Source organism: Lissotriton helveticus, chromosome 6 (assembly GCF_964261635.1).
Source record: "Lissotriton helveticus chromosome 6, aLisHel1.1, whole genome shotgun sequence".
Classification (NCBI taxonomy): Eukaryota; Metazoa; Chordata; class Amphibia; order Caudata; family Salamandridae; genus Lissotriton; species Lissotriton helveticus.
The window spans coordinates 1833430976-1833503064 of NC_136067.1; the positions used below are offsets into that span (position 1 = coordinate 1833430976).

General features: G+C 46.7%; 1 protein-coding gene across 1 annotated transcript; it reads right to left on the reverse strand.

Moving 5' to 3' along the window:
- Positions 1–24476: 24476 nt before the first annotated feature.
- SLC30A1 (solute carrier family 30 member 1) lies at positions 24477–36433 on the reverse strand. Its single transcript, XM_078649739.1, has 2 exons — positions 34884–36433; positions 24477–27293 (listed from the first exon to the last, which is right to left on the reverse strand). Exons 1-2 carry the CDS (start codon positions 35479–35481, stop codon positions 26398–26400), a joined length of 1494 nt encoding a protein of 497 aa, XP_078505865.1. The 5' UTR covers positions 35482–36433; the 3' UTR covers positions 24477–26397.
- Positions 36434–72089: the final 35656 nt, after the last annotated feature.

Here is a 72089-nt window from a genome sequence, read left to right on the forward strand (position 1 = left end):
AAAAAAAAAACCACTAAAAATGCAGTAACACATGTCTCGCAGTGGAAGGCCTTTTCTAAAGGTTGACTGGTCACCTTTATGTTGCTTATTGTTATATGAGTGTTGTTAATGTGGTTCTTATGAGGGGCAATAAAGGCCAGGACAATGTTAACAAGTGTAAAAATTGCAAACTAAGGCAGTAATCGATCACAAAATATGCAGCACTATGCAGAATAATTTACCTTTGCTTGCTGCAGAATTTTGTCAACCATGCATGCTGCATAATGACATTCTCCTGCCACATAGTTCCAGTGGCCCTGTTTATAGTGCTAAACCATTGTGAATATGCAAGTCATTATTTTAAGAAAAGTATTTACATACTCTAAGCTAGGCTGCTGCAAAACGATGCAGTTGAGAAACAGTTCATACAAAATATACTTTTTATTAAGAAGTAATCAAACTATAGATAATGCAGACATTTTCGCAAGTGTCTCCACTATTCCATATCTCAGCTGATAACACCCTTACATTACATCTCAAAAAGAATACATCTTTGCCACCATGAAGCTTTCATCAGAGCCACTGGAATTATTCAGCAGAAGAAGACAACATTATGCAAAAGGTTTGAATAAATTATGCAGCAAGAAAAGGTAAATAATGCGGCACAATGGGCCACATTTTGTGGTTAGCATTACTTTATTATTTTGTCATTTTAACTCAAGGCAACGCTGTCAGGGGAAATAATTCACCTCATTAGTACCAGTTTAACATCCAAGCATCCAGCAGTAAGCAACTACAAGATTACCAGTCAATCTTTGCAAAGGGCCTTCCACTGCTCCGGAACTCTTTGTCACGCTGTAAGTAACTTTTGTTCCATTTCGCTAGAATCAAGCTTTTTTTGTTCAAATCTGCAGATTATGTAGCAAATGCAGTAAACTGATAATTATGTGGAATTAATGGCTGGTAAGAAGGCTGATTTCTGCACTACCACCACTCCCTTCGATTTCAGGCAGAGGCATCTCAAAGTTAGTATTAACCATTCAGGGGCATTATGAACGCTGAGTCCATGAGTTGGCAGGTAAAAGGCCAGCAGGTTTGCATTCAGATTCAGAGCCCTAATCCACTCGATCCCTGGGGACGCACAGTAATGTGTAGGAGACAGAGGAAAGGAGCGAGATTCATAGATATTGTCAAAGAGAAGAGCACTGCATGGGGACTCCTTTTTGTGTTTACAATTGGCGAGAGACAGCTTCTTCAAATGGCCAGAGACAGCTTCTTCAGACAGATAGCCCAAAGAAGGGGACAATATAGGTGGTTTTTTTACGGGATATTCTATAGTGAAGCTGGTACTGCTGCCAAGTGTATAAGTGGCCACTGCTGGTTATCATTAAGGAAGCAGATGCAGCAGGACTTGGGCGCAGGGATTTGAGGGGCCCACTGCATCATAGTTATGACGGTCTACCTTTAAAAAAGGGGCATTGTGAGAAAGTGCCCTCTTTCTGCATGGTTAACCCCCCTTTTTGCTGAACTGCTGATGTACTTTGACTGAGTGTGCCCTGGGCTCCTGCCAATCAGGTACCCAGGGCATATGTTCTTTACCTAAAACTGCATTGAAACCAAAACCCAATTGGCATCTCTGGCCACGTGTCAGCCCCTGGTAAATGGTACCACATGTATTCAGGGCACTGTGACCAGGGAAGGCCTGTAAGGGCTGCAGCACTTATTGTGCCACACTTAGAGGTCCCATACCTTTACACTCACACACTGCCTTTACAGGCAGCGTGTCTTGGTGCAGAAGAAAGTGAAGAGTCGAGATGGCACACATCCCTGTGTGCTTTGCCTACAACCCACTGCCCAGGCATAGATCAGCCCCCCTTCTAGCTGGGTGCACTATACCAGTGGTGCCTGGCATAGATCAGCCCCCCTTCTAGCTGGGTGCACTATACCAGTGGTGAGGCTACAGGTGCATAAGCCCTGTACACCTACAGTGTCGAAGTCCATTCTTAGACATTGTAAGTGCAGTGCTGCCATTAAGAGTATATGGTGCTGGGAGTTTGTAATTACAGACTCCACAGCACCATATTGGCTACACTGAAAACTGAGAGGTTTGGTATGAAACTTCTCAGCACATTAAACCCACACTGATGCCAGCGTGGGATTTAATTAAAAATGCATCAGAGGGCATCTTAGAGATGCCCCCTGAAAAACGACCTACCACTAGTGTCCAGGCTGAGTGGCTGCTTTCAGCTACCACCAGACACCTTTCTAAACCCCTGGGTCAAGAGCCTGCTGCTCTCGGGGGCCTGAAATATTGCACATCCTGGGACGAGTTGGTAAGCTTTCTCCCCCAGGATGGGTAGGGTCAACGAAGGGGAAGCTTCAAAGGCTTGCCGCCTTTGTGAGTTTCCCCACGCCACTTGCTGCTTTCAGCAACTGGTCCGCACTGGTTCGGACCCCTACCGTGGGCGGGAGAACCGGTGGGAAAAAAAAGTAAGGAAAAGAGGTGTGCCAACCTCTGCCAACTCCACCACTAAGGTGGGGGAGGTGAGGTGAAGCACAACTCTCAGTCCCCGCCATCTTGCAGATGGGGGGGACCCAGCCAATCAGGGTGAGGCATATGCCCCCCCTTCCCACTGAAGGGTGGTATAATAGGTGGTGTACCCACCCCAGGGAAGGGGCTCATTGCTCCAAACCTTTTACCTACCTGTAACGCCCCATAATCTAGTATTTAGGGGCACCCCTGAACCTTGCTTCCTCAGACAGGAAATGACAACAAGAAAAGAAGAAAGAGGAACAGCCACGCCAGAGCTAACAAGAGGATGACACCTACTGACTTGGCCACAGCCCTACCAGCCGGTTTCCACCTCGAACCTGCAGAAGCGAAACTCTGGTGTGTCCTGCAGCCAGCAACCTCAAGAACACCGAGGACCTCCCCTGCCTTCCAAACCAAAGACTTTGTCTCCTGTGAACACCGGATTTGTTCGCCAACAGCTCCGGCAGGATCCGTGAGTCTGCACCACTCTGCACCTGGCGCCCCCGGCCTGAGTTCTAGTGGCCCAAAACCACGAAGTCTACCTGGCGATCCTGACCCAAGATCCGGTGATGCCTGACCTGCCTCAAGCCTCCAGCCAACGTTTGCAGCCTCAAACCGGAAGGTTCCTCCAACCGCGACCAAGAGCTGGTAAGAAATGCGTTACTTACCTGTAACTGCAGTTATCCAGTATTGGTGTCTTTCATAGATTCACATGCCTGAATCATTCCACGTCGTCGGGATGGGAGACCCCGGTACATAAATAAATTAATGTCCTATAGACATATAGAGAATAGAAGGCCTAAAGGCCTCGCATTAGTAACATATCCATATCCTTTTGTAAAAAGGACCAAACTCTAGAAAAGAGCCAATCAGCTGTTACCTCCCTCTAGAACCCTCCTGGCAGGAGCCTCAGTCCCTCAGATTTTCTACCGCATGTTGTGCTAAGGGAGTCTCCCCTGAGCTCTGTTCAGGTTTGTTTCTTCACAGCTTTTTCTTCAGCATTTTGGAATATTTTCCTGTTTTTTCCTCAAGTGAAAGCTATACACTATGGCTGACACTCCAAAGAAGGGTCTCTTGAGGGCCTGTGGCTCTTGTGGCAAGAAAAGGTTACACATTGATGATCAACATAAGGACTGCCTTTACTGCCTATACCCAGATCATACTGCTAAGGACTGCAAGGTATGTCGAATCTTTTCAACTAAGACCCTTAAAGACAGAGAAGGACGCCTTCTAATCTGGCTCCAAAGACTTAAATATAGAGATAACTTGGATTCCTCTGAGGAGAGTGAGGGTTCTTCAGTCTCCTCGAAAGTATCTCTGAAAAGGCCAAGGGTGGCTTCCCCATGCCCCTTGGACACTCCTCAAAAGAAGACATCGAAAAAGTCTTCAGAGGCTATGTCAAAAACAGCTTCTGAGAAAGCGGTTCACACCTTCAAGAAGCCTGCACCGTCGACGACGACAATATCGTCGAGGACATCTTCAGCAACGAAGAAAGCAGTGTCTCCTGCTTATGTGTCGACGACGACAGTCTCGACGACGACGGCATCGTCGTCATTATCATCGACGACGCCGACTCCATCGTCGATGGCGGGTAAGACTTTATCATCTACAATAGTTAGACGCCTAAGATCCCGTCGACGATAGCCTCGCCGACGACAGCGTCAACGACGAGATCATCACCGTCTGCATCGACACCGTCGACGAAGGCCTCGTCGACGAAGACACCGTCGACGAAGGCACCGCCGACGAAGGCACCGCCGACGAAGGCACAGCCGACGAAGACATTGTCGACGAAGACACAGTTGACGGCAGGAACATCTATACCGTCGACGACGGTCCCGTTGATGACAGCTTCATCGGCTATGGCAACAGTCAACACTACTCTGACGACGATCTCACCGTCGACGGTGATTGATTCTGGCTTCCAAACACCTTCTGTGCGTCTAAAGACGCCTTTAGGCCTTCTATTCTCTATAGGTCTATAGGACTTACTTTATTTATGTACCGGGGACTCCCATCCCGACGACGGAGAATGATTCAGGCATGTGAATCTATGAAAGACTCCCATAATACTGGATAAGATCTGACCCTAAAAGGCACTCCTGCACCAGACGCCCCACGGCCAAAGGTGTCCCAACAGACTGTGCCTAACCAACCCCCAGCATCCCAACTTACCTCTCTAAGTGGTAGTCGCACCCAGAAGACCTTCGTCCCCGAGCCTGCAGTGTGTTTGCAAACCGGAGACTCCCCATTGAAAGCTATAGGGCGCACAACGCCAAAACAGCACTCTGCACCCGGCCGCCCCAGTGCCGCTGAGGGTGCATCTTTTGTGCTGGCTTGAACCAGGATAACATTGACTGTTTTTCTGTGAAAAGTTTCTACGTTTGGAGTGGGGAAATCTATGAAACCCTTTACTTACCTGTTTACAGGAAATGCCCCAGTGCAGTATCCAGGTATACTGCACTGTGTAAGAAAAGTGTTCTGTAAATTCATCTACTTGCCATTCTACTAAAATGCAAATACAAAGCATATGTACAGTATATCAAAAGCATTGCATTACTAGTAGTTATACTGTAATCAAATCAAAGTGGATATACAATTGCAGTTCAAACGATTTCCAAACTGCATTACTACTGTAAAGTATGTATTGCTTACCTGTGCCAGGCTTGCTTGGTTCTAGAAAATAAAATAACAAAACATGTTTTTTTATCCAAAACCAATTGGTCTGAAGTTCAGTCTTGGAATGTGTGATATCATTTGCTGATTGAGTGTGCACAACAAATGCTTAACGCTACTCTCTAATAAAGCCTTACTGCTACACCACATTACCATAAATAGACAGTAAGGCGCTATCTACTTTTACCTCTGCCTACCTTTGGGGTTCCACTGGACTGTGCACACTATACCTCCCTTTGGTATAATATATATAGAGCCGGCTTCCTACAGGCATCGGAGCTTATTTTCCTTTCAAGCATTAGGACTGAGGGGATGGTCCATCATGGTGGGGAAGAGGTAAAAGATGCAGAGGAGATAGTCTGCTACTCAGGACTGGAGTTATCATTAGTGCAGCAGGTGCAGCTGTATTGGGGTCAAAAGGTGTAAGGGGCTCACAACACCCCAATTATGGGGAGCAGTTTGTTTGGGTAATATCTGTTTTGTCTGATGCATTTGCTGTTTTAGAAGTCTCATATTTGGTGTGGTTCATAAGCTATAGAAAAAGCATTCCTGAAATCATCTCATAAGCGCCGCTCCCTGCACGCAACCATGTCCCTTACGCTTCCCAATCCTCGCCAAAACGTTTTGGAGAGGGGCCCGACCTCAAAACATTTTGCTTAAGGGGGGCTCACAGTAAAAAAAGTTTGAAAACCTCTGGTTCAGAGGTAGGGGTTGATATATGGTCCAAGCCCATTCTGGATGTACACCGGTCTTCCGTGGGGGTAGGTATCCTGGCATGCAGGTTGCTCATATTGTTGATTACCTGTAGGGAGGGCTGCTATGCAGCGGTAATGGGAGAATGGAATAGGGAAAGGATAGTGGTGGTGTCCATGTACTTCCAGCATGGACTGCAATCAGTGCGGTTAGAGAGAATGGGGACATGGACTACACAGGTCCCTCGGGCCTGCTGGTCATGGGCAGGGACAATAATCAGACGCTCCAATCCATATCTGGACAGGTTCACAGCAGCCAGACTCCCAAGCCACGACAATATAGACTACTACAAAGGTTCCAGACAGCCTCTGGGCTTATAGACCTCTGGCGCAGTGTCCACCTCATCGACAGGGAATATTCCTTTTTTTTTTTTGCAACCATTCTTTATTAGGATATTTACAGTTTTTAAACTGTCAACCGCCCCACCCCGTCCCCATACAGGCATTTTGAATGATAGATTTAAACGATGATAGATGTGAATAAATTATTGTACACATTCATAATTTAAACAAAAGATATAATAAAGAAAACTTTCAAGACGTGACTAGTCAGTAACTTCTACCCAATGCTTTATGGGGTCCCATATTGCTAATCTTTTCTTTTTCATGTTCCTACCCTTTCTACTGTAAATTGAAATCTCCAGGCTATAAGTTGCTAATAGTCGTGCTCGCCACGGTTGAAACGTGGGTGGGAGAGGATCAAGCCAGGCCGTAGCAAGACAAATTCGGAGTACTGCCATAGCTACAAACACGAGTCCCTTCATTTGGTTCGGTCTAATATCACCATCAACCCATAGGATTATTTCCACAGTAGTTATCTCCAAGTTTGTTTCAAAAATTCTTGAAAGGAACATGGAGACCTCCTGTCTAATAGTCCGTAGTTCTTTACAGGTGGCCAGCATATGAATTAAGTCTGCTTCGGGATGCGCGCATCTAGGACATTGGGTCACCTTCCCCGTACTCCATTTGGCTATTCTTTGGGGTGTATAATATAATTGAAAAAAGGTTTTGTAATATTGCGATTGCAGGTTGGATGCTATTAATAGTAATTGGGAAAATTCAAGTGCTTTATGGATTGTAGTTTCAGATGTCTCCAGTTGATTCTGCCACTTATTAATGTGCTTGTCCATATCGTCAGGAGAAGCGTTTGTCAAATTTGTATAGATTTCCCCGATTTTAACTCTATTATTTTGTGCTATTATTTAAATTATCTGGATTTTCTGGAAGGCCGCACTGCCGCCCACTTTTTTCGTTATGAAGTCTCTAAGTTGCAAGTATTTATAGAAGTCGTGGTTTTCTAGGCCAAATTTATTTTTTTGTATTTCGAATGAGCTAAAATCTGTTGTTTCAAAATATACCGAATTTTTTAATGCCCTGCCTGACCCATCGTTTCATACAAGCGTCAGTGAACAGTTCAGGAAGATTATTATTTCCAGAGATACTCGTATAATGCGAGAACCTACCAATCCCCAGAAGTTTGCGTTATGACTCCAAGCCATATAGGTTCCCTTTAGTGATTTAAAACGAACTTTTTTTAAAATGACAATCATAAGTCAGTCGCCAAAGATGATCGTTTGTATCATTACCTAGAATGAGTTCTTGTGGGGTAGGGACCCCCCTTTCATAGTCAGTATCTTTATCTGAAATTAAAAGTGCTCCGCTATATTGGAGTATAGAGGCCCACCAGTACATTTTAAGATTAGGTAGGGCAAGACCACCTCTGTCGTTAGGCAGAGTGATAAACTTCAAGGCTCTGCGTGATCTGCTGTACCCCCAAATAAATCGGGAAAAAATAAAATCACTTTTTTTGAAGATTTGTTGGTCAAAATTTAAAACATAGTTCGAAAAAAATATAAAAATTTAGGGAAGATTAACATTTTAATTAGATTGCATCTTCCAATAATTGTTAGGTGTAGATTATGCAATCTCTTCAGTGTTTTTTCTGTTTGTTTTAAAAGTGGATTCAGATTCAAGTTAACTAAATTGTTTAGATTTTAAGTGATGTTAACTCCTAGTTACACCGCATTATCAACTACCCTGGTGTCTCTAAGGTTGCTTTTATTGTTGATTATGACCTGGGTCTAGTCCTGATTTAGTTTGTACCCGGAAATTTCACCAAATTTATATGCTTCTTCTTCCATTATGTTTAGTGTTTCATTAGGGTTGCTTGTGACTATAGCGAAGTCGTCCGCATATGTTAGTGTTTTAGTGTCTCCATTGGGGGGTCTTTATCGGCGTTATGACTAGGTTGGTTTCTAGCCTGCGAATAAACGGGTCTATGAAGATGGCGAATAGTAAAGGTGAGCAGGGACAGCCTTGCCTTGTCCCTAGTCACCTTGAAGAGGTCTGAAGTGTCCCCGTTTATCGTAACCACTGCTTCCAGGTTGACATACATCATGCAGATGGCTGTGATAAATTGCTCCCCTATCCCACTCTTTGACATGGCGGTCCATAGGTATTGCCAGGAGGCCCTATCGAATGCTTTTTCAGCATCTAGCAATATCAGTGCCATAGGGTCTCCCGTGACTTCAGCCATGTCAAAGAGTGTGATCACCCTCTGAATGTGATCGGTGGTTGATCAGCCAGGAACAAAACCATGTTGCCTCACCGAGATAATTTTATGGATTACGGGGCAAGTCTGCTAGCTAGTAGTTTGGAATACATTTTGGAATCGCTATTGATTAGCGTGATGGGGCGGTAGGCCCCTAGCTCTGTGGGATCTTTATTCTTTTTGGGAAACACGATGATTTTCGCCCAAGATTCTGGTGGCCGCCCTCTCTGGAAAACATGGGTCATCAGCTTAGTAAAAATTCCTTTCAACTGCTTGCTAAATCTAGAATAAAATTCTGACGGAATTCCGTCTAGCCCGGCTGCTTTTTCCAATGATAAGCTATTTATTGATAGAAGTATTTCGACCCAATGGGGTAGTTCTACCAGGCTATCTTGGTCGATTTGCATTAGCTGAGTCCCCGTAACTAGATCTAGGTATTCCTCGATTTTGGATTGCATTTTGCCTGTCTCCGTGTATTGATCTGCGTAAAATTTCTTGAATGCTTCCCTAATCTCTTTGGGATCTTCCGTGAGACCAATGGTGGGGTCTCTAATCGCTTTAATCGTATTTTCAGTGTTCTCCCGTCTTGTTCGAATTGCAAGTTGGTGTCCTACTTTTTCGCCTAGTTCATAAATCTTTTCTTTATGCTGGGTGGCTTTACAAATGGCTTTTACGGTAAAGATTTCTGTGATTGCATTTTTTGCGGTAGCAACATCCTTTATAGCCCTTTCAATATTGGTGCCACCCTGGATTGTACTCACTAGATCTTCCTCCTTTCTGGCTAGTTTGTCTTGTAAAATTTTGAGATTTGATTTAGCCTCCTGATTGTTTCCGATTGAAAATCTGAGAGACTCACCCCTGATGCCGGCCTTAAGTGCATCCCAAATCTACTTCCAAAGGGGCACTACCGAGATTATCTTCTAAAAATTCTGGGATCCATTTTTCTATTAACTGGCAATATTTTTCCTTATATAATAAAGCCCTTTCGAAAGTCCATTTGCTGTGGCCGAATTGGATCTTCCCTGTATCAATGGTTATCCTTAAGGGATTATGATCCGACAGCACCCTTGGTAAGTGATCTATGGTGCAGCTAGTAATAATAGAGTGTGTGGCAAATATATAATCTAATCTTGCAAATGTATTATATGGGTAGGAATATTCCTATGCAGCCACTAAAAGTCACTCTTTCTTCAGGCTTTGCCCAGTTTATGAATGGGTTAGATAGTGGGCCATCTGCCCAGTGCTTCATTGCAATCTTCAGTGCATTTTCCGAGCTGCAGTACCCATTTCCCGAAAATCAATATTTACTCGAGCAAGGATAGAGGCTTGACATATGTTTTAGTATCTACCAACAAGTTATAGAATGAAAGGCTTGCGCCCTGTAGACTAGAGAAGAGTCCTAGGTGGCACAGTAGAATCTTGTATTACACCACACAACTGCAGAAGAGCTGGGAATCATCCCTGCCCTTACAACTACACTAGGGTCGCGATTATCATTTTGTTAATTGATCTTATACTGTCCCGGTTTTTACGAGTACTGTTGGTATTAGAGGTGTGGGGGAAACAAAGAAACATTCCAAACCAGCTGATCACAAGGGCATTGTTCTTCTTCTCAAGTTCCTGGCGCTTACATGCAGAGTCTTCCCATTTCCTATTGCTTGTATATGCAACAAGGACTATTTGCAGAAAGAGCCGCACTCAACACTTCTGTACTTCTTTACCTAAGAACTACTGATGGGCCTTCTGAAAAATCAATATGGTATAATGGGGTTACCCACAACTGTCCACGGACCTGGGTAACAATTGGTATAGAAAACAATGGTCCTAGACTACCAAAAGCTACAATTTACTTATGAATAGCATTCATTAGTCAAAAGGCATCAGGTACATATAGGCTTAACATTGGATCATTAATGTACCACCAATTTCTTCAATATGCAAGCATGTATATCCTCAAAAGACACAAAGGCACCCAAAATTGGTCCAATTGTGACTGTTTATTTCTCAGTTACTTTTATCACAGATCACCATATTCAATATTCCAATAGAAAAAAAGCTTGCTCCAAAGGGAGTGTGAAAAAGGAACGTGCTAGTGAAGTACGACAGATATTAAAGGAGGGGAATCCAAAAGACAAATTCAACTATCAGTGTTGCATTCTAATATCCTTTGTAAACTGGTCGTGATTCACAGTGGCACCAGTTTTATAAATCAGCCTGTCCCTCAAATTCGCAAGTATTAATTTGGGACTCTCTGATGGTGCACAGAGAATATTCATCTGTGAAAAAGGCAGGGCTAGGATGGAATGTCGACGTTTCGACCCTGGTGCATGGAGGGTCATTTATATCCCCTGCAGGCTGGTCTTCCTCAGGACAGGGGAAGCAACCTAAGATGAGGTAAAGTCAGGATACAGACCCTCGCGGGGCAGTCCGCACAGAAGTTGCGGCAGAATTTGCGACATGCCTAAGATCAAATCCGAAGAGTAAAGGCTGCATCGTTGAGGTGATCAATCACGGGTGAAAATTCGCTCACAGCATCTAATTAAACAGTTTCCACGCAACCCGGGGGATCCATACTGAACTCCTCGAGTCAGCGGGACATGTTGCTCCGCCTCGTCAAGAGAAATCCACTATTCAGTACGAAAATCACTGGATTTCACTATACCCAGATTTTACAGTACTGGTGCAACGTCAGGGGGCCTCCTACCAAACAATACAACAGAAGCTCAGAGCCTTGAACCTGGGGTAAGCCTTGTTTTTTTCTGCTCGCCTGAAGATCATACATGAACAGAAGACACATTTCTTTGATAGCCCGGAGGCAGTTGGTGAGTCTGGATGTCACATTCCCCCACGCATGTCAGAAAGGTAGTCGCAGAGCACAGACCTGTGTTCGCTGTCGGTGGCCGGGAGAGGGACATGCCATACCAGGTCGACTCGCAAACTTTGATCATAGAGCCCATCCCCGGACCAGGCCAAGCAAGGCAGAGCTCACCACCCTGGCAGCCATCAGAGACTGTGACCCCCCCCCCCCCCCAACGCCTCGCCGGAGTCAAATGAGCACACGACTATGCATTCAGACTCAGAGAATAGTCTTGCTTTGTTCCCCTCTGTCACTCCGCAGACTGCAAATTACATTTAGGGTAGATGTCTCCCCCGCACAAACGTCATGCTGAGTCAGTGGCAGTTTGCATAATGTGCAGGTCCTGGTCCTCCACTGCCTCTTTCATATTCCCCCAGTTTTGCTATATCCTTAATAAACTACCATTGTCCGGTCAATCACATTACTGTCCGCATTCCATAGAGTTATTCAGGGTGTTGTATCCACCTTCCCCATAGCCAATGCAAACCGAACTCAGCAAACTGTTTCAAATGTTGTGTATTTTGTTTGGTCCAGCATTGTTTTTGGGTTGGACCGCGTATTGGTGTTAACATGTTTTTTGGGGGTTTCTGGCTCACTCCCTACTACGCGGTTTATACTACCTCACCCGAGCAGTTCTGAACACATGCACATATGGCCAAGCAAAGAATGTATAACAGCCACTTGTAACATTAGGGAGATGGGGCGGTGAACAAACGCCATAGAATACATGCTCAACTAACTAGACGAAAGGCGCAGTTCGCCCCTGATGCAGGAGACACACCTTACGGACTCAGACAATCCAGCTCCGCAAGAAATGTAGGGGCCAGGTGTACACCACATCATAATCCTTTGGAGGGGGCAGCTATCTGGGTTCGAAGCGGGGTTCAGTTTGTAGCCTTGGAGCAGCGCACAGACGCACTGGGCCGGTAGGTCATTATTCATTGCACACTTGATGGCAAGCACATAATTATAGGCAGTATATATGCCCCCGATTACGATCAAGACAAATTCCTACCAAGTCTCAACACAGCAGATTGCTCCCTGCACCCACGGGTATCCCGCTCAGACTATAATGCAGTTCTGGATGTCCAGTTGGACCGCTCTCACCCCCCTCCAAGGAGAAGTCTCTATTAAGCAAGCAGACGCCCTCCGCGGGTGGGCGGCGGGCTGGTCATTGGGGGGAGTCTGGCACCTCAAGAACCCAAGCAGTCGGAAATACTCATTTTATTCACCGCCACACCAACTGCATACACGGCTGGATAGAATATTTTGCTCCCTCTCCAATACAACCCAAGTGACCCATGCCACTTATCTGGGCAAGACCCATGACCATAGCCCACTGGAGGTCACAATAGCATGGGGGAGAATGCCTACGCTTGTCCCTACTTGGAAGCTATGGGCACAAATGCTCGAGGACACCGTCTTCTGATTCACTATGGCATCGGCCATTACCAATTATTTTGACGAAAATACCAATCAGGCACTTTTCACGCCTTATAGAGTGAGACGCGTTCAAGACTGCCATAAGGGGTACTGCTAGTAGCGAAGTCAAACAAAGAAAGGGGGGGGGGGGGCCACCAGGAGCTGGTTAAGGTCCAGTGCCCGTGGTCCGAATTCTAGTATTATAACCAAGTAAAGGGGGTCACTGTTCCATCGGATGGTTATAGTACTGCTATTAACACCACCATGGGGGGGGTCAGGCAGGAAATCCACAAACGCCATAAGTCTGTAGAAGACAATCTGATAAGCTAGAACAAGAGGCAGTTAACAGCCTAATTAAAAAAGGAGGAGCTACAAGTGGAACGGATGCATACAGCACACTGAATTGCTGGAGCGCCTCAGAGTAATGGATTACCATTCCTATACTCAACTCAAACACATGGAGGCAGATAAATCAGGAGCGCTTCTTGCACGATTTCTACAAGATGTGCCACCACCCCTATACATGAGATAGCCCTTTCAGATGGTAACACGGTGAGCACACAACATAAATGTAGCTTTCTGTGAATGCTACGAGGCACTGTCTTGAATCTTTCCTTCACAATCGTTCCTTCCAAATCTGGGAGGGAACCTCCAAATCCCACACCACCCCCGTACTCTGTGGTGTCCCCCAGGGCTCCTCCCTGAGCCCTACCCTTTTTAATGTTTATATGTCCCCCCTCGAAAAAATTGTGTCCCCCCATGGAGTCAAGCTAGTGACGTATGCCGATGACACGCAGCTTGTAGTCTCTCTCACTCACCCTAATCGCTCCCCTGAAAATCTTCACTCCTGCCTCCGAGACATCTCACTCTAGATGGACCGTTCTCATCTCAGGCTTAACGGCGAGAAAACAGAGATTATTGTTAGGGGCAATCCATCTCATTTTGAGTCAAACTCCTTGTGGCCTCCCTGTATGGGACTAGCCCCGACCCCCAAATCTTTCATCAAAAGATTGGGCATATGGGTCAATCAGGACCTCACGTTTACGACTCAAGCCAGGAAGTCAGCAGGTGCATGCTACGGCATGCTCAGGACCACCCGCAAAATCCTTCCCCTGCTCCCTCAAGACACTAGGAAGCTCCTCATACGGAGCCTTTTATTATCCAGACTTGACTACGGCAATGCCCTTTATCTTGGTGCCCCTAAAAAAGTCATTGCCAAGCTGCAGGGTGTACAAAACTCCACAGCTAGGCTTTTAACAGGAACCAACCGTAGGAGCTCAGCGAAACCATCACTGAGGCTACTCCACTGGCTCCCTGTGCAGGTGCGTGTCTACTTTAAAACACTCTGCACGACCCATAAAATCCTCCACGACAAGGGTCCCCCTATCCTAAAACACTTGATTAGACATCACGAAACTTCAAGAAACCTGCGCTCAGCTCACTTACACCTTGCACATGTACCTAGGATTAAAAGGGCTCATTCAGGGGGTCGCCTTTTCTCCTACATCGCCCCCAAGCTGTGGAACTCTCTCCCCTCTACCTTGCGCGCAGAACCAAACCTTCTTACGTTCCGCAAGCTTTTGAAAACCTGGCTCTTCCCTTAATCCTTCCCTCCGATGCTACCTGTCATTAGCGCTGGGACGCTCAAGGGCAGCCATGCGCTTTATAAATCCTGTTTTCATTTAATTTCATTTCACTGTACAGGGCCCCTGGGGAGGCAGTGGGGGAACCCATGGAAGATTTTCTGCGAAATCACACTAGCCCCAACTTTCACAGGCAGACCAAAAAGAGCTGACCGGCCCAATTACCAAACAGGAAATTAGGGAAGCCTTCTGTGAACTCCCACGCAACAAGGCTCCAGGCCTGGATGGCCTACAGGCGGAATTTTATGACACCCTCTTGGACAAATTGGTTCCCCCACTTGGAGAGTTTATACCAATCGGCACTAAATGGTGGTACCCTCCCCACCATGCAGGCCTTGGTCACCCCACTTCCCAAAGCAGACAGAAACCCCTTGGACATGTTGGGTTACCGACCACTGTCGCTTTAACCAACAGAATACATGATGGAGTAAAATATCATCTCGCCAACTGCCCCCCTCCTGCCACAACTTATCCACACTCACCATAACGTTTTTTCCCCAGCCTGTAGTACTTCCCTGAACATCAGATGTCTCTATCATGTTATGGAGGCCACTCCTAATGACTATGGGAGCGGGTGAATTACCCTCGATTTGCACCAAGCCTTTGATACCTTTAATTGGGAATATATGTTCAATGCAATTTGCAGGTTTTGTATCCCACTTAAATATGTGAGTTGGGTCAGCCTGCTTTACATGGCCCCCAGGGCCAGATCTGGAGCCCACATCTTGCGGCCTCTCTCTGTGACAGAGGCACACTTCAGGGATGCCCGACGTCACCACTGCTCTTTGTGGGGTTCTCGAGACCCTTGCAATTAGACTCTGGAAGGAGGCAGAGGAAACTGGGATCATGGTGGGCAATCCAACAAATGTAATGTCAGCATATGCCAACAACCTCATTCTCTACATCCATAACCTAGCAAGTGACCTGGAACCCTTACCACGTATTTTCGAATATTTCTAACGCATTTCAGGCCTAGCTACCAATGAGAAGAAACCGCATGTTTTCTTTTTCCGTTCAGGAAAGAGTCCGGCGGCCATTAGGTTTGGGCAGCTATCTCTTTCAGTAGCGCCAAGCACCTTCAAATATATAGGTCCCCACAGGACTTGCTAGAGGGCAACTCGATGAAAGCGATTAAAAGCTCTTCACACCCAGATATCTTTCTGGGTGTCACTGCCTCTTTCGGTAATGGGCAGAATATCCATTTCCAAGATGGTCATGGTTCCGCGCTGGTTATATTTTTTTATACAAAAGTCCCAGTACTGATTCCTACCTCCCTTTCTAAAACACTGGACATGCTACTCTAGGATTTCATATGGGGAAGAGGACGCAGATGGGTGGGGCTGGCCAAATTGCAGCTGGGGATGGACAGAGGCGGCTTGGGGGTGCAAGATTTTCAGGCCTATTGCTACGCAAGTCAGCTGCAATGGCTGTCATACTGGCTGGTGGGGCACAACCTGCATGAGTTGGGCAACACACCACGGCTCCTGTCCTATGGCACCCTCCACACCTTACTGTTGCCACAGAGTAAAATGCCCTCTGGGACCCGACCCCCCCCTATTGCTGCGTACAGCACTCACGTATTGGAAACGGGTGCTACAATACACAAACCCAAACACTTCCCTACGCCCCTAATACTCCCCTGCTGTGAATCCCTACACCTACTGGCTTGGTTACTAGCCGTAGTATACTTAGATGGACACAGGAGGGTGTCTCCACAGTGGGAGAGCTATTTGCAGATGGACCGAGAATATTTCACTGGAGCAAGGGGTCCCACGCTCTCCCTTTCTTTTACATGCAGCATTAGTTAGATACGTGAAGAAACACTGGGCACCAACAGGTGAAGAGCCTCCGAAACACTAGTTGACACATGTAGTATACCTTATGGGTAATGGACGCCAAATGATTAAATGGCTATATAGGGGTACCCAGGGACATGCAGAGACCCCGCCCCCCGCACGACACTTAGAGAGAAATGGGCTAGGGATCTGGGTAGAGACCTAACAGACAAGGACTGGGCCTCTCTTCTGGAGTACCCTAACCATGTCCCGTAACGCCAAATTCAAGTTAATAAAATACATGATTCTCCAAAGGGCCTACCTACCTCTAAACTGCATGTATTACACTGCCCAGGTTTGCTGCCCAAGACGCCAGGCGGAGGACGGAGGACGCTGACATAATTCACATGTTGTAGACGTGTCTACGCCTTGGTGGGATTCTGGTCCGAGATTGAGCACGATAGGAAATATCACAGGTATCTCTAGCTGGAACACAGCAGAGCAGTGCATATTAGGTCTCTACCGCTGCCCCACGACACAAGAAGTACAGTGCAGATTTGCTGACCTAGCCCTACTTATAGCAAAGAGCTCCATCACTATGAGCTAGAATTGGACCCCCCCCCCAACAATACACACATGGCATGGAAAGGCAGTCGGATGGGGCAGTGCAGAAAGGCAGCCATTAGGATGGAAGAATAAAGGGGAGTATGGGATCCAGTGGCGGCTCCCCCATTGGGGCGTGGGGACATTGCCCGACAGGCAGAAACCTGGGGCGCTCTCCGATGAGTGTAAGTGATTATTTTATGCGTTTTCGTAGGCAAGGGGAGATTAAATGTTTTTCCACAGCTCTAAAGGCGGCAGGCAGGTCTGGCTGTAACGCCACATCCACTCCCTACACTTAGATGTGAGAATGAGGGTATAGGAATTAGTGATGAGGGCTGGCGAGCGAGACTGAATAACGAGGAGAAAGGATGAAAAGCGCGGAATGCTGCTTCAAGGCCCTCAAGCTCCTGCTATCTTTACATCAGCATTGTAGTTTGAAATAAAACACAGCAGAGATCGAATTAAAAGCTAGTCGTGATTATTGTTAAAATAACGTTGCTGCAGAACCGGGTGCGGGAAGAGAGAGAGAGAGTTGAAGCGGCCAGCGCGCACCTGCAATATTTCACCAACCCAGGCATGCGACCACAAAGCCCACGCAAGCCTCAGTGCCCCAATGAGAGGCGGCACGCGGACGGTACTGCAATGTCTGGAATCACCTTACTTTGTTACGGTTGACATTATTAGTGATAATTGGTCATTCCCCACCATTCCCCGCTACCCCTCGCCCCCCAACCCCAATCGATCCCTTGCTAAACGTGTTGGAGAGGTGCTAGTAATGTGTGGAATAAATTAATGGCCTGGGATGATTACGGGATATATTACGGTTATCACAACCTTGTGTTGACTATTAATCGGACCACCGATTAATAAAATGCAATCGGGCCCCGAATGGCTAATACATATGCAAACAAACGCTATTAATGTTCATTACATTTAACATTTTACATATGTGCTGAGTTTCTGCGTGTATATGCATGTATATGTGTGTGCATTGATATTTTTCGAAATGGCCGTCATGGCGGCCCTGAAATTTGGCAGATGGCAAAAGTTTTCATGAGGCCTATATGGAAAGGAGGGATCCGATGTAATCAGAGCACTTACCCCTTTCTGCTGTTAGTAAGGATTTTTATTACAATCATTGACCCGCGGTGAAATCCAAGGTCACAGCTTTTGACCCGTAGGTTGGGCACAGATTTGAGCAGTAGGCGCACTAATCCTCCGAGTACCAGTGTTAGCAGGAAAAACGATATGAATAACAGGACTGATAATGTCATTAGTAAGAAAATATGCGACTTGTACAATTTCTGGCAATGAAAAAGCAAGTTAAAAGCGAGAGATTGTACATTAACTTGCTCGAACGTTTTAGCCACAGTGTGTGTTTTTTACAACCATGAAAATGCAAACATTAGACCTCTTACAGATGGTGCTTACCAAGAGACTTTACATAGTGAAACGAAATGACTAAGTAATGGATGCACAGAAACATGACCGTCGATGACATAACTCAGTTGGTTGCTTGTGCAGAGTCTTGGGCCTGAATTGAACGCCCCAGATTTAAATGCCGATTGGTCGACTCAGACTTCCATCCGTATTAAATTAAATTAATGAAATGGATAGGTACTTTTGAGCTACAGAAGGGGCCAAGGGATAGCATCATCGAGAGAAGCGAGGCGGAGCAGAATATAGAAATGTAGAGGACCAAGAGAAAGATCTTTGTAGATCAAACAGCAAGCAGAGTTTGGAGACCGAAATCAAGACGATTGAAAGGAGTGTGGGATAGCTGCGTTCAGAGAGAAATCACAAGCAGTTGTGAAGAGAACACACCTGGGCTCTGAGGAGGTGAACAAGCATTTACAATGCAAAGGCCTCGTCTTTGCAAAAGTTAGAGCTATTGGCATTGTAAATGACAAATTTGTTATTTTTGTGTTTGTTTTGAAAACAGATAAATAAATGGCATTGTCATTTACAATGCAAATAGCTTAATCTCTCGCAAATGCGAGACCTATTGCATTTGCGCACACACACACACACACACACACAGACAGAGAGCCCCACACACACAGAAGTGGTGGTGGATCTGGTGGGGTTGGAGGCGGATGTGTTGGAGGTGGATGTGTTGGAGGTGGATGTGTTGGAGGTGGATGTGTTGGAGGTGGATGCGGATGTGGATGTGGATGCGGATGTGGAGGTGGATGTGGATGTGGCGGTGGAGGTGGATGTGGCTGTGGAGGTGGCGGTGGAGGTGGCGGTGGATGTGGCGGTGGAGGTGGCGGTGGATGTGGCGGTGGAGGTGGCGGTGGAGGTGGATGTGGCGGTGGAGGTGGCGGTGGAGGTGGCGGTGGAGGTGGCGGTGGATGTGGCGGTGGATGTGGATGTGGATGTGGCGGTGGATGTGGATGTGGATGTGGCGGTGGATGTGGCGGTGGATGTGGCGGTGGATGTGGCGGTGGATGTGGCGGTGGATGTGGCGGTGGATGTGGCGGTGGATGTGGCGGTGGATGTGGCGGTGGATGTGGCGGTGGATGTGGCGGTGGATGTGGCGGTGGTGGTGGGATGTGGAGGTGAATGACAGGCTGCAGATTTCTGCATACTGCTCCCAGCTTCAAATGGTTATTAGCAGCTCATTCAAAGTAATACCTGTTTACTCAGCAGTACAGGTGGAATTACCATAACACAGTCAATGTTAAGTGGTAGATAAACCATACGAGCAAGACCTGGGAAGCAGTGAAATGAATAAAACAATGCGCCCTGCTTACCTGCACACGAAAAGCTTAAACACCTGCAGCAGAATAAACTAAAAGTTTTAAGACAAGTTCAACTCCTAATGCAATAGATGCAGTGGATACAAAAATCAGGTCATACTTGAGAGAGAAAAAAAAAAGCATTGCCAAACGTGCACGTGCCTGGTTACCCCCAATTGAGACACAAACACAGGTGACATCAACGTTTCAGAGTAAGGTACGACAGTTTCCTTCCGACAAGTTTGGGCTACATGGCTCAAACCGCACAAGTTACGAATACTAAAATGACACTGGTTACAAACGGAACACACCTGTTAATAAACCACCATTCCGACACCACAACACAATATAAAGCACCATGTGACGAGCTTACATTTAGTCCAATCGCAAACACCCAAGGGACAAATTTGCTTTAACTTTCAGGTTCTCGTGCCTCACAGAGCACGTGCATTGCAGCCGAAACACCCCACTATGGTTTAGGTCCCTCGTGGCACACGCAAAATAACTCTGAATGCTTAAGGAGCACGTGGGCAGTTTAATATACGAAACGAGATAGTAGGTAAGTCCATTTTAAATTTAAGGCTAGATTATAATGTATTTCCCAGTGACCAACGAGTGAGATTCTGAAACATTAACCCTCCTTTATCTTCTGCAACACACCCCTAGAAGCAGCATGGGTTTCCATTAGGCGATGTACAAAACCAGACACGCGTGTCCTTAAAGAATATAACACCCCTGCAGATATCAGTCGGACGTATATAACATTCGTACAACAGGCCGTGCCACACAACTCTCCAACTGTGCGCGATGTTCACCATTGCTACCTTGCACACTCCTGGTGCCATGCACTAGTGACAGGGTCACTCATCGCTTGCCCATTGGGACCACAGGGACTGTTCCTGGTGACTGGAAGCCGCTGAGGCTTTCGGTAGACCAAACCCCGCTTCACGGTCAAAAGCGGCACTTCAAATTAAAAATAAAATAAATAAAACAAATAGATCAAAACTCCCGATCAAAAGACGCAGACTTGTCCTCATCACGGAGAAACAGAAGATCACACGGGGTGTTCCGGCCAGACTGCGTAAAATAAGCGTCCTTTGCTTTTAAAGAGTAAATCATCTTAAAGTGGTCGTTACCGCCCTGAAGGAGTCCTTATCCCGAGGCCTGGGCCGCTGCATCCGGGCAGAGTGTCTGTCCTGGATAGGTGGGCAGTGCACTGCCTGCTCACATGCGGTCAGTGTGCGTCAGGAGCTGCGCTGAGAGCATGATCGCACAGAAGAGACTCGCCGACTGTGACACGTGGGCAGAAGGAGTCTGTAAGCCCCTTTTCAAACTGGGGGGGCGTGTTTCTTTCTCCCCTCTTCTCCATTGGCTGGAGAAGAGGAGAGAAAAACGAAAAAAACACGCCCCTCAATCCGAAAAGGACGGGGCTTACAGCGAAAAGAGAACGTCACAGAGACCTCTTCTCCAGTGGCTGGCCACCGTTTAGGAGGCCAGCCAATGGAGAAGAGGGGCGGTGTTTACCCTCGCTACTCTGAGACATTAAGTCTCACTGGCGAGACTGCGCATGTGCGCAGCCTACGCCAGTCTCGACCTAAAAAGGGACTAGCATGCTGGTGAGGGATCAGGATTGTGGTAATGGGAAGAGTGCCATAGATCAATAGTGCGCTTTCCCTGCCAAATCTCAGTTTCATCTACCCTATATGTAAAGACAGGCCTCAATGATGAGTCCTGAAAAGCAAGTTTTGACTCTAGTTTATCCAGCATTAAGCAGCCAGTGGGGGAAAACAAGCAAATTTATCTTAGCATGGTAAGTCCGATGCGCAAGTCAGGCTCGCTTGCTACGCTCTCTCACCATATTGCACTCAGCCACAACTTGTACGCCTCACCACTTGCAAATGTCACCAGCCGCCGTTGATGGGGTCTAATGCTGGAATCACTAAAGACAATTGAACCCCCTATCCCACAAGGCATGTAGAGTAGAGCATGTGTTCCCTTCCTCTAGAGAGCAGCTGTGACCAGCTGCCTACCCCACCCCTGCTTGCCGTAGGGCCTGGCAGAGGGGAATGTGCCCTATTGAGTGAGACCCGGCGGGGGTAAGATGGATGATGAGTTAAGCCTCAGGCCTGCAATAGCCTACCTGGGGGTGAACCGGAGGGGTGATGGCAGATCTGGAGTGTTTTTGTGTTTCATACTGATATTGATTGACAACCAACCTGCAAAAGATTCATAGTAGCTCGTAGATGCCAAAATACCAATGCCTCGCACAGGCAGACACCCTTGTTCTGAATGTACCTATTATGAAGAGAGATGTATATACTAACATGTTACTTGCTGAATCTTCTATGCATCGCCCATACTCATGAATGCCCGTGATACAGCACTCTGTAAAATCAATAAAGTAGGTTTTGTAAAAAATTAAGATAGTAAAATCAGTCAGTCCGAAGAGCGCTCTCAGACGGACCACAAAAAAGGAGTCAAACCGGTAAAGGCCAGAGACCCTCCTGAGTAAACAGATACAGTCTCTTAGTTGCTTCTCTGTAGGTATCAATCCATTAGCAGTGGCTCCTCGTAGAGTGACCAATAATAAAAGGAGTCGAAATTTCGGTCCCACTGAAGTCTTCAGTTTTGACATCAAAAGCAAAGTGGGACAAACTTGAAAACGGCAGCCATCAAAGTCCCCTTGACTTTGGTAACACTTTAGTCCAGTCAGTCCCATATCCACATGGATCTCGCGTGTGGCTATGTTTGGAAGTCAGCCCTGGTTTAGAACTCTAGTGCGGATGTAACGATTGGCCTTGACTCAGTACATAAATCAAACCAGATCTGGACCTCGGTTTGCTTTTGAGACTTCTGAAAAGAAGACTGCATACTCTCTTCAGGCGCCAGCTCTTCTTACTCAGCCATCCGATCCAGCACTTCACAGTTCCTAGAATGATTCATCATGCTATCTAGTGTTGATGCAGTACATCAGCTCTAGAGTACCTGCTTCACACATCTTTCTTCGATACGAGCCTGAAGATGAAGATTTGTTAGTTACCGATTCAGTTGGTGTGCTTCACCTTCATATTGCAGTTTCACATCTGAAGACTGCATTTTGGACGTGCACCCACTGCAGACACTAAACTAATGTAACAGTACCAAACACTTAGGCTTGTGGAAGAGCGGTCAGATGTAGGTTTCTGTTCGTTCATATTATTCAGGATTCGCTTCACCAGACCAGTATTAATCTTTTTGTAGTGCTTTCACAGCACAATCTACTATCCATAGTTATATATGGAACATAGTTTAAAGAGGGCAGGGGAAGCCTCTGTAGCCGGAATATATTGACACAGGGAATTTCAAGGTCAATTGTGTGATGGCAGACTTATCCATATCCAAGTAATTGCTTCACAACCTACTGCCTTTTCCAATATACCGATATAGGGTCACTTTATCAAAGCCAACCAACAGGTTGATCAGAATGCAAATAAATTCCAAACCAGCTTTGGCTAAAAGAGCAGCTGACGAACGTGCTGCTCAGATACACCCAATCTATGCCCTGACAAACTAGGAAAATTCAAGAGTTCAGCACGTCCATGTGATCTTGATCTCTCCTTTTCCCTCACCTCTGCCCCCATTAACCTGCCCTGTCTCCCTGAAAAGGTGGAGAATGCCTCCTCCCACATCACTAAGAACCAGCCTTTAGGAGTCGAAGGAGGTCCTTGGATTGAAGCCACCCTCCTGCACTTGTATCAGTTCCCATCATTTACTAGATGGATTGGTCTGCATTTCTCAGGTGTTGCTGCTGGTTATACAGGGCATTTTGGAGTAATTAGTTAACCAGGAAAGTATTGAGAGGGTGGGAGGAAGGAAATTAACAAAAAAGACTCACATTGCATCATAAAGACTTCCGATTACTGCCCGTTTTGTTTGAGCTCCTGTGGTGTCAACTTCTATTCCTCTCCAGCGCACAGTTGCTTTGGTGATATTAGTGAGCGATGGAAGGGTTGGAGGTGGCGCAGGGGTCAGGAGGAAGAATCCAATACACAATGGAAGCCAATCTCTCCAATCCAGCATCGTTGGAGTGGTTCTCTCACCAATAACACCCAACTACACACCTGCTACATTCAACAGCCCTTCTGTCATGAAAGAGGCATACAACCAAAAAGAACAGTCCTCAAGAAAGAACGCCAAACATCTTATCAATATTGTTACGGACTAGAAGAACCTTCAATTCTTTAAACAATCCAAGCCTGCCAACAATAAAGATGATAAACCCAATTCACTTACTTTTCAGCTTGGAGTCATTCACCATCAAAACTCGTTGATGGAACACTAAAAGTGTCTTCTCAAAGGACCATATCAAATAAAAAATTAAAAAATTGAAGTAACTTCAATCATTTCTCAGGATGATGTTTACCTGTAGTATAGAACCCCATTCAGGACTTGGAAAAGCAATTTTTGCAAGACTATTGATGCGCCAGCTTTAGGAAAGGTGAAATGTCTAATAGTGCATGACGGGAGGGGGGAGGGGCACCAGCGTGGTCCAAGAAAGATTGAATAAGGATGGCGACAATACTGCAGTGGGTTGTACACATGCAAGATAGTTTGGGAACTTCATATGTGGTTTCTGTCCTTGGCTAGTGAACCACAGGTTTCCAAACATGTTCAGAAGAAAAAAGTGCAGTATGAAAAAGTAGGGAACTTTCTGACATCTACATGAAAAAAAATGTTTCTACCTTTAAGGATAAATGAGAGAAAACAAAATATGTGAAAGAGAATCGGCCTGTGAACATTCTATAGCACAAAGATATAGATTTGTCTCAGTGTTATGGCTGTGAGTTAATTTTACTTATCATACAAAAAAAACATACATTAATACTATTGGTGTTTGAAACTGACAAGTTTTCCTATATACATTTGCTCCCGGACGATATATGAAGAATTTCCACAAATACCAGCTTAGACTCTGAAGTGCAAAGGAGGCCTTTGTTCTTTATTGTGATGTTCTACGGTAGGTCAGGAATGCACAAAATACAAGTTACAGTATAAACAGCAGTTTCGATCCCAGGATTTATCATGGTAATCTAATTACATTCTGTGTGCTGTAAACTTGACTGAAAAGAATAATGGGCAGATTCAAATTTGATGTTTCCTCGTTTACATAACAGGCTGTATATCCACGGATGTAATTAAAACAGGATTCAAGCTACAGAAATTAGTGAGCTTATTACACCAATTGAACATTAATTCAATACAGTGCAGTTGAATGCAGAAGCTCACATAAGAGACAAAAGTATGAAGATATACCATGGGGGGCGGGGGATAAAAACAACTGCTTAACACAAGTAAACACACTTAAGAGCACATTCAAGGTTAATGCTCCGGTAATAAAGGTTCGTACTTGATTAGAGAAATAAACATTGTAATTCAGATATTATCCCAATTTTGTATAGAAAAAGTGAAACACAAAAACCTGCCTTTTTCATCAATTCTTTACAAAAGGGAATGTAAAGGATGCCCACCCCCAAAAAGCAGCAACTGACAAAAGACTGAATTCACTACATTTCTTTAGAATTCCCAACAAGGCAACACATCATTCATTTTAGGCTAAAAGATGCAATTTCCAAGTTGTGGCAATAAATGGCCTGACTTTTAGGAAAAACCATAGGTGAACGGGTAACAGCCGTCAAGAACCGGACGTTCATGTAATGCTCCTAGATAAGAGATAAATTTCAAACACATCAAAATAATGAAGTCAAAAGCATTAGAAAAACAAAATAGCTCATTAAATAAGTTAACAAAACAAATATAGCTGGGAAGCATTTTCTGTACTAACATGTATTTTAAGGGTACGGTGGATAACCCCAATGAATCAAACTTACCAGACAATTAGAATCACACCTTTGACCAGAAGCCATGCCGAAAGCCAAGGCATCATCGGATAGATTGGTTTTAAATTCAATACTGATATCGGCAAGTTTCATTGCACTGTTGAACCTTACAACGGGTCAACTGGAACACAGAAAGAATTGTGATGTTCTCTCCCTATCAACCAGATGGGAGTTATGAGTGAAACTACCACTCCAGAGGTGGACACATGCAAGTCTGTACGTTTTTTTCAAGTGCTACAATTATAGGTACCCTAGACTGAGAGTTAGATATGCATTATAAAAATGCATTACAATATATCACTATGTGTTATGCTATAAATTATGTTGTGCAAAAATGACATTGAAAAAGCACCAGAATATGCCTTTCAGATAATTTAAAAAATCTTGAGTAGAAACGATGTATTGTACAAACCATATTTTTCAACAATCTGCTGGTTTTGTGTGCAGAGTACTAAAAAGTAGTACAGTTTAAAACTATAAAAAAAGAAAGCCACTTGGCTTCAGATTTCCATTTCAAAATGGACATGCAGCAGTGCCACAATTACGCAACAGTTACATTGATAAATTAAAGCAATTTCCCAGAGCTCAGTAAAGAATCTGTGGACTACCCACATAGAAATACGATGAGGAATATAAAGCGCAGGCAGGTCTCAGGTTGGTAGGAGAAAAATGAAAACTACTTAAGAAATTCCAGCTACACAAATTACATTCAGATTTATTTAACCACGTAAATCAATGCTATGCCATAAGAATCTTTGAAATGTTTGTCATCACATTGGTTGGCCATTTCCCCAGCTGAAATAACGGCAAGCCCGGGCTACAGCACTGCTGCACCTATAATGCCAACAAAATATGCATGACATTACAAAATTCGAACTACTACCAAAAGCATCCTACCTGCGTTTAGAATTGGCAGAGTGACATGAAAAGTCAGTTTACATTCTATGGAAAGAATGTACGTAGCAAAACAAACCTCACAAATGTTTCATTTATAAACAAGATTCAAATTGCTTTTCCTCACTATCGATTACGACAACTGCAGTTTCGTGTTCTCCGGTATTAGTCCTTCCTCTGAAACTCTTTGGAGATTCGCTATTGCTCTCAGAGTCAGCGAGAGCAGATACACCAGTCTTTTTCACTTTCTTTCCTGCGCAGCACTGCTTTAATGCACACTGAGTTCTACAAGGAAGTTCACATGAAGAAATTCCTAATTCCGATCCCACACCCGAAAATTCTGGCTGAATGGTAGTAGCATGGATTCCTTCATTGTGAAAGAAATCTTTTATGCGCTTTGCAACATCCATGTACGAGGGAGGGTCGTGGCATTTAATATGAGCAGTTGCAATGATCCTGCTACCAGCAAGTTGCCAAACATGCAGCTCATGAACAGCTTCAACTCCTTCAATGTCACCCAGTTTCCGACTTAAAGAATGAATATCAATTTGCTTAGGAACAGTTTGTAATAGGATGAGGGCAGACTCCTTGAGTAATGGAAACGTTGTATACAAGAGTATACAAACCATTATCAAGCACAGAGATGGATCCAAATACAACACCCAACAGGGACCAGCCTCGAGATAGGCAGGATTAGATTCGTTGCCTGGCAGACCCAAAGCAGTATGGTTTACATACGGATATACATGATCCTTGTAGTGGTCATTCACACAGGGGTTGGTGCATGGCACGTCAGGGGGACACTGCTTCCACACAAAGTAAAAAATGGTGGCATTGACAACAACAATAACCGATCCTAAAGCATCTCCAAGGACATGTAGAAAAACTCCACGCATATTAAGTTGTGAGGTGGTATCTTCCAGTTCCACAGAGTTATCTTCGTGGACAATGTTTCCATTTAGTTTAAGATCCACACAGTTCTTTGGGTCACCTGCAAAGAAAAGGTGAAATATTTTAACATCCACCGTTTAGTCTTTTAAGATGAAGACTGAGGTATATGCAGTTCACAAAATATACATATGTACTTGAAGCACACTTGAAACAATCCGATATTCATATATCCCCATGTTTTATGGAGTTAAATGGGGCTCTGCAATGTGTTTTTCCATGTCTTTCACTTTGCTTCTTGTTAGACATGAAACATTTGCTACGTGTGGCAGTTTCTACTGAGCAACACATTTATCCATATTACAAAACTGATGTGTTTAAAATTAGACAAAAAAAGATAAGTATTCCCATGCACAATGTTCTTGCCAGTTGCACACAAAGCCGTCTAAGAAAAGGCAAGCCTCAATTCCAAATTCTTACAAGTCAACAGCAGGAAATAATTATTTATATCCTACTAAAATGGGTCTCATAGAAATAGTAAAACATTTGTTGAAGAAAACCTGCATTGGGTCGATAGGATTTGAATCTTAGCTTTTTCAGATTCTAATGTTGTCCAGAAGATCTCACAAAACTAAAGAAGTCCAAGCAAAGACTGTAGATGTAGATCACAGGTCAGCGACTACATCGTGCAAACACATTTTAGTTAGCAGGGGATAATGGTGAATAACTGAAGGGCCGTCAGGAATCTACCAATTCAATTATGCCAACGAGGAAAACAGGAAAACTTGGGACTTTTTTTAACCTCTTCTGCGATTGTAGACTAACGGATAAACTAGAATGCAGCCATTATTAAACAGGTGTGCTCCGAAATACCACCTCATATCAATGGATTCACAAAAGCCATTTAATGAAAATAAATACTTTGAAGCTACAACTACGTTATAGGCTGGTTTGATCTGTTACATCTTACGGCAGTCTCTTTCCGAGTCACCAATGCCTCAATAGTTATTTAATGTTCTAGCAGTGCTATTCTATTTGTGCCATTAAAACAACACAAGCTAATGCAGCACCGAGCATGATTTTCATTTCACATAGCAGATGCCCGAATGGGAGAAAAGGGTACTCACTTTATACAAACAAAAACAAGAGATTTTTTGTAATAAAAAAAAAACATTCATTGAAAAAATAAACTAAGATGAAAGACCTAACTGAATCATGAAAAATGTCTTGTAGAGTTATGTCATGGTAGTGTCCGGTGTACTAACCAAACAACCTGCTTCCACTGCCCCCTTATGGCTTCATTTAGAACCGTAGAAGCTGCAACTTATTTAACAAATTCAGGAAAAGATTAATAACTGAGAACATAAAGGATGGATTCCTCCGCAAAATCATGAAGATATTGGAGGAAAATAGACCATTTCCTTGCTAGATAGCAAGTTCTTCAGAATAAAATAAGTCTTAGAATGTCACTCTTGGAACTCCAGGGTAGAGGTATAAAGTAATCAGTTTTTTCCTCTTGGACCACGAGAAACCCGCTAATAGAAGGAAGACATGTTTAAGAATTTTAGCATACAAAAAGAATAAATCAAATAAAAAGCAATCTTGTGTCTACAGCATGACACTGGGTCAAGTTCGAAGTTGTAATACACTGAAAGTACGAGCTTTGCTATACCCGAGGATAGAATGCATTTAAGAAGAAAAAATGTGTAATGCTTATTTTTCATGTACATATTTACACAATGCTCAATACACCTCAGAGGTGTTGTCAAATATGTGCACTTGAGAAGTGTAGGACGGAAAGCCTGGTGCACAGTTGAAAGTCGGTGTCACTGAATTCTTCCTATGGAGTAAAGTAGTACTCGGGACAGTTATTTTACAGCAGTACAAGAAATCTTCAGCCTGACCGATGCAGATGCGTCCTCGAAAAAGACAGGAAGGTTCCCTGCACAGAGCGTATGTAGCAAGTGGCGAACCACAAGAAGCAGTAGGTGTTCCCCCACTAGAAAGAGGTATCTATTGAGCTGTCAATGCGCAACCAAATAAGGCACAGCGTATGATTGTGACTTTAACGTATGTGTGATGTTGGGCTTTAAATTCGCACAGCAAGCCAGATTAGTTACACTGTAACTGAGATTCTTATTAGTAACAGTGCTTAAACGTTACATTTGTAAGTGATAACGGCCCGGGCCACTGGAATTATGTGATTTTGCAGCTGCAGCATTTTATACGAAATTATGAATGTGTAACCTAATCCATAATCTACTGCATATTCTGCAAAATGTATATAACAAAAAAATGTTCAAGCTCAAAAGCAATAAATGTTACTAAAATATGGAGACACATGTTGCAGCGTAGTAGAGTGCCCTTTGCAAAAGTGGACTAGTACCTTTATGTCACTTCTTACCAAACCTGGATATTAAACAGGTACAAATGAGCCAAAATCATTTCCCAGGTGGTATTAGTCCCATGTTTACGCATGTTAGCACTATCACATAATGTAGTCAACTTTGCCACATAATTTGGTTCTTCCCTGCTGCATAATTCTAGTGGCCCTGGGTGTAAGTGGTCTACCATATTACGGGCAACTCAAATTATGTGATTGTGCAGCTGCTGCATTTTTCACAGAAGTACAGATTTGCCACATAATCCACCATCTGCTGCATAATCTGCACATTTTAGCAATATAAGAATGTTATTTTTAGCTTAAAAGGTTCAAAAGTTACTAGAAACACAGCAACCTGTTGCTGTGCAATGAAAGGCTCTTTCCAAAACTGGACTGGTCACCTTTCTATTGCCTACGGCTCTATACAGGTGTTAACTGGTACTAATAAGGTGAAGCATGTCACCTATGGTGAGTGAGAGTATTCGTCCTAAAGGGACTTATCCCCTATTGGGAGAGTAGATACTTTGACATGATCTGTTATTTCTAACACACTCCATTATTTCAGACCCAAGGATTTTCTGTGTTTATACTAATTAAGGTGCAGCCAATTCCCAAACATTGTTAACAATTGCAATACAAATGACAAAATAATGAAGTAGTACTTACTATTATAGTATGTGATGCAACGTGCCACATAATTTGCTTTTTCTTGCCACATAATTTGGCCCTCCCCTGCTGCATAATTCTAGTGACCCCTAAACATGTTGCAACCTCAAAGAGGGAGGTTTAAATCTTCTACTTTGTTACGATATTTGACAATATAGCAAGCTCGTAGTAGTGTCTGGTTGCTGTGCTTCCATCCTAACACAACACCAATACTGGTCGGAAGAATTGCCTGTCTTAAGTTACAATAGCCCAGCAGAACTGGCTTGACAACATTAATGGAGAGTTTAAACCTGACCCACTCACTACTCAAATGCAGTTAAGGCAACTTAGCATCTATTTTGGACAATTTGCAACAAGATTATTTAAACAAGCATTGGCATAGCCAATAGGTCTCGCTTTTGGGACCTTATAAGTATTTAGTTATGCAGCAAAATATCCTTGGTGCAACATCAACTGTTGCATGGCTAAACACTTATAAGGTCCCAAAGGCGAGACCTATTAGCTATGCCAATGCTTGTTGTGGGTAGGGTCATGTACTCATCATGCCCCAAAAGCCATTAGATCTATACAGCACAACACCCTGAAACATCATAACTGTCGGTAAACGCTACTTAAGTAGTAAAGTGATAACTGCCGAACAACAGGAGAATCCTCATATTGCAGTCAATGGACAGAGGGTGATGAAGGGCATGGGAAGCACAAGACAAAGCGAGAGGGTTGACTATTCCCAAGTGAAATTGAAAGCTGAAGATTAACAAATTGTCTATGGCCCAAGTTACAACTGGTGCAGAACCTCTGCATATGGTTGAGGGGTAGGTGATCGGTGAAACAATGAAGCCTATTCCAAAAGCGCAAGTTCTGCAGAAGATACATGGTGGGAAGCAGCTGCACAGATCAAGCTTTGAAGAGAAAGTGGTATGGGATAAGATATGGGGGAAGGTCACTGAATACTGTAAAACGAAAAGGAGATTGGTCACTACAACATACATACTACAATCGCAGTAAGAAGTCAGACAAAAAGAAACATACCTAAGTAGTATAAAATAGAGAAATGTGCCAAAAAACAGATAAAAATATCAGCCAACTATCTAAAAGAACAGCAGATACACACAAGAACATAAAAACAAATGCAGCAGGAGATATGCACGAGTTCGCTCCAGAATACAAAATGAAATATACATCCAGTATCAATATCTGAATAATAACTAAAAGTCATTGTAGGTGCCACAAAATCATTTGAACGAATGATAGGATCAGTCGGGACAGTGATGATGTTTTGAGAAAGCACCCTCATACACTGCCAGGGAAAGAGTCTGATGTGAAGTGCTGGATATCAGGCAACGCGGATTCAGTCATAACAATAAATGAAGGACTGTTCTTAAACACTACAGAGGCACAAAACATTTAATGAGGGCAAAAGGCGACAGCAAGATTGACTGAACACATATTTGCTGAAATATTCTTCTAAACTGAAGGTGATTTATGGCAAAAGTTTAATTTTGTAAGACAGAACAAAACGCAAAGGACCGTTTGGAAAGGCAGAGGCTGAATACGAGGTGATGGGGCGCAACATGTGTGGGTGAGGAGAGAGGCGCGCGAGAGAGCAGTCTGCTCATTTTCAAGCACTGCACTCTAGCTTGTGCGCGCCCCTGCTCGCTCCCGCAAGGTGGGTGCCGCCACAAGCGCGTGCTTGAAATGAGCAGATCGACGGCTAAAGGCCCTCCTATGCAGTGCATACGCGCTGCGTAGGAGAGACCTAAAAAGGAAAGAAAATGAAGAATAGGTCAGGCAGTAAAGTACCCTAATATGCACAGTACTACCTAGCTGTACAAGGATAAAAGGAATAACAGGCACTACCTTCCAACATCCAATAGCTCATAATGCTTCTGGTCTCGCTAACCATTGCAAATATGTATCCTCATCCAAGATGCAACACCTTCAGCCTGGACAAAGTTTGCAACCTGGTCGATAAATAACCAGGAGTGATTTCAATCTGTGGGTGGAAAGAAAAGGAAGATGCATGCTACTGGCTGCTTGAAACCACTGATCTATTGTGGTTCTTTCAGAGTGTGAAGACGCCAACTAAAAGTAGTGTCTTAAAAAGGTTGATATTACAGGCAAAGTATATATATATCCAACCAGTAATTAAACACGGGCCCTAATTTTGTGCTAAGAAAGGAAGTCTATCAAGACTTATGAATTTATGAAACAAGGATGGAAGTGCAGACTTTAATGAAAATCCTCACAAAATTAATTAGTGTAGTAATTAGACTTCTGGTGCTACAATTACTTCAAAAATTGAAATGGCCTTCATAATCAAAAACTTGAGCCCCTGCTTGTGGTGTTTCAAGGCAGTTCTTTGTTTTAATATTTTAAGAGCATCTTGTTTTTTTGTTTATTAAATGCAAAAGTGATACAAGTTATTTTTCACTTGAGGTTAGATTTAACAACGAATGGGAATCGGTGGGGACTAGATGATGGTCAGGTGTATAGTAACGCAAGACCGCAGATTGGCATGAGAGTATACTCGCTTTTCCCCCCCATCAATGTATTGGCGAAGGCTGTGGTAGTGATGCTAAAGTACTAATGCACGCAACCTGCGATCATATCAAATGATGATGTATTCAAAGGGTTTTAGAGTGTAGTGACTTCAGATATCTCTAATTTTCTCCAATTGTATGCTCCTATACCCAAACATGACAAAATGCAGCACATACAGCTGACAATATCCAAATATACCACATAACAGACCATTACATATACATAAAAATACAAAACACCCACAAAAACTGCCAAAAGAATATCCTGCCCAAAAAACCATACACCCAAGTACAGCCAGTGGAGGCCTTGTAGCGGTTTATCACCAACTATGAATAAAAAAAACCTCAACAGAAATCTGAAAGTACATCCAACACAGCTCATGCGTAAGATTCAGCTGGTTATCACAATGCCCACAACACCTCATGATACACGAACGCATTAGCCAGAACCAAAACACCTTTGACAACAATCAAAAAGACAGTTGGCCAACCTGTTTCCAAATCGGTTATCAAAAATATCCACTGGGTAGCAAAGTAAGCACATAGCGAATACTAACGAATGTTAACCTTCAGACTAAAATCCGATAAAGCCCAATATGAAAGAGCCACCAAGTCGAAAACAGAACTTATTTTTTCCATCTGATTGTCAGTCAGTCAAACTTTATTCGGTTTTTGTTTACAAAACCATAAAAGTTACACAAATACAATACATAAAAACTGTAAATGGTTAACATAATTTGAATAACAAGCTATGTTACCACACAGTAGATCATCTAAAACATGTCTAAATGAGTAGACTACATGTCCATATAGTGCCTAGATTTCACAGCTGCTTTTAAAAACCCTACTATAAAAATAATACAATCATCCTTCAACAATTGAAGATACACAAGGGCTGGTCTGACTTGATTAAAATTCAAGTTCTTTAAAATAGGAACTAAAAAATGCCTCCTGGGGACTTCATACAATTTACAAAAAAAAAAAAAAAGTGCAGCAAATCCTGAAGAGACTTTCCATATGATTGTCGAAAACGACATTTGAGAGGTTAAATGTTTGTATAATGGCACAATATAAATTTCATTACATTATTGAAAAGTATTATGAAAACGGAATCAGCATAGAGCTAAAAACGTATGTTCGGTACGAGAAAACATACTATTCCCTTTCTAGGACCGAAGTATCTGGAAATCTTTCAGTTCATGAAAAACGAAAGAAATACTAACAGTTTGTGAAGCTACTTAAAATGTATTTATCTAAAGGGCACGTGGAGTTACAAACTATTCTGTATAACCCTCGGAAAGGTGTAATTTCCAGACGATCGGCTAATGAATGAAGATCGTGAACATGATCTTTTACCAAGTTGTCACTAAGTCACAAATAATATTCTTCAACGGGAAAGTATCACCTGGTGGATGCAACTTTCTCACAGCAGGAATCTTGACAAGAACTGCGAATGTTTTCAAAAGTATTTGCCATAGACGGAGTGATCTTCGAGAGAAAAAGAAGACCGAAAAGGATGGTTGCGCCATGGGTAGACACGGTGCGGATGACGTCAAGAGAACCGTCCAAAAATGTCTACTCCACTCAAAGATGGACAATTGTCCCTCATTTTATGTGAATATAACCAACAGTGTTCAAATCATTAACGTGTCAACAGCGTGACTATGGTGACTTTTGGCTATGTCCACCTAACTTTTGGCAATGTTCCTTTAAACGTATATGCGTCCGCCCAGTTATCTACAATATCTTGTATTTACCGATTACTTACAAGCCCCCACTGCTTTGTGCTCGCACGTATGTTTGGTGTTGGGGAAACCAAGATTTAGTGCCCACACTAACATGTCTTATGACTCCAACACAGGTGATCATAAATTAAATACTCCGGTTAGTTGTAACCCCCTTATTTGCCAATCGTGTCCCCTCCCCGTCGTGCACCATAGGTGCATCTCTACAGTACTGGTCAGCAGCTGTGTCCTCGTCTGCAAGGTTCAAACCATACACCCCTGACCTTATCATGTGCCCCCATTTCCAACGTGTCGTGCTTGATGCCGATTCCTTACCCACCCTACGAGCCACAGCAACCCCTCTCCTGTCACATACACACCGTTGGTTCCGGTACAATTCTGGGCGCTGCCGACCCCGTTGGAGCCGCTGTTCCCCACCAGGGTGTTGGTCTCTTCCCGGTCGATCGCCTCCCCGTCGCCGGCGCTCCTCTCCCGCTTCGGTGGACTCTTCTTGGGGCCGTGGGAGTGCCCGTGGCCGCCTCCCCCGCCGTGTGAGTGTCCGTGGCCGGCTCCCCCGCGGAACATACACAGCCCCACCAGGTTGACGAGCAGTCCGCCGGCGCCCACCCATATCACCACCAGCGGCTGCTCGATCTCGTGCGCCTCGCTGAAGCGCTCGATGGCCTCCAGCACGATGGTGAAGCAGAGGGCAGTCAAGAAGACGGCGTTGACCAGCGCGCCCATCACCTCTGCGCGGATCCAGCCGAACGTGTTCTTGTCTGTGGCCTGGGTGCGGCCGGCGAAGCGCACGGCGATAAGGGCCACCACCAGCGCGATGACATCGGACAGCATGTGGAAGGAGTCCGAGAGCATGGCCAGCGAGGCGGTCAGGCGGCTCACCACCACCTCCACGATGAAGAAGAGGAAGGTCAGCGCCAACATGCACAGCAGCGGCACCATGTTCGGGCCGCACGCCATTTTGCAGCTGGTGTTCGGGGGGCCCGGGGCCCTGGGGGGTACGGGAAGTCCGCGGCTCCGTCTAGAGTCTTTTTAATTTACACCGGCCGCCGCTGCCCACCCCGGGTCTGAGCCATGACCGACGGGGCGCGCGTCCTCCGGCCGCGGCGGCCGAGCGTTAGTGAAGCCACCAACGGCCGACGTTTGACGTCACGAAAGGCTTTTTGGCGTCACAAAGCTGTATGTCGCTTAGTAGACCGGTTTTGTACCAACGGCAGCTGCGCTCGCGCCCTCACAGCTCTACAGTCGTACACAGAACTCGCGGCTTGGCAGCAGTCCGTCCTCCTCGGTACTGACACTTGTTCGCTGCAACCGGCACTCATGAAGTAGGAAAAAAAATAACTTTGCACCCGAGACCGGAATTTTTTCCACACGGAACCAAGCAGCAGTCTGGGCCCGCCCACTACAAACTAAATTCATTGGTGCCTTTTGGTTTTCTCTTCATGCCGTTGGTGCGAGTCCATAGCCAATAGCAGGGATAGCGTTGCGCCGGCACCCTCGCGACGGTGACGTCCATGGACTCCGAGTGGTCATACGTCAGAAGCTGCATGTATCTGATTGGATTTCGCCACCGGGTGCTTTTCCGGTATAGTGGGACGTGCGCATCAGCTGTGAGTCGCCGGCAGGGACGATGCTCCTCATTGGTTTGTCTTAGTGTCGCTCAAATGGAATCTTTTGCTTCTCACCCTCCTTGCCCCTTTACGGCCGCTGGGCTTTTGCTTTAGGTACGCTTTTATGCAACTAGTGCAAAACTGTGATTGTGCAGCCTTTCCACACCACCCGCAAGAGCCGCTCCGAACAATAGCCCGCCGGGGAGTGAGTGACTCAGCAACAGGCTGGCTGGTAGATGACAAAAGGAAGCAACGCTTAGCTGCTGGGAGTTGCCTGCTGCTTCAGTGGACGCTGTTCTTGTGATTTCAGTGTCTCTCATTTATTGTATTATTATACCTCTACTTGTACTTTGTACGCTTTTGTAACTTGCACACATGTCACTCTTTCCCCCTGTAATGTACCGTTTGCTACCTCTTGTATTTTGTTTGCTCACAATTGACACTTTTGCCTCATGTAACGTAACGTTTGCTTTTGTAATTTGTTCACTTGTAATTTTCTCCTCATGTATCATTACTGTTCCTATTGTGAAGCGCCCTGACACCTTCGGGTAAAGTCCGCGCTATATAAAAACACAAAATAAATAAATAAACTCTACACACCACGAACGCAGGTCCGGATACGGTGTAACGAACAGCCTCATACAAGCCAATGGACCCGATTCCCGTCCTGATTTCTCAAAGCTAAAAATGGATTTACTTTGGCTGTCTCCCGCCTGAAATCGCCTCTCCTTCAAGAGAAGTCAATGACGAAAATTCATTCTCCCGATTTATTTATTTTTACAATACTCACGTTCGTCCTCTGAGGTGTTGCCATGTATGTAGCCCTTTCCAAAACAGCAGCTTAGTCTTCATTCAACTTAGTTTTCTGTGTTGTTCTAGTCAAGTGTGAGACAATTGCTCGTCCATTCCACTTGGTAGCGGTTTTCTGTGTGCTACTTTCGGGGACCATGAAGCGTTCTGGATACAGTTACCACATTACTGGTTTTCTACTGGCACCACCGGTATTTTAATGTCCTGGTGACCTGACCCGTACAAAAATAAGGAAAATCACGGTTGAACTAGTACCATAGCTGCTTTAATGATCCACGACTATTAATTTAAGTAAACAAAGAGAGAAAAGTAATATTACAAATGAATACATGCAATTTTATTTTAAATCCTTAGTTTATCATCATGTCCAGGTCTTTGCAGACTCTTAAAACAACAAATGCCCGATATTCTTCTCTTGGAAAGGTGGCAGCCCTAGCTATGGATGGATCAAGTTTCACTACTGAGCCTTGTGACAAAGTCAAATACATTTAATAATATGTGAAGCATTGATCCAGTGGTTTCTGGGCCCACACTTTATTGTCGCATCTCATCTAGCTAATACTTATGCTTGGTCCTCCGATGGACCTTTCATATCGCACTGACGGGTGAGGAATGTTAGGGTGATATACTTCATTCAATCAATTAACAGTGCAACCCATTTGCCTATACACAATGAAAACTAGGAATCGGTAACCAAGTTAAAGGGTGTATATTATAAATTAGTAATCAATCTCAAATAGATCACGCTCAAGACCATAAAACAGTAGTACAGAATTACAACAGGGAGACCTAGTCTCCTAAAGATATTTAGACAAATCAATATAAAGCAAACAAGTAATTTAGTCAGAGCGATAACAACTAACAGCACCAAGATCTGATGCTCCGAAAACAATCTTAAGTTTTCCCTTCTATACATTAGTAGTCTAAATATCCCAAGTACAGTCTAAAGGAGCAGAATGGTTTGTTTAGTGCGGAGAGTTCTCAGTAATCAAAGAGTTCCATTTCAGAACTAAGCAGACCGCATAAATCAAGTATTAGCATCTCAGAAGATCAGTCAAGAGTCTTCAGGGGGTCGGAAATAAGTCAGACTTAAGGCAAAGTCCATAGGGATCAATGAGGACTAAACCTCATAAAGTCCGGGTAGTAGATATCATACAAGCATTGAAAATGCAATAGGTCTCGCATTTACTAGACTTTGAGCTATTGGCATTGTAGACTACAATACCTTTTATTAATGTGCTGGTTTTTTAAACAAATAAATAAAAGGCATTGTCATTTACAATGCCAATAGGATAAACTCTCGCAAATGCGAGACCCATTGCATTGTAAATGTGACAACCTGCTTTCATCAGACTGCTCAGATGCGCTCACACACAAACACATTGAAGTGCACTCGGATAACTCAATTAGACGCAAGAGTCAAATTAAAAAATAACGCATTAAAAACACCTCAATTTCATCCCAGAGACGTTTTAACTGAAAAAGGCTGAGAGTGTCGCTTTTGGGAGGTGACGCGCACACACACACAAACACATTGAAGTGCACTTGGATAACCAAACTAGACACAAGCGAAGAAAAATCTGTCAGGCACTAAAACCATCTCAATTTCGTCCCGAGTATGTTGTTCGGGAGGTAAAAGCACCTACAGAAACGGAAATTGTTTTTACTGACTATTATATAACAGACCAAGACTAAGTTCCTGTGTGTTTATAAAAAAATGAAAGTGCAAATGAATTACCTTGAAATGTACACTTCTTTGTGTGTTATTTCTGGGATGCTGCAGCAGCTGCGCTGCCTAATAACTTCTCTGCACTGCATGTCTTTCTTGCCGTACCTCTCAATTTATGCTGTTTGTGTTCAGGCATCCCGGTCAGAATGCTGCTTCCACCCTGCGCCTCCTCGCAATTAACAGAGTTACAATAACATCCCCATTGGCAGGAGATTAACCCTCCTTGAGAATTTGATGACAGACTACGGCACACCGCAGGGGCTCGTGACCCTCAATCAGTTGATTCGGTGTTCGAGTTTAGACTGTCTGGGGACCGCGTGGCTCGAACAGGCAAGGTATCGACAGTGTTAAAAGTCCTCAGTGGACTAATGCATCCACTGCCCTTAACAAGTTTAAGCTATTGGCATTGTAAATGACTATGCCTTTTATTTATGTTTTTAAAACAAAAACAAAAATAAAAGGCATTGTTATTTTTAATGCCAATAGCTCAAACTTGCATAAATGTGAGACCTATTGCATTGCTAACTCTTGTTTTATTGTAGTGTGGCACAGTAGTATCATATTGCACGGTTTATCATATTATAGTGTGTCATGCTATGTTATTGTATGGCGTGGTATGCTGCGCTATAACACAGTGTAGTTAGTATTATATACTAAGTTACCTTATGGCTTGTTCTAATATGTTAGAGTATGGCATGACAAGTAATAGCAGCCCGTGGTATACTACGTTGTGCGTTGCTATGGTATGGCATGCCACGTGACAGCATTGTCTGAAACACTATATTATAATACGGGTGGCGTATAATATGTTGAATATTTGAATCTTAGTAATTACTGTGTGTATGTACTTTGTCTTTATTGTGCATGTGCATGTATGTCTTCGTGTTTGTATGTATGCCTGTCTGTTTATGTTCATTTGTGTGTGTGTGTGTGTGTGTGTCTGTATTTATACTTGTGGTGGTCCAGGACTTGACTGGCGTGTGGTTGTCTAGGACTTAATTATGTCTGAGCAGATGTATTTGTATGTATGTGTGTGTGTTCACAGGCGCACTGTGAGGCTCACCAGTCACAGTGGTGTTTCTAGCAGTGACAGAACAGAAGCACAGAACAGGACAGCCTAACAGAAGAATATAACATAAGAAGCACAACACAACAAAAGCATGTAGCAAAGGTAGCACAACAGAAGCATCGGATAACACCCACATCATATAGAAAGAAACAATCTTTTATCCTGCAGTGCTTCTTGTCTGATATTGTCATCTGTAGTTTCGTGCTGCACAGCGCTATAATATCAACTATTGGTGATGGCGCTATATAAACAGTTGAATCACCTAGTTTCTCTTTTCGGTGGTGGGGTAGGTGGTGCATCCCTCGAGTCAGGCTGGCACTAGGCTTGCATAGTTCCGAAGGGACTGCTCCCTGTTCAGCGGTCTCTGATTTCTGCCAATGGAGGCGGCAGGAGGCGTTGCTGGTGTCCGCAGGAGGGCACATGCAAGGCGGGGGCGGAGGCCGCCCTCCAGGGGGATATCAGTGTCTCGCCAGCTGAGCCGCCTCCTGCAGCAGCCATATGGGTCTGGATAAAGAGGGGGCAGACGGAAAGAGGGGGCAGTAACAACAGCATGGAAGAGGCCGGAGCGCACGGCGTGGAGAGGGCACAGGGGGAGCAGGAGGCAGAGGGCAGGAATGAAACAGAGGAGGGCTGATGGTGCAGTGTGAGGGGGTGAGACGGATATGAGCGGGTATTGAGGAGTGAGGGGAGGCTCACTAAAGAGATAGTGTAATTGAGTAAAGCGCTATAGCTTAATGGGAATGCAGAGCGAGTGGGCGCTATAATATGTGAATGAGAGACATGGTGAGTGTGCTTATGGGGGGCGAGGGTAAGCCCACTAGAGAGGGTGCAGATAGATGGGGAAAGCGCTATAGCTTTAATGGGAATGGTGAGCGAGAGGGCGCTGTATGTGGAAGAGAGACAGGCTGAGAGTGTTTGGGGTGAGGGCGGGCCCGATGGAGAGAGTGTATGATAGGTCAGTGCAAGGGTGGGGGCCCAGGGAGAGGCGCGTGTGGGGGGGGGGGGGGGTGTTAGGGCTGAGAGAAAGGCCTATTTTAACATGCCTGTGCGTGAGAGTCCCTCCTGCTGCGAGAGTTAACCCTTCGGCTCCGGTGGTGCATTTCATCTGCACTCAGCAGCCGTGTGAGTCGCATCCCCATGCGGCGTGAATGCTTCCTTCCAGGAGCCTGGGGGTGAGAGGGCAACTGAGGCTGCCAAGAAGGGCTCACTGGAGGGACAGGGAGGAAGGGAGAGATGGCTATGACTAAAAGGGGGGGGCTTGGAGGGCGGTAGAGGCACTGCTTGAAAAGAACAAGGAAGAGGGAAAGAAAGGATGGAGGCTGAAGGCACGCTGAAGGGCGAAGAAGGCGAGGGAGGGAGGAGATCGAGAAACGTGTGAAGCAGGGGGCGGGGGTAGCGGATACCTTTGAAGTGAAGCTAAGCTTCACTTCAAAGGCTTGTTGGCACAGCGCATGCTGGGGGATGACTGTGGGAGGGGGGCTGGTGTCTGTGCACGAGCTTTTTATGGCAATGCACATGCGCATTGAGCGAGCTTTCACGGGCACTTCATGGAATCGCCCGATCTCGGTAAGCTCTGTTTAAGCCCCTTTATATCGAGCTCCCGCTCTCAATGCGCATGCGCATTGAGATAGGTCGCTCGACCTAAAAAGGGTCTGCAAAAGGGTTCAAGGGGGATTCTGCATAGGGTCTTCACAGTGGCGTACCTAGACCTACTGCCACCCAGGGTGGCCCAGGTGCAGGTAAGAGCGGGCGCAACAGATGGCTTGTTCTGGGCGAGGTTTGGCGATCGACAGACACCTTCTTCTCGGGGGTGGTGGCACGACCTGCTCATCTCCACTGTCCACAAAAAGAGTGCTGCCCGACGCAGACTCCCCACTATGCCACTGGATCTGCAGGAGGGTCTCAGCAGGAAGTTCACAATAGCCACAGGAATCTCAAAGCAGTTCTAAAGTCTATTCTGTAAAAAGTCTCTCCAAGCCAGCCAGGAACCGATTAGTTATAATCCACAACGTCCATAGGCGACACCCACTTGGTTACAATGACATCAAATGTCCATTGATTGGTACCCTTTCTCACATTGCTGACTGCATCATTTTTTGAAGTATCCCACATTGGACATGGGAACAACATCTCTTTCACACACACACACACGCACGCACGCCGGAGAAGAATAGTCTCATTTATTAACTCCTCAGATTCTTGTGTGCCTGTTGTCAAGGTCTGCTTCTCGGGCTATGTATCTATCTCTAGTACAGAAATGTATCTATTCTAAACTAGCCGTACATGAGAATACCTGCAAGAAATGCCAAAATAGCAAAGTGAGGTACAGTGATTTCATAAAATGCAGCATAGTAGAAAACAGGTCATTAGCGTGAATGTCAACTTAAAGTATTAAATCAAGTGTGATTATTTAATATGCGTGTGCACAACTTAAACACAAACAAATATAATTTCCTTAGTAATTTTAGTTAATATTGTATTAGCATACACAGGACTCCGATGCAGGTCAGGTGGCCAGGGGGGTTGAGAGTATGATGAATAATAGTAATTTTTATTGTTTAGTTAGTTAAAACCGTAACAATTTAACATAGATCAAATATACTTCACTCAGTAGTTTAAAATCAATTCAGCATTAGCAGTGTAAAAATTAGCCTGCAGTGTTTAAAAAACAGCAAGTGTATATTAGTACTGGAGGCAAGGTTGCTGAAAAATATGAGGCACAGGACCCCGAGGGCCGGGGCAGTCAGAGCGGAGCAGACGAGAATGTGGTGGGAGAACAGGGGGTCATATTTGTAGGGATGTATACGCCCTTGGATTACAAATGGACATAAAGGAAGATGTTAGAACATTATTTGGGATATGTTACACTAGTTTTTTCTATTTTATAAGTGAATGAGTAAAGTTTTTATTTATATGTACTTGCACTTATACATTAGGTGGCGTGATTAAATTGACTTATGTTTGCCATTTTTTTAAAATAATGTCTTTAAAGTCTAATCGTATAATGTAATCATAATTGCTGCGTTCTCACATGTATTTTATTCTGGTATAATGATCAGGATGTTTTGATATATTGACCTTTTCTTTTATTTGTATATATTTTATGCAGAACTCATTGGAGTTCCAAATCATAAATAACATTGATTGATTGCATTAGCATTCAATGAATATTCAAGTTTCTCAAAAATAGGGGGACGTGGCCTGGCAAGATGGCCGACCGGGTGTTCTAAGGAAGATCTCTCGGCCCGCCAGACTAATCCTTCAGCATCCTCCCACTCCGGCATGCCCTAAACCTCCGAAAACGACCCTGCTGTGGAGGTGCAGGAGTGAGGTCAATGGATAGCTTGGAGAGAAGCCACTCTGTGCCTGCGATCTGGCCCAGGCGCTGCTGTATCCTGCGTGGCTCTGCCGACGGCGACTCGGCGGATCCCTGTGTGCTGGAGAGGGGACTGCAGGCGATGCAGGGCTGACTCTTGCGATGCTGCTTACTTGCAGTGCTGAGGTACTGGCACTTGCCCCTGGCTCCGCGCTTGCTGAACTAGCCGTGGGCAGGCGGCTTATCAGACGTGCTCCGTGGATGGAGAAGGGGGGAGAATGAACTGCTTGAGGCAACCCCTTGCCTTCTCCCCTTCTTTTCACGCCCAACTGATCCTGTGCCCTCTCAGAGAATCTCGGAGGCGGCCAGTGATATGCAGCTCCCTGCTTCTGGGCCCTCTGTCCGCCTGATGGTGTGGCCCTGTATAGCAGACAACACTGGGGAATTCTAACAGCTGTGTCCCTGCTGGGGGGCGGCCAAACTACTACTGCTGTAGGCCATGGAAGCCTGGGCTGGTGTGGCGCAGCAGTGGGGGACTATTTTGCCAACACTGCGTGGTGCCGCACTTCGTTCCCGGACTCCAGTGCACTTGTATGGCTTGAGGAACCACATGCCCGCTCGGACATCCTTACACTGCTGTATTTAGGAATTAGTTAAAGAACGAAACGATTGCCAGTACTGAGCTACACTCACCAAATACTTCTAGCTAGACCTTATGAATGAAACATAAAGATCCACTTTTTAATTGCACCATTAAATGGTTTATTTCACTTATTTACTCTCAATTGATTTTCCCAAAAACAGATTTTTGTGCATATATATTCATATAATACAAATAGACGGACTATGTAAATTAAATACAATACATTTACAACAGACACCTATACCCACTCAATGTACACCATCAAACGTACCCCTCACAGACTTGGCCAAACACTGGTTTCACACACTCCCAGTGCGGGTCAGGCTTGCTGTTGCGTAACCCACAACCTGGACAACAATATTCCTACTCCCAATGTCAGACAGAAAATACTAAATACAATGCATTCCAAATACAATATAGATATGATTTGCCATAAAAGAAATGAAAGAACAAAAGATATCAGGAGGTCAATCAATATAAAGTGCATAAACTGTCTCAAAATGGAGTGTTTCATTAGGGAGCAGTCACAAAGTCCATATGGAAATGATACAACGTGACCATCAATTGATTCCCATCAGATACCCATCCTGTGCCGCCCTACATCATTTGGGATCCTTCAACCGAAGGTTTGTGAGATATAACCACAATCAGACTGGGTGATCTGCCACCCAATCAAACGGAGAGGATCTATAATTGAGGGAGTACTGTAAACTGCATCAGGCAGGTAAATGACTAGCAGTGCAAAAGAAAATAAATAAAATGATAGTGCATAGAACGTGAGTGATATAAAATGGGTTATGAAAGTGGAAAAATTTAATTTAATGGTATCCTATCCATACCCAATGTTAAAAAACAGTGCAAGGTAGTGTTATACAAATAACTACCCAGATGGTAAAGAGGTCAACATGTTTCTGCGGTAACGTGGAGTCTCGAGATCTCCTGGGAAGAAAAACAAGGTCGACGCGTTTTGAACCCGGCTGATTTAGGGGTTCTCCTCAGGACCACAAGACTCTTAAATCTTGAGGGAACCAAACCCCTCTTTAGTATAATTATTCCTGTGCCAGCAATCCGACACTACAGGCAGCAGTCTCCTGTTGGCAGCTCAGTGTCCGTTAGTGTCACGACTGCCGCATTAGTAAGCAGCACACTAGTTGTGTCCGTGTAGGTACTCGAACTCTTCAGATGGAAAACGGGCGTATTCCTTAGTTAATCAACTTGACTCCCGCAATGATTTCTTGTATTTAGGAATTAGGATATTGGTTATACCGCAGAGACCTGGCCTGAGGTATGTGACTCTTCCCCCCTCTGCCCTACTCTGTAGGCCTGAGACACCGTTTGTCTGCTCAGGGTCGCGGGAGGCTTGGCCTGCGTTCCTGTTTCTCCCCTTTGCACGCCACCAGGACTGGGTGCAACGTGCTGGGACCGTCCACCCTACCTCGCTGTGCCTTGCTCTGTGAACTGCGGGTGAGTGTCGTGAGGTGGACAGAAGGGAGCATGGTCCTGTATTTCATCTGCGACATCGTGGCTGCAAGCAAGCACCGGTTCCCTGTGGCCTAGAGCAGGGGTGCACTGGGCCTGTCTCTGACATACCCCTGCTTCTCTCTTCTCACCAATTCTTGGCTCGGTTCTTTGGGAGGGGAGTCGCCTCATGGCGCTGCCCGAGTGATTCAAATTGGACACACTGGGGGAGATTGGATGTTGTGTGGAGTTGACCCCCTGGTGTGTTCGCCAATGGGGAGGGAGAAGGGCTATGGACTGCCTTTACTGTTGGTGGCTGGGCAGAGCCTTGAGCTGGACGAGTGCATGCCAACATGACAAAAGGTCAGCGGCGCCTGGCACCAATAAGATTTAGGAATATTGACGGTTCACCTCCCCTTCGCCCTTGCCATGGGGAGGGACAGGTCACCTCGCAGACCTCAGCAAAACAAAATTGCTCAATACACAGCCACAGGCCCAAATGGGGGTCAATTTGACGCAGTTGGGGGTGATCCACAGACTCCCCGGGACCCTTACAAGTGCTCAGATACTGGCAGCAACAGCGACATCTAGCGCAAATGTTCAGGTCAAAATAGACGGTTGCTCTTGATGTGAACCTCCTTAGAGCAGACCAGCGCAAGGTGGCAGACAGATGTAAGGCTTCTGAAAGCCAAGTGACCCAGGTGCAGGAAGAGATGTCATCTCTTTGGGCTAAGGTGGCGATCCTCATGGATCAAACACATAGACTGAAGGCGAGAGCAGAAGGTTCCAAAGGCCACTCTAGGAGATGCAATCTGCGCTTCGTGGGCATCTCTGAAGGTACGTCACTTGCATTGTTCTTGGAACACTGGATTAGAGCTAAGATTCTGGAATCTGTGCTCTCACCTGTATTCGTAGTGAAAAGGGCCCATTGCTAGTAGGCGCTATCCAACCCCGGCGGGGGGCCCACCTCAAACTATCATAGCGAAACTCCACAACTATAGGGATAGAGACGCTATCCTCCATGAGGTCAGACAGCATGGAGATCTGAGTCATGAGAACCGGGCTATCCACATCTTTCCAGATTACTACTGGTTTAGTAGAAGAGGCAGTCCTTCTCGGGGGTCAAACAGAAGCTGAAGGCCATGGGTCTGACCTACATGTTGTTGTTCCCTGCAAAACTGATGGTATTTCACAAGGGGCGTTCACATTTCTTTCCTACCCTGGAGAAAGTATAGGAATGGCTGGAGATCCGTGGTGGAGAACGGCTTCTTAAGAGAGACCCCTGGGCAGTGGCGAAGGGGGCATGGAGGAGATGCAGGGGAGGAACGCCCAAAGAGTGCGATCCATTAGGTGCAGGAGATCATCCTCTGTCAAACTGGTTATGGTGCAAACGGACAGAACTTTGGATGTGGAAACCCGGAGAATGGAGAGGTAGGAGGCGAGGGTGCTGGTGGAGGCGGTCATTTCAACAACTTCGGCAGATAGCAGTTTAGAGGTGGTAGATAAGACACCGAACCTGGACGCCACCTGACTCTCCTTCCTTTGACAGATCCAAGTTGTCCTCCACTATACCGTTGGATATTGTTGAATTTGATTTTCTTGTTTCTTCCCCGGGGGTTCAATTGGTCAAGTGCCTCATTGGCTGTGTGCCTGAGCGGCTGGAACACAGGTCATGGACTGGCATGGACTCCACCACAGATGTTGACTATGGGGCTGCGGTAACTGTACTTACACTGTTATTAGGGTATCGCTGTTTGTATTCTGGTCTGTCAAACCGGGTGTTATGTGCAGATGCAGGATGCGTATTTGTGTGGGCATGGCCAATTCCCTCACCCACCTCCTTCTACACATTTTTTGCCTTTCTTTTCCTGATCACTGTGAACAGTGTGGTGCTTGTTAGTTTAAGCCTTGTTGGGTGTCGTAGCCGTCAATACAGCAGATTGCTAGAGGTTTTCGCCTAGGGTGTATGCCCTGGGTGAGTGTGGTGTCTAGAGGGTGGTGGTACACTACTGAGTATCAATGTGTCCTCTCCCCCCCCCACATGGCTGAGCATGGTCTGTTCCATGGTTGCAAGTGATTTGAACAGTTTCTTGGATTTCTCTAGTTACTTTCTTCCCTTCTTGCTTTTTCTCTTCTTACCTTCCTGCTTCTTGGTTTCCCCCGTTGTTGGTTGGGATTGGACAACTGGCACGTGTTGTTTGTGTTTGTTGGGGTGGGAATCAGGATTGTTGAGTATGATTAGGAAGACACGTCTACATTTATAACATGGAACATTTGTGGGCTCAACTCTTTTGCAAAGCGTTACAGGGTGCAGACCTATCTCCGTTGGTACGGGGTGCAAGTTGCATTACTACAGTAAATGCACCTATTGGGCTTGAGGCACAAAAACTCCATAGGAAATGGAGGAGTCAGATGTTCTTCCCCAATTACTGTATCTATGCCAGAGGGGTGGCTATTTGGATGGCCTGCATGTTCCCTTCTGAGTTCAGGGATTTATGGCGAATGTGGCGGGGCGGTATGTCCTGGTGCACGGCATACTGGATGGTGTGAAAGGTTTCTTGCTCAATGTCTGTTGCCCCAAATGTGGACGTTGGTTTTTTTTACCTAGCTTGTTGATGTGCCTCTGTTGTGGGCTGGCGACTTTAATTGTGTTCTGGGCGGTGTACTGGATAGACACCATCTGCGATTGCATAGCAAGCTGGCCAATAAGTGGTATTGGCTCACTTGTGCTGCATTGATGTGTGGCGTGCCACACACGCTGACCTAAAGGACTATACTTGCTACACACCCACCCATGCCAAATATAGTAGGCTTGATTGATTCTTGGCCTTTGGGGAGGTAGCGACTGCCGCTCTGCAGATGCGCACCTTACGGCGCTTCTAGTCGGATCACGCCCGGTGTTGTTGGAATGGAGTTTGAAAGGTGCTCGGCCGAGGGTCCCCCTCTGGCACCTCAGTCCAGAAGCGCTCCAGGACACCGACACCCTGTTATGGGACGAACTCAGGGGTAGTTTGACACTAATTGGCTGTCCACTGCTGGTAGGGGGGCTGGAATAGGGTGCACTGAAGTTGGTAACACAGGGAGAATGCCTATCTAGGATCAGGGGCTTGCAACTGCGATTGGAGAGGGAGCTTACTGATGCAGAGGTCACGTTGGCCGATCTGCAGGGGCCTACGGCAGAGCTGCATAAAGAAGCCTTACTAGAAGCCCAGCGCAGGGTGACGGATATCTGGGACAGGCTGGATTGTCTGACCCAGCGTGAATATCGCCAGCTGTTGCATCAGGAGGGCAATACGTCTGGGAGACATTTGGCATGGCTGCTGAAATGGGAGCGCCCGCCCTGACCATACTGACACTCTGGCTCCCCGGTTGCCAGGAGGTTACTAATCAGACTGGTATCAATTCCTTCATGCAGGATCACTTGGCTTCGGTGTACAGGGGGAGCACATATGCTGACCCAGTTGCATAGCGGGGTTTCTAGATGACTTAACTCTTCAGTGACTCACCGAGGTGCTGAGTGAAGAAATTGGGAAGCACTCAGGTTGGAGGACTTACAGGAAGCACTGAAGGGCATGTCACGTTGCAAGCCCCGGGACCGGATGGGTTCCCAGTGGATTTCTTTCAGGCATTTGCGGACTGCCTGCTGCCCCATTTTTTAGAGACTATCCACGACGCCAGGCGGGTGGGCCCATTGCCGCCATCCATGATAGAGGCACAGATTGTGATGCTTCTCAAACCGGGTAGGGACCCGTTAGACCCTGGTTCCTGCCGCCCCATGTCTATGTTAGGAGTAGACGCCAAGCTCTTGGCTATGGTCTTGGCATTGCACTTGGGTCTGGTGGTGACTCACTTGGTCCATGAGGATCAGTGTGGGTTTATGCCGGGCAGAGGTATGCATATGAACCTGGGGCGACTCTCTTATGTGCTACATTAGTTAGCGGATGTTGATGTGCATGCTGCGGTGGTCGCTGTTGAAAAGTAGGATCTGCTTCTACGGTTACCCCCACTTTTTGCCTGATGCTAAGCTGTTAAGGACTATTCTGACTGGGATCCTGCTAATCAGGACCCCAGTCTATCTGCTTTCTCCCTAAATTGTTATATTCAGTACTCAGGTACATCCCAGATTGGATACTGGGGTACCCTTATAAGTCCCTCTTATACCATACTAAGGTACCCAGGGCATAGGTACCCCAGAGGTCTCCCGTGGGCTGAAGCATGCATTATGCCACCCATGAGAGACCATTCAAAATGGAACTACAGGCCTGCCATTGCAGCCTGTGTAAGTTAGTGCTAGCACCGCTTACTAAAGATATAGGTTTCCCATATCTAGGGTCACTGCACTTAAACCTATAACTCATCCCTATAGCAGGCCTTTGGAATCCTGATGACAGGGTGCTGGGTACTAAATGAGAGGGTGCGCCTGCATGAGCAGGACACCCCTACAGCCTACGGAGTCCATTCTCCCGGGTTGTCAGAGAAGCAGCCATACACTATATAGAGGGGCACCACGTAATTACACGATAACCATCTCGAAACTAGCGGCAACGAATCCTATCATGTTCGGTATCAAACATGTAGGAATCATACCCTCACACCATAAACGGTGTGGGAGGTATGATTCCAAGCACTGGAAGAGCCCTCCGTTAGGCTCTCCATGTCCCCGGTACCAGTCTTCCAGACCCGGACAACACAAAATGGTTGCTGCCGATCAGAGACACGATTCTGCCCTCCTGCTGCTGAGCTAAGTTAGAGCAGAGTAAGGCAGAAAAATAAGCATCCTGTCACAGGTAGATAGGAGCACCTCCCAGACAGGATTTAGTGTATTGGGGCAGGGTGGAGGTGCTTTCCAATGCCACTCAGTCTGCATGTGGGGCTCATTCGGTGTCCCAATGTATAGTCCAGTTCAAACCAGACCTGGGAGCCATTGGCTACCACTCTGGTGCAAAACTGGACAAAGAACATGAGAGTAACTTCCCCTCTGTGCAGAACCTCAACTGGAAGGGTCCCCTGAATCATCCCAACCCTTTCCCTAGGGTACTTAAGGGCTTACCTGGGTGTAGGTCCCTAGATTCATCGTTGGATAAGATTCAGATCAAACACCACTTCTACTTATACCGTCTGGGCACTCTGGACTTCGTTTAGGCTCGACTTCGTCCCCTTCCATTCTGCTGCATCGTCTGTGCCTGTGCACCATACAGAAACCTTCCAAGGCCTGTGGGCATCAAAAACACTGGAAGGAATCTCCCTTGGAGTGAAGTAGTCACTGCCCTGCATTCGCAGGCACTGTGTGGTGGTGAGCCTCAGCAAGGCCTACCAGTGCAAGGGGTTCGCCCTTCTCTGCACAAGTCCTCAGACCAATAGGAAGAAGTTGGCACAGAAACTGGAATAGAAAATACAAAATGTATTAAACCTCATGAGGTGGAACTACATTCACACAACACCCTTAGGCAATGTATGAAGTAGCACACTGAATGGAAGGAGCTTGGTCCTTTTATACCCACACAGGGGCTCAAAAGAAGGCGATACAAGTACAAGAGAAGGTTTCAGGTACATATAAGGTCATACAGAAAATGCACAGTCAACAAGTGGGGGGAGCTAACAGTTGCTAATTCTGGTGAACACATCCTGACATTTACAGACTAGGGACAGCTGCAAGGACAGCTGCAAGCTCAACTGAGCATGTGCAAAGCAGAAGAGGATAAATATAACCTGTCTCTAGGCAGATTTCAAGAGCATACAACAGCAAGGTAGGACAGAGCACATGTCACGCACGTGGTAGCACATGGCAAACAAGATGGCTGCCAGAAATACAAAATGGATTCCACAAAACGGACAAGATAGCCTCTAAATACAGGATGGCTTCTGCTAATGCTAACCCAAACGCTGTCAAATTACAACAACTGCAAATAAGTCGACCGTTCCGCTGATCCTGAGGTCCTCCGTACTCCAAACAGTGGTGGTTTTCCACAGCTCCTGTGGCCTGCTCTGTCCTCTCATCGCGTTTGAGGCCAGTATTCCTTGTGGGGGTTGCAATAAACGGACCCCTGTGCACTGTGTCAACTTGCAGTTGCAAAGGCTTGTTGACTTCTCTCCAAGAAGATCTTCAGGCTCCAAGTAGCCCCAACCTTGAGCATCTCCTGTGACCAGAATCTTCAGCCACACCGCATTGTGGCCTGCATATTTTGGTGAGCTGCTGGAGGTCCTCCCACGACTCCAGTGACTCCATCCTGTAGGTCCATTTGAGTGTCACCTTCACTTCTGTTGGGCTCCCCTGATTGCTCGTGGCCTGCCCTGACTCCCCTGCTTTTGGTGAGTCACCTGGACCTTGCTGGTCCCGACATTGCACCTTCTTTGACTTCTGTGTGGGTTGCATTTGCCAAGGCTTGTTGGTGCTCCCGCCGGACACTGACCTCTCTGCTATCGACATCTGACATGGGACAGCTCGTGTACGGCTCCTGGACTTCCTCAGTGTCGCCTGGTCCTCACAGCTGCAGAGTCAAGGTCCTCGTGAACTCTCCTGCAACACCTGCCATCGGAGGGCATTCGTCTTATCGGTATCTTGGTCACTCCTGCGTGACATAGACTCTCTCCCCTCTGCTTTCATGTAGTTCTCGTCTAGAATCCACCTCCGGATTCCACCTGACACTTTCTCCAGCAGTGGCACTTTCCTGAAGTCCTCCATTGGAAACGACAGCGGTTTCCGACACCACTTCACACGTATGCGCCCGGCTTCCCTGGTGTAGGTAACATGGGTACTAGGGTTCCACGGGTGGGGTGGCTCTCCAATCTTCTGTTTTCCACAGGGTTTCTTCTGGGTTCACTGGGAAGGGTCCTTAATCTTCAAAAATCCAACTGCAAAATACAGTTAGACTTGTACGGAACACGCAGTTGTGTACTCACACTGCTCACGCTCTCTGTGTGACTCCTACCTACTCACCATGGGTTGTTCCTTGGGTCTCCAGCATTTCTACAACCATTCGACATTGTCTTGACTCCAGTCGTGGTTCTTATACCACTTTCTTAGTATATGGTTTGGTCCCCCCTGGGGCCCACTGTGTATTTCATGATATTTACTGTGATTTCTTGCAAAGTATTATGTGCTTTGTGTATATCTCCAGGTAGGAGATATTTGAATGTGTTAGAGAGTATTATAGAATAAATGCTTATTTTTATAAATACCTTTTGTGGTTATTTTTCACTTAATCTATACTATAAAATTGCATTCTGTTAAAACAAGCTGCTTTACACTCCTTCTGGACTAAACCTGAAGGCTGCTCTCCACAGCTACCACTTAGAGAGTTTTCTAAGAATGTCTAAAACCTCTTAAATCACCATAAGGGTTGTGTGGACTGGTGCAAGGTGTCCACTTACATATGTTTACATCATATACCAGGCCAGCATCTCACAGTCTCCCTCAATATCAAAAAAGCATTTGATATGCTGCGGTGGGATTACCTCTGGGAACTTTTGAAGAAGATGGGTCTGGGCCAGGAGTTCATCTTCTGGGTCCGGTTACTCTACTGCCAACCAATGGCCTGCGTGCGTTGCAGGGGGTGTGATCTCTGAGGGTATCCCCATTGAGCGGGGTACGAGGCAGGGTTGCCCACTGTCTCTGCTCCCTTTTGCTCAGGCAATGGAGCCCCAGGCCATCCGGCTGCAACGGGATATGGCCTTCTGGGGCATAATGGTGGTAGGTCGCACTCACATTGTCTCCTTATACTCTGATGATGCGTTACTCTCTGTTCGTCATCCGGAGGGATCAGTGCCCGCGCCTGTGGATGTATTATCCTCCTTCGGAATGGTCTCGGGTCTGCATGTTAATCGCCAGAGGTCCATTATGTTCCCTCTAGCAAGACCGGTCGGGGTGGGTGCTATGGACTTCTGATGGGAATGTGCCCCCTTTTGGTACTTTGGGGTACAGAACGCTCACATGGTGGAGGCTAACTATGCTCTGAACATGGGGGTGGTTCTGACTGACCTGGAGGCCTCTATCCGGTTCTGGAATCACCTCCCCATGTCTATTATAGGTAGGGTGGCGCTGAGCAGGATGGTTTTGTTTCCACGTTACCTTTATGCCCATCAGAATTCTTTCTGTTGCATCCCACAGACTACATTCACCGCCTTAAATAGGTTGCTGATTTCCCTGGTGTGGCCGGGCAAATGCAGCTGGGTAAAACTAGTGATACTTAAACTGGATATGGAGGCCGATGGTAGGCCGTCTCCTGGATCTTCTCCTTAATTATTTTGCTGGGCTATTATAGTATGCGGCGCAGTGGTGTGCTGAGAGTCTAAACACTGAGACTGTCTTCTTGGCAGGGTAGGATGCCGAGGCGGACCTCCCGAGATGTCTGATGATGGGATCACATGTTCCCCCGGATTACCCATTCATAATCCAGCAGGTTGCGGGAGTTTGGGACACAGCGGTCTCTTTAGTCCTCCGTAGGGCCCCATATGCTCGACTTTTCCTCCTCCAGTGGCTCCACAGTTTCTGCCAGCCACGTACAGGCCGTGATGTACATAACGCAATGGTTTGATGGGGGGTGCTCGATGGCTGGGGATTTATTCCTCAATGGGGCTTTTCTTTGATTTGCGGATGTTCAGGAGTCTTATCAAATCTTGTCCAGACAATTTTTACAGTATGCAAAGATTTTGCGCACTGCCTGTGAACTCTGGGTGTCCTTCCCAGACGAGCTGGAAGAGTCACAGACTTCGGCATTGCTGCTTGACTTGGGCTCTTGTAGGGGACTGATCTCTGCATATATAAGGCTCTGAAGACAGACAGTAGAAATTATGTATCCAAAGTCCAGGACAGGTGGTTGGCAGATCTACTGTTACTCCTCATGGATGGAGAATGGCAGTGAGCATGCATGTAGGTACGAGAGGTTGCCAGCAATGTCTGCTTAAAGCTCATGCAGTTTCATTACCAGCATCGCACATACCTAACACCTCAGAGGCTATCTTGTTTCAATGTGACATACCCATCAATGTGCCCTGGATGTGGTCTGGAACCAGCTGCGTTCCTACACATGACATGGGATTGCGGGAGGTTGCAGGTCTATTGGTGTGCAGTGTTGCGTGTGCTACGGGCTGTTACAGGGATTCACGTCGAGGATCCAGTCAAGCACTGTTTGCCCCAAAACCCAAGTCCCGGATGCGGTATCAGTTTGCCCTCCTGGGTCTTGTTCTGGGCAAACGCCGTATTGCCAGGCACTGGATGCACCCGCACCCTCACAGCTGGAAAAATGGAAAGCTGACCTGAACAAATGGGGCGTGGCTGAGGAACGGCATTTACACTTGGTCAACACTGCTGAGAATGCTGAGTGTGACATTGCGGACTGGGGTGCTATGCTGCAAAGTTTGAGGTCTGATGAGGGACCTGAGACGACGGAGTCTGATTCCTCCCAGCCTGTGGGGATTGCTTTGTACTCCTCGTTGCTGGTGGTGGTCTCCTCGGCTAGTTGAGCGCTGTTGTGCTGAGCTTTCATGAGTGGGGTGCGTACAAGAGGGGGAGTGTTGACAGTGGCATTGCACATGAAGATGGCTGTGGTCTAAGTATGTGTCTGGTACAACTGTGTGCCACAGAGGGCCTGTCTGTGGCTGATTGGTGTTGCTGGGGTCGGACTGGCTCCTATTCCTTTCCTTTAATCAGGTGGGTTGTGCCGTATATTGCCTGATGCCCAGAGAATAAGATAGAGAATAAGACATGCCTATACTACTGAGGACTCTGCTTCGGAATGGGGAGTGGGCAGTTACGAAGCTGGACAGCGCAGCAGAAGTCACAATAGCTCACCAGAACCTGATAGATTTTCTGGTGGTTGTAGGGCTGAATGAGCAAATAATGGAGGAATCTATATCTATACTAACATAATAAAGAGAGAGCCCAAACCTTTGAGGCGGGTAATCTCAGGAACCACAGCACCAATCACAACACCCAATACAGCGTTGGAAAGGGCAGTTGCAGCAGAAGGACATAGGCTATGCAGACGCCCACCATATACATTTAAAAGGTAAAAGAACCGTGCCAGCAAAGTAGTCCCTTGTGGGCGTGTCTGCGTTGTGCTGTGGGCGTGTGCTGGGGGCATGACAAACGCTGGGGGCGTGTGGTACGTTCCGCCCTTCATGCCATGTCTCATATCGTGTGCTAATCCCACCCTGCTCCCTTTAAATACCCCTGCACCCCATAATCATAACCCACCCTTACTCCTTAAAATACCCCAACACCCTTAAACACTAACCCATCTTAACCCTATAAATATACCCTGTACATCAAAAAACCCAAACCTATCCCTAAACCCTAAAAATATCCCTGTACCCCAAAACCCAAACCTAGCCCTGAACCCTAGAAATACCCCTGTACCTCAAAACCCAAACCTACCCCTGAACCCGAAAAATACCCCTGTACCCCAAAACCCAAACCTAGCCCTGAACCCTAAAAATACCACTGTACCCCAAAACCCAAACCTACCCCTGAACCCTAAAATACCACTGTACCCCAAAACCCAAACCTAGCCCTGAACCCTTAAAATACCCCTGTACCCCAAAACCCAAACCTACCCCTGAACCCTTAAAATACCCCTGTACCCCAAAATCCAAACCTAGCCCTGAACCCTAAAAATAACCCTGTGCCCCAAAACCCAAACCTACCCCTGAACCCTAAAATACCCCTGTACCGCAAAACCCAAACCTAGCCCTGAACCCTAAAAATACCCCTGTACCCTAAAACCCAAACCTAGCCCATAACTCTTAAAATACCCCTGTACCCCAAAACCCAAACCTACCCCTGAACCCTAAAAATACCCCTATACCCCAAAACCCAAACCTAGCCCTGAACCCTAAAAATACCCCTGTTCCCCAAAACCCATACCTATCGCTAAACCCTAACACTACCTCTGTACCCCATAACCCAAAACTATATATGAACCCTTAAAATACCCAAACACCCCAAAACATATACCTCAGTACCCCAAAACATATACCCCTATACTCATACTTAACTTATCCAAACATTAAAAAAAAACATGCTTTTACCATTCATGCATTTACAACGAATTTCGTTGTAAATGTATGCGTGGTAAAAGCATATAAAATGTAATGCCATGAGTTATAATGGCATTGCCGAGTCATGGTACTTTCGTAATGAAAGTATGCGGAGTGATGGTATGCGGAAAGAAAGTTGCGGAATAATGGGTGTTTACGCTCCCCCAATAAGTACATTGGTGGCACGGCGGCCCACATCCCCAGCAACATACTCATATTTTTTCACCACCCATTTGAAAAATACACAGGTCTCTCTCATTGATGGCCAGCACCGACATACACTTTTAGACACACCTCTCGCAACAAGTTCTAGAATTACAAACTTTAGAGCTGGGGAGCTACGTTCGAATCTCGGCATCAGCTCAACATCCTGTGATTCCAGGCAAATCGCTTTGTCTCCCCGTGCCTACCACAAATGAATGTGTTCTTCTGTAATGTAAATTGTGCTCATGCCATGTTGTCGAGTTTGCGCTATATAATATTGCAAGGAACAATAAAGTAGGAAAACTCGAGTTCACACACTACTGAACGCGCACTCTTAAGTGCATCAGCAGTGCACTGTGAATCGGAGCGTTTCACAGGCCTGTCACAGATAAGAAATGCTATCAAAACGAAATCCTACAAAACAATATACTACTGGCCGGCAGCAATTCATACCCGGACAACGTCGGAACGGGCTGCTAGTACCTGATACAAGGGTAAGTGTCCCTCATCGTTTATATACAAATAAGGCTCCAAATGGAGGGGTGACAAATGCAAAAAGAACAATTGATGGACATAATGGAGAACAATGTCATACATTCACCCCAGTACAGAGGTCTGGGCCTAAATCCATCGTTTTTTTGCTCACCATGCCATTCCAGTTTGGTCCCACCCATATGCAAATCAGTCTGGACCCTGCGCCCAATGGGAATAGTCCAGCCCAAACTGCCATGCCAGGTCCTCCCTGAACTGGAAACAAAAAATCCTAGGACCGGTTTTAGGCTTTCAGCCCTCATCAACCAAGATAGCTTGACTCCAGTGGCATGGAGAACACGGACCCACGTCTGGGCATACCCGTCCCACTCGGGGTGACAAATGCAAAAACAGGAACATTAAGGCTCTCTTTTGGGAGAACCTGACATATGGTTATGACATTATTTTTGGCTGAAAATAATTGACCACTGGGAGAAACAGTAATTGTACCTGCTTTCTCTGATCTCGTTCCAGAATCAGTAAAACATTCATACGTGCAGAACTGGGTGTTGGCACTAGCTCCTGCATTATACCGCAATCATGTTGTGTGGGATGATGAGTCACCTCATCACGAAATTCCATTAAAATCAACTCCTCAATCCCAGAGACTACCCAATAAAACATGGAGCTAAAAAACAAATTAGAGAAATCCTAGAACAACTTGAATGCCAGGGTGAAATAGAAAATTGCACATCATCAATGAATAATCCCTTGTTTCCTGTAATGAAACCGGACAATTCTTGCCGTTTAGACTTAAACTACAGGTATTTGTACAATTCTACACGCACATTTGCAGTACAAAACGCACATACTGGTGCATTAATGAATAATGAATTTGCTGAAGAAATACAAAACAAAAATAGATATCTCAAACTGATTTTTCTGCCAGAATGTAGCACCTGAAAGCAGATATTTGACAGCATTTTCAGCACTCGGCTCACAGGGTCAATTTTGCCATTTACCTCAAGGGTATAAAAATAGCCCTTGGCGGGCGTGACCTGGCCATCGACCAACATGGCAGCACAGCACTGAAGCTCCAGAGCCCGCCACCCTAAAATACAAAGATAGTGGACACTGTCATAACCTCATCTACACTTAGCCCCACAGCATCATGGCAGAAATCTTTCCTGCACGGACTGGGCTCCTGAAGAATTGCTGCGGCGGCTCCTACCATGTTTGATACCACCAGAGAGGAAGGCGGCCCAGCCCGCCTCAGAGGCCCCGCGGCGACAGGGGCTGTGGGTGAGCCTTAGGCCGGGTCAGTAGGATCCCACCGGGCCCTCCCTCCCTCTACCCAGAGAGCTGTGTGTGGAGGGGGAGAGAAACACATAAAACAGCGACAGCACTGGGTGAACCGGTAAGAATATTGACGGTGGGGGGTCCAAGGCCAAGCCAGTTTCACAGGCCCCCGCAGTGCCCGGGGTTGTGTGTGAGCCGATTCCTGCTACGTAGTGTCCTGCCCCCACCTCTGTAGTGTACGGGAAACCCCCCCACCCACTGCCAAGACTTAAATACAGCAGGGCTCTGCACCACTGAGGCGGGGACGCCTAGCATGGCGGCCCAGCCCCAAGACACTACCTGTGTGGCCCCGAGTGGCCTGGGCCTATTGGAGGAGGAGGCAGCCCAGCCTGCCTCAGAGGCCCTGCGGTGGTAGAGGCCGCGGGTGAGCCTGAGGCTGGGGCTGCGGTGTCCCACTGGGCATCCCTCCTTCTCACTGGAGATTCACACTCGGGCGAGAACTGAGGGCGGGAGTCAGCACGGCCCAGTGGAGATACCAGGTTTGAAGGGGCGCGGCCCAGCCTACATCTGATGCCCCACAATGATGGGGCCGCGAAGAAGTCCGCAGCTCAGGCGAGAGTGATACGCATGAACCCCCCCCCATCGCCGCTGGCACAGTATCACCAAGCCTACCACCCGCGGTGCAAATTAGAATTCTTTTCTGTACTCACGTCACATGCAGGACTGGATGCACACCTGGTGACTACTGCCTCCTAGACATCCCTAACCTGGATCACGACACACAGCACAAATAGGACCATCGAATAACCACTGCTGCATGTACCTCACAGGTGGGAGGAGCCCACATGCTGATTACTCATCCCCCCGGAACTAAACCACCACAGATACCAGTTGTCTGGTGAAATTGTGGCTGCAGAGCAAGATGTCTACACACGGCAACTAAACATTGAACCTTGCAATATTTGCGCTATCCATGTGACTGTGCACAGAAGAGGTTTGTTGTATGCATAGAAGGAATTTTTGACTAGCTGGCAGTGAAGAAACCTTTACTTCAACAGGGAACACAGACCAGACAGTGCAGCACATCCACCTTTTCTGCATGGTCACCCCAGATCTTTCACCATTTTCTGGACCCCATTTTTGCTAGCTTCCCTTTTATCCCCTTACCTGCTGGGCCTTGCTCCCCTCACTCCGCCAGTGCTGAGCCCTTTTTTGGCTACTTGGGGTAGTTTGTGCTTGGGCCTCCATAACCTGTTGTCCACATAAGATAGCCCCGGCAAATTGACATACTTTTTTTTACCAATATCCTTGGATTTCTAAAGGTGCCCAGGATTTGTGGATTCGTCTGGAGGAGAAAAAGAGAATCGCCAAAATAGAGCACATTTGAGTTTTTGGGGAAAATAGGAAAAAAGAGCTCTGAATAAAAGTGCCTGGTTTTTTTCTCCTACAAATGGCAAAGTCATGATCTTCCTAACTTTCAGGAACTTGCAGAGCTGAATCCCAAAAACTATTTTTTATCACAGTTTTGGCCTTTTACAGAGGTAGCTCATTTTCCCTTTTTTGTGCTTTCAACCTATTTCCACTTTGTGGTCCAAACCAGTGTGAAACCCACTGTTGATCCAGGAAAGCTACATATTTCTGAAAGGTAGATGAAATTCCAAATTCAACATGGGGTCATATGTGTAGATCTCTGAAGGTTTTCCCAAAGAAACTGTTGAAATAAATATTAAAAATGAGTAGGAAAAAACAGCCATTTGTGACAATGTTTTCATCTGTACCTTTTTGTCATGATAGGCGATTTATAAAAGCAGTATACCATTACGCTCGCGAGACCCTTTTAGTTGCGTGGATATATGGGGTTTGCAGGTTCTGCAAGAACCCAAGGTAACCAGAACCAACAACTGAGCTGCACTGCACAATGGTTTGTCATTGCGTACTGAGAGACCAATTCATATGGTTAAATGTGTAGAGTGAAAAATGGGTATCAAAGAAACCTATGTATTTCTGAAATGGGCACAAGACATGGAGGTTAGGAGCAGTGGTTATTTGTACATCTCTGAAATTGTGGGTACCCGTACAAGCATATAATTAAGAGAGTATTTTTCAAAATGTCTTCTTGCTTACACACTAGCTTACATTTGGAAGGCACAAATTCAGCAAAATCCAGTTGGTAATACCAAATAGTCTCCTATTCTATGATCCAACAAGTCTTCCGATAAAAATGGTGCCTCTCACATTTTTCCACTCAAAACTGGCCTGTTTTTTGCAAAGTGGATAGCTGTGGATTTTGGGCCCTCACTCAGGCGGCACCTAAGGAAAACTAGCAAATCTGCACATTAAAAAAAATAGACAATTGGGGAAATCCAGGATGGGGTGACTTGCATGGCCCTCACCAGCTTGTTTTACCCAACTAAGGAAACTGCCAAAACCGCAACATGGACACATCACATTTTCCCACTGAAATGTAACCCTTTTTTTGCAAACTGGGTATATGTGGATTTTGGGCCCTACCTCAGCCAGCACGTAGGGAAAACTAGCAAACCTGTACATTTGTAAAAAGTGGACACAGGGGAATCCAGGATGGGGTAACATTTCTGTGACGGAGGGTTCAGGAGTCTGCAGGGAGCCACACACTTCCTTCCACCCAGCATTCCCATAAGTCTTTCGATACAAATGGTATCTCGGCTGTGTGGGTAGGCATAGTGCCCACAATAGGAAAACGGCCCAAAACGCAATATGTATACAACACATTTTTTTTCCACTCAAAACTGACCATTTTCTTCCAATGTGGGTGACTGTGGATATTGGTCCTTACCTCAGGCGGCACTTAGGTACACCTAACAAACCTGCAAATTAAAAAAAAGGGGAATACAGGGTGGTGTACCTTGTTTGTATTCCACAAGGTTTTCTTAGCCACAGTGCCCTGCAAACCTCACACTTGGCTCGAAATTATAGATTTTCCGAACATTTCTGAGACAGAAACTTTCCGAAGTCGCAGGAATCTACAAAATTCCTTTCACCCAGCCTTACCTCACTTGTGCCGATAAAAATGACACGCCACTTGTGCAGCTGGGCCTAGTGCCCATGACAGGAACAGATCAAACTAATTTCAATAGGAGGCCTTGCTCCGCTGGTTCCCCACATGCACCCATCCTGGGTGCATCAGGAACTGGTATTTCTCCCGCCTGGCTGCCAGGCGCGGTGCGTCCATTGGGGCGTAGGGGCGAAGCCCCACTAAGCCCCATGGACCCACCACGTCGTCACTATTATTTTAAAAAATCGCGCTATCTGTCGACCGGGAAACCGGGAGACACCCGACCTTCCCGGAGTGCGCAAGGGGTGGGGAAGGATCGGGCTGCTGCAGCTGCGCAAGTGTATTTTTGGGCACAAACATGCCCGCGCATGCGCAGATCGTTTTCTTGTGAATTCCCCCTTAGAGAGAGGACCAGGGGGCGGGCAGCAGCCCCCGGGGTTACACAGGGCAACTGGGCGAGGAGTCATGGTGCCCCCCCAGCCAATCCTGGCGCAGGATTGGCTGGTCAATACATAGCCCGGTTACATAACCCCTGTCGGATAGCACGGCCGACTTTGGTGCTGGGAAACCAGGTTCGAGCCTCTTATCGAACCATAAAAATGTATACATGACTTACTTTGGTGTTAAATAAATAGATATTTTAAAAAACAAATAAAAATGATGTTCCGACTAAGGTGTGAAATTGGTGTCGAATAAATACATGTTTTTAAAAACAATTAATATTAATCATGTATCATTGGTGCTGGAGTACAAGGTTTGAGACTGGTATTAAACACTGACAAGCTGTGTGCAAGTTATATGGTCATAAAAATACATGAATGATGGATGCAGGATGGGTGGATGCATGAATGGATGCAGGATGAATGATGGGTGGATGAATGGATGGGTGGATGCATGAATGAATGATGGATGCAGGATGGGTGGATGGGTAGATGAATGAATGATGGATGCAGGATGGATGCAGGGTGGATGGATGGGTGCATGAATGAATGATGGATGCAGGATGGGTGGATGGATGGATGGATGATGGATGAATGATGGGTGGATGAATGGATGGGTGGATGCATGAATGAATGATGGATGCAGGATGGATGCAGGATGGGTGAAAGAATGAATGATGGATACAGGATGGATGCAGGGTGGATGGATGGGGGCATGAATGAATGATGGATGGATGGATGGGTGGATACAGGAATGGATGGATGGATGGATGGATGCATGAATGAATGAATGATGGATGCTGGATGGGTGGATGTGTGGATGAATGGGTGGATGGATGCAGGATGGGTGGATGGGTGCATGAATGAATGATGGATGCAGGATGGGTGGATGGATGGGTGGATGGGTGGACACATGAATGGATGCAGGATGAATGATGGGTGGATGAATGGATGGGTGGATGCATGAATGAATGATGGATGCAGGATGGGTGGATGCATGAATGATGGATGCAGGATGGATGCAGGGTGGATGGATGGGTGCATGAATGAATGATGGATGCAGGATGGATGAATGGATGGATGGATGGGTGGATGCATGAATGGATGCAGGAATGGATGCAGGAATGGATGATGGATGGGTGGATGGATGGGTGGGTGGATGGATGGATGCATGAATGAATGATGGATGGATACTGGATGGGTGGATGGGTGGGTGGATGGATGGATGGTTGGATGAATGAATGATGGATGCAGAATGGATGGGTGGATGGATGGGTGCATGAATGAATGATGGATACAGGATGGGTGGATGGATGGGTAGACACATGAATGGATGCAGGAATGGATGCAGGATGGATGATGGATGGGTGGATGGATGGATGCATGAATGAATGATGGATGGATGCAGGATGGATGGGTGGATGGATGGATGGGTGGATGCATGAATGAATGATGGATGCAGGATGGATGGGTGGATGGATGGATGGGTGGATGCATGAATGAATGATGGATGCAGGATGGATGGATGGGTGAATGAATGAATGAATGATGGATGCTGGATTAATGGGTGGATGCATGAATGAATGATGGATGCAGGACGGATGCAGAATTGGTGGATGGATGGGTGGGTGGGTGGATGGATGGATGGGTGGATGCATGAATGATGTATGGATGGATGCAAGGTGATTCGGTCTCGCTCGCTGCGCTCGCTGCGGTGCAATATGCAAATTAGTTTACGCCCACCACTTTCAAATGTCACCAGCCGCCCCTGCTGGCTGCAGCAATTTTAAAGCTCCCGTTGGGTAAGAACATATATACCTTCTAAGCCTGCACTCCTGTGTGCAGAGAAACTACTGTACCCATGGGTGGACTCGCCGGGACGCTGACATTGAGCAGGCCCCGGGAGATGGGTTCCCTGGGGCCTTAACAGGCTTGGGGAGGAGGGCTGTGCGCCCCTCCCCTTTCTTTTCTAATTGGCTCCAGGGGATTGGATCCCCAGGGCCTTCACAGGCTTGGGGAGGGGGAGGGCTGCATGTACCCCTCTTCTCTCTTATTATGTTGGTCCCAGGGAATGGGATTCTGGGGGGCATACCAGAGGCTCGGGGAGGGGGGCCATGCACCCCCTCTCCTAAATGCTCTATTGCGCAATTTTCGTATTTTATGTAGGACTTGGGACTGAGTCCAGAGTGTTAAGATGGCTGAACCCACATCCTTGTTGATTTGATGGCAGCCAAGCAGATCTTAGTTATAGGTAATACAAAGTTTTTGGGCCTTAATTGCTCAAAAATGACTGAATGGATTTACACCAAAACACAACAAGCATTTGCAATGCAATAGGTCTCACATTAGGAAAGTTTGAGCTATTGGTATTGTAAATGACACATTTTTTATTTATGTGTTGGTTTTGAAAATAGCAAAATTAATAGCTTTGTCATTTACAATGCCAATAGTTTTAACTTTCGCAAATGTGACACCTATAGCATTTGTAATGCATATGTGTTGTATTTGCGTGACTTAGATGTATTGATATTACAAATAACAATGGCTTTTTTTTTTAAAAATAATTAATACTTAAATAAAATCTATTGTAATTTATAATGGCAATAGCTTAAACTTTTGTAAATAACTTTTGTGAAGATTATGTTCAGTGTATTTTATTGTGACGAAAATCCAAGAACAGAAGTTAAACATTAACATCTTTTTGTGACATTTGTAATAAAGCTTGAAACATTTAGAGAACATATTTGAACCAGTTGTTGAATGGTTGCACAGATTGATGCTGTGGTGGCGCTGAGTGATGTTGTGGTGGCGACGAGTGATGCTGTGGCGTTCAGTGATGCTGTGGTAGCGCAGAGTGATGTTGTGGTGCCCCTGAGTGATGCTGTGGTGGTGGTGGTGGTGGACGTGGTGGTGGTGGACATGGTGGTGGTGGACGTAGTGGTGGTGGAAATGGTGGTGGTGGACGTACTGGTGGTGGATGTGGTGGTGGTGGTGTACGTGGTGGTGGTGGACGTGGTGGTGGTAGTGGTGGTGGACATGGTGGTGGTGGTGGTGGTGGTGGACGTGGACGTGGTGGTGGTGGAGGTAGGTGTAGTGGTAATCCTGCAGGAGTCTGCCAGCGATAGATAGATATATAGATAGAGTGAGGGCGATATATAGAGTGAGGGTGATAGATAGATAGAGTGAAGGCGATAGATAGAGTGAGGGAGACAGATAGATAGAGTGAGGGCAATAGATAGATAGATAGAGTGAGGGTGACAGATAGATAGAGTGAGGGCGATAGATAGATAGAGTGAGGGCGATAGATAGATAGAGTGAGGGCGATAGATAGAGTGAGGGCGATAGATAGATAGAGTGAGGGCGATAGATAGAGTGAGGTGGCCTTGTGGTGGTGGCCGTGGTGGTGGTGGTGGACATGGTGGTGGTGGATGTGGTAGACATGGTGGTGGTGGACATGGTGGTGGTGGTGGACGTGGTGGTGGTGGACTTGGTGGAGGTGGACGTGTTGGAGGTGGACGTGGTGTTGGTGGACATGGTGTTGGTGGACGTGGTGGTGGTGGTGGATGTGGTGGTGGAGGAGGTGGGTGTGGTGGTGGTGGTGGAGGACATGGTGGTGGTGGACATGGTGGTGGTGGATGTAGTGGTGGTGGATGTGATGGACGTGGTGGTGGTAGATGTAGTGGTGGTAGATGTGGTGGACGTGGTGGTGGTGGGCGTGGTGGTGGAGGTGGTGGTGGGTGTGGTGGTGGATGTGGTGGTGGATGTGGTGGTGGATGTGGTGGTGTTGGACATGGTGGTGGTTGTGGACGTGGTGGACGTGGTGGTGGTGGACGCGGTGGTGGCGGATGTGGTGGTGGTGGACGTGGTGGTGGTGGACATGGTAATGGATGTGGTGGATGTGGTGGTGGTGGTGGATGTGGTGGTGTTGGTGGTGGACATGGTGGTGGTGCTGGTGGACGTGGTGGTGGTGGTAGTGGTGGTGGATGAGGTGGAGGTGGGTGTGTGGGGCGATCTTTCCTCTGGATCTTGTAGCCGTCGCGAATGGTGGTGGCGATGTTGGGGGCCGATGAGGCGTTGGTCCAGGTTTCCGTGAATAAGGCGACGTCTGGCGAGAGGGTGTCGAGGAGGTCCAATATTTCTACGGCATGTCTGTGCAGGGAGCGCACATTGAGGAGGATGCGCTTCAGGGCTTCAGTGGTGTTTGCGTCCGGCTTGGGGGCGGCGGCTGCGGCAGTGCAGAGGCTGGTGAAGGTTTAGTGGCAGGAGAACTGGCCATGGGTGGTAATCGGCATGGACAGCTGGCAGTTGTTGTTCCTTTTAGGGGAGAGTGCGAGGAGGGCAGCTAAGTCGTAGCAGTGGGTGGTGGGAGATCCAGGATCCCTAGCACTGGTTACGGTCGCGTATGGGCGCAGACAGGCTTGCCTTTGGCACGCCCACTGCGGGGCCGTACAGCGGCCATCATTAAACGGGCAAGGGGGAGGGAAAGCGCAGCTGGGAGGCAGGAATGGGAACCGGCAGGAGGAGGGGCTGCAGGGGTAGCAGCGGCGGGAAAGGGAAACAGGCAGAGTAACAGAACAAACAGAGAGAGACAAGGCAAACAAAAATAAAAATACAGAGGCACAATACCTAAAGATAGAAAACGAGGCACTGACAAAGACAGAGAGAACGAACGAAAACGGGCACAATAGCAAGACAGACAAGCATTGGCATAGCCAATGGATCTCGAATTTGGGACCCTATAACTGTTTAGCCATGCAACAGTTGGTGTTGTTGCACCAAGGATATTCTGCTGCATAACTAAATACTTATAGGGTCCAAACAGCGAGACCTATTGGCTATGCCAATGCTTGTTTGTTTTTTGTTGCTCTTTTGTTTAAGTTGCCAGATTTACAAAAGCTGGAGATGGTTTTTGTTAACAGTTCTTTGCATCAAAAGAACTTGTTTTCATTACTCTGAATGTTGTTTTCATTCTGGTTGTAGGAAGCAGTCAATCCCGGGGGTGGGGGCTGCCTAGCTGTGCGCATGCACCGAACTTTGCAAATGAAAAAAAGCCTGGTGTAAGCGCAATTTACAAATGTGGAGTGAGTGAGCCCCAGGCAGCATGACTCACTCACACAGGAGTTCATGCACTGCACCTGCGTACTCAGCATGGTTTAAGGAAACCCAACCCATTCCTCCCAGGCATCAAACACATATTTACCAAGAAACTCTGTGAGAAGAGCCTACCGACTGCACTGACAGCTGGTGGTGTGTGTGCCTGGTAAAAGCGTGCACTGACGGCTGGTGCTGTGTGTGCAAGGTATAAGCGTGCACTGACAGCTGGTGGTGTGTGTGCCCGGTGAAAGCGTGCACCGACGGCTGGTGGTGTGTGCCTGGTGGAAGTGTGCACTGACGGCTGGTGGTGGGTGTGCCTGGTGGAAGCGTGCACTGACGGCTAGTGGTGTGTGTGCCTGGTGGAAGTGTGCACTGACAGCTGGTGGTGTGTGTGCCTGGTGGAAGCGTGCACTGACGGCTGGTGGTGGTGGTGGACGTGGTGGTGGTGGACATGGTAGTGGTGGACATGGTGGTAGTGGTGGACGTGGTGGTGGTGGTGGACATGGTGGTGGTGGTGGACGTGGTGGTGGTGGTGGACATGGTAGTAGTGGACATGAAGGTGGACATGGTGGTGGTGGATGTGGTGGTGGTGGACGTGGTGGTGGTGGATGTGGTGGTGGTGGACATGGTGGTGGTGGACACGGTGGTGGTGGACGTGGTGGTGGTGGATGTGGTGGTGGACGTGGTAGTGGTGGACGTGGTGGTGGTGGTGGACGTGGTGGTGGTGGACATGGTGGTGGTGGACGTGAAGGTGGACATGGTAGTGGTGGATGTGGTGGTGGTGGTGGACGTGGTGGTGGTGGACATGGTGGACGTGGCGGTGGTGGTGGACGTGGTGGTGGACATGGTGGTGGTGGACATGGTGGTAGTGGATGTAGTGGTGATGGAAGTGGTGGTGGTGGAGGACGTTGTGGTGGTGGTGGACATTGTGGTGGTGGTGGACGTTGTGGTGGTGGTGAACGTGGTGGTGGTGGCCTGAAGTTGGACGTGATGGTGGTGGACGTGGTGATGGACGTGGTAGTGGTGGACGTGGTGGTGGTAGTGGATGTGGTGGTGGTGGACGTGGTGGTGGACGTGGTGGTGGTGGACGAGGTAGTGGTGGATATGGTGGTGGACTTGGTGGTGAACGTGGTGGTGGACGTGGTGGTGGTAGTGGATGTAACAAGTAACAAGCGTTTGAGTGGCGGTAGTTATAAGTTAGGCGCTACAGTGAAATAGGACGACACCAATTCACACCAGCGCTTCTTTTCCCGCCCAAGTCCCTCACCTTTCTGTCACTTTAGATTTATTTATTTTTTGGGTTAAAAACTTTTATTGAGCAATCAGATAAAAAGTACAAAGATGGGCCTACAACCACACGGGCTGGCCGTTAATTCGCAAAGCACGTACCATGCAGTAAACATTAATCTCCGTGGCCAGGCCCAAATCACAGATTAAATATTGCACAAAGCATATGACAGGACACAACAGTTTTTTGTCTTAAACATTAAAATAACAAACCAAAACAAGGCGAATGTAGCAATCACGTCAGCCCAGATGACAGAGGGGAAGTCCACTAATCAGGAAGATAAAGGTAAATCAATGAGACTCGGCAAGGCCGGGGGGGGGGCCGCAGGGAGGACAGGAAAATCTTAAAAAGAGAATGAAAGATTTCGGGAACGTCAGCCTAGGGAGACAGGGTAACATCGGATGTGTCAACCAAGGGAGGGGTACAAATGTCTCCACGATATGCATTCCACTGACCCCAAATTTTAGTCCACGCCCTGGGTCTGCCCCTAGCCACATAGACGGTCTTCTCTCGAAACATGGACCAGTCCATGTTATCCTCCCACACCGAAACGTCCGGAGGTCTGGATGCGCCCCAAAGTTGCGCAATGTCCCGCTTCGCGACCATGTATCCCAAAGTTGCCCATCTGGTCTGGGCCACAGAATAATCGGTGGGTTCCCACACGTTCAACAGACATCGTCGAGCCTCAGGCCGCAGGGCAACACCAGTCACGACAGTCATCACATCAAGTACATCAATCCAGTAGGCCGCCACCAACGGGCATTCCCAAAGTATATGCATAAAGGTAGCACTCACCCCACAGCCACGCTTACATAAGCCATCCGGGGAAAAACCCATTACAACCAGGCGCGGACCAGTTACATACACGCGGTGGAGGATCTTAAGTTGCACCAAACGAAGACGGGCGGGAATGGCTACCTCCTTAGGAGAAGAGAGTGCTGACTGCCAATCCTCGTCATCTAATTCCAATCCGTCACCGACCCACAGCTCCCTAAGGCGGACCAACAGGTCGGCGCGACTATGAATCAATTTTTTATAAATAAGGGAGATAGTACTATCAGGCAGGTGTCCATCCAGTATACGATCTTCAAGGGGGGAAGACTCGGGCAGGGTCACACCAGGAGTTAGAACTGAGGCCAGGGCATGCCGGACCTGCAGATACGGAAAAAACTCTCTATCACTCAAGTCGTATTCTGCCTTAAGGCTCTGGAATGACTTCACGCTACCTTTCGCACAGAGATCACCCACCTTACATATCCCAATCATATCCCAGCGGTCGAATCCCTTAGTAGACCAGAGACACCCCAAATGTTCAGAGGCATAAAGCGGCGTCGCCAGTGTCAATCGATTCTCCCAGCCCAAACTCACATGCGCGGCGCGCCACACAGTGACTGCAATCCTGGACGGGCCCACTAGATGGCGCCCGGCCGATCTAGAATAAAGCGCTCTATTAAAGTCCCCTCCCGGCAGCTGGAGTCTATCCATCTCAAAGGCCGGATCCCGACCCGGTGAATACATCGCGTGGTTGATGGAAGACAGCTGGGCAGCCCAGTAATATCTCTTGATGTCGGGGAGCGCCATGCCCCCGTCATACCAAGGGATGGTGAGTTTCGCAAGGGCAATACGTGGACGCCCGTCCCAGATCAGTTGTCTTTGAAGACTCTCGATCTCTCGGAAATAGGTAGCGGGAACGTCGTCATAAGAATTCTGAAGTGCGTAGAGGAACCGCGGCAAGGACATCATTTTAAAAAGGGCCGCCCTGCCCAGAGGAGACAGGGGCAGCTTACGCCAACGGGCCACATCTAGTCTCAGTCTAAGAAGCGGGGGGAGGAGATTGCGCTCGAATCGGAGTGAGGAGTCCAGCGTAATAAAGATCCCCAAATACTGGAAGCCAGACTGGACCACCTGGATAGGAAATCTGTCCGGCAATGGGGGCAAAACACCCGAAAGAACATACACGCAGGACTTAGCCCAATTAATAACTAGGCCTGAGTTAGCTCCAAACGAGGTAAGAACATCAAATAAAACATTTAAAGATTTACGCGGGGAAGTAAGATATAAAAGAATGTCATCCGCGTAAAGTGAGACGCGGTCCTCAAAGTCCGGTGACCAACGGATCCCCTTGAGTGAAGGCTCCCATCGAAGCCACGCAGCTAACGGCTCCAGGGCGAGCGCAAAAAGCAACGGAGACAAGGGGCAACCCTGACGGGTCCCCCTACCAAGGCAGAAGGGGACAGAAACTCTACCGTTCACCACTACCTGCGCTAAGGGTTCAGCGTATAACAACTTCACCCAACCGATAAACTCAGGACCAAAACCAAATTTTTCAAGAGCAGCCCAAAGATAGGGCCACTCCACTGTGTCAAAAGCCATCGAGGCATCCAACGAGGCCAAAATGGCCGATTCCGTCAGAAGCCCCGCCCTCGCAACAGCACCGTGGAGACGACGTAGGTTAAGAGCCGTGTTGCGATGTGGGATAAATCTGGATTGATCCGGATGAACCAAGTCACTAATGACCGTCAAGAGGCGGGTCGCCAGGAGCTTAGCCAGGACCTTGGGCTCAACGTTTAACAAGGAAATGGGCCTATAAGACGAACAAAGGTCCCGCGGTTTACCGTCCTTGGGAATTACGACTATCGTAGCCAGACGCTGATCATACGGGAGAACACCCCGTTCCCGGGACTCCAAAAACATGTCGCGAAGATAGGGCGCCACCTTATCAGGACGTAGCTTGTACAGTTCAATTGGCAACCCGTTCGGGCCCAAGGCTTTGCCCGAACGGAGTGAGCGAATGGCAGTAGCTATCTCGTCAGTAGTAAAAGGGGACTCCAACGATTTACAGTCTAAATCGGAGACACTGGGCAAAGCTATATCGCGTAACAGAAGGCGAGAGTCAGCAACATCCCGTCCAGACACAGGGGTATAAACCACACGAAAATACTCAGCAAAACATGCAACTATTCCAATCGGGTCCGTCACTCTCACACCATTCGATGATTGAATCACGGGCACCACACGATTCGCCCTCTCCTTCTTATCCAACCACGCCAATAATTTGCCCGCCTTGTCCCCCACATCATACAGACGACCCTGTTGCTCCCGGAACATCTGTTTGGCCGCATCCGTGACCAAAGACTTATAAGCAAATTGTTTCAGACCCAGGGCATGGAGTTTATCAGATGTGACTTTCGACTCTAAGGCAGCCTCCCTTTCAGCAATCTCCCTCTCGAGGTCCACCACCTCCCGATCCCTCGCCCTCTTGGATTCAACAATAAGGGAAAGGGCCTGTCCACGAATCACTGTCTTAAAGGCCTCCCACAGGGATATCGCAGAGGAAACGGATCCCTCGTTGTCCAAAAAATAGGCGTCCAAAGACTTAGTCAAAAGGTTGCGGGTCTCGGGAGAGGTAAGGTACCATGGGTTAATAGGAGCAACCCGGCCCGCCGCCTCCACCCCCATCTCAAAACAAAGCCAGAGCGGAGAATGATCGGAAATGCCCCGGGGGAGGTGTCTAATCTCACGCACCGCCGGCGACTGGGCCGCAGGCATCAGGAAATAATCCAGTCTAGACAAACTCCCATGGGCCCCAGAGTGGAAAGTGTATTGAAGCTGAGTAGGATGCATAAGCCTCCAGCAATCCACCAAGCCAAACGTGTCCAGAAACCCACCCAGCCACTGTTGGGCCGAAGGAGTGTCCCTAGGGGGGTGGCGATCGTGTAGACCGGAGAACACAGAATTAAAGTCACCTGCAATGAAGAGAGTACTATTAGGGAGGTCCAACAAAACACGGCCCAAATCGGAAAAGGTAGAAGTCTGCAGGCCGGGGGGCACATAAACAGCAAATAAGGAGAGGGTACGACCCTCATAACGACCCACGAGGACAGCATATCGCCCCCGATCATCAAGGATCACATCATCAATAGCTAGGGGGAGGGAAGCCCGAACAAGGATACCCACCCCCCTGGAACCCGTGGTAAACCCCGAATGTGCGGCAAGGCGATAGCCCCACCTATTCATCGCACGACAAGTATTGCCCACCAAATGAGTCTCCTGCAGAAAAACAATA

Bases quoted from the DNA above. Each gene is read 5' to 3' on its own strand.
- SLC30A1 (XM_078649739.1), bottom strand. From the start codon at position 35,481: ATGGCGTGCGGCCCGAACATGGTGCCGCTGCTGTGCATGTTGGCGCTG. The intron at 27,294-34,883 runs GTGTGTATGTGA...TTTTCTTTGCAG, and splicing joins GAATTGTACCGGAACCAACG to GTGACCCAAAGAACTGTGTG.